A 72089-nucleotide genomic window follows, 5' to 3' on the forward strand; every position below is an offset into this window, starting at 1 on the left:
ATATTGTTTTACATGTATTTATTATCACAGACACATAAGGAAGAAAGAAATGTGTAGATCTCTCCCTCTACACACACATTTATCAAACTTCATAAGGACTGAATCTATTCTAGAGATCACAGTCAACTTAGATTATCAGTATCTGCCTGGTTTTAATACAGTTGGAGCAATGATACAGAAAACAGTATCCATAAAAAACAAACAAACAATTACTATTTTTTAGTAAAATATCTTTTCCAGGACTTCAATCACTAATGCCAGAATGATTTAGTGCCCTTGTTTTTATTATGACACATACTGCACTGGCCTCCGAAAAATTCACTCATCATTTCATTGAGATTAAATTTAATGTACACACTATGTAGATCACTGTATTAGGAAAAATACATTGATCAAAAATTTGGGTTTGATTCTGAGTCCAATCAAACCAGGCTTCCCTGGTGGGTCAGACGATAAAGAATCCACCTGCAGTGCAGGAGACCCAGGTTCCATCCCTGGGTCATGAAGATCCCTTGGAGAAGGGAATGGCAACCCACTCCAGTATTCTTGCCCAAAGAATTCCAAGGACAGAGGAGCCTGGTGGGCCACAGTCCTTGGGATTGCAAAGAGCTAGACACAACTGAAGGACTAACACTTTTACTTTCTGAATCTAATACTGTGCCAGGTTTTCTAGTTTATAAGAGAAATACAGTCCTACATTTCTAGAAGCTTTCAAACTATCTTGGGATTAATGATCTACAAACAGAAAAAACTTGAATAACAACATATGATACATGAGGAATGAACAGAAAGGCAATAGGGTACTGTAGATTTTTAAGGAAAAAATATGTAGTCACTATTTCACAGAATAAATTTAACTCGAACCATCACTTGATGATGGATAGAATTTAGACTTGCAGAGGAAAATGAAAAATCTTTATAAAAACTAATCTAGATATGAGAAATATTAACAAAATGGACGGATGATAATACTAGTGCCCAAAATTTACCCAGAACTTACTGTGTCATGGGGCTTCCCTGGTGGCTCAGAGGTTAAAGCGTCTGCCTGGAATGCGGGAGATCCGGGTTTAATTCCTGGGTCAGGAAGATTCCCTGGAGAAGGAAATGGCAAACCCACTCCAGTACTCTTGCCTGGAGAATCCCATGGAGGGAAGAGCCTGGTAGGCTACAGTCCACGGGGTCACAAAGAGTCGGACTCGACTGAGCGACTTCACTTCACTTACTGTGTCATAGGCATTTTGCTAGGTGACCAACACAGGCTGTCTTATTAATACATGTACTTAAGACTGATATTATAATAATTCCTATTTCCAAGGGAGAAGATAAAGTTAAGGCAGATTCAAGAATTTCCCCAAGATCCTCAAGTTGACCATTGAATGAGCCAGAACTTAAATGTGGGCAGTAAGTTTTTAAGCCATAGTTCTGCAGGCAACTAATTAAAACTGACCTCTCGTGATAAGTTGCTCTACTGTACACCTAGAGTGCAAGTAGGAATGAAAGAGTGTTAATGATAATATGAAGGAAGTCAGATGAAATCAAATAGTGCTGTGGAAACACAACACATTTAAGGAATAAAATTTTTCAGTATGAATGTATTAGTATTATCCACATTTTCTTTGCAGAAACTTGCTTCTGCCTTTTCCTGAATTATGTAGTCATGCTAATGATAGTTAGTTACCCTAGATTGGTTTGACAGAAATTTAACATGAAAACAATTTGCAGATGTCTCAGAATAGACTCATTTTGTCAGATTGCTGTTGGTGATAGTTTGGTTTTATGTGAATAATTTTCCCCCAATATGTATTCAATAGAAATGATACAAACCAGCTTTGCACATAGGACTGTTAGGAAAAAATTAGCTTTGTCTTAACCTATCTTTCCAAAAGGCATCTTTCTATCTGATTATTTTTCTTCAGTTTCTTTTGGAGTAGATATAAAGTAAGTACTGAAAATCTGCTTACAGTAAATTATTTCAAAGTTTCATCTAAAAGACTCTTATGAAAAATAAGAATATCAGACTCATTGCCTGATTTTTGTTAGATCTTACCTATCTTCTTTAGAGACATGTTTATTAAATAGGTTTGCATAAATAAAACCTAGTTGGAAATACGAATATATAAACTTGAATTAAATGTTTAAAAAGCAATGAAGGCAAAAGGAGAAGGGGAATGGAAAGGATGAGACGGTTAGACGGCATCATCGACTCAATGGAGATGAATCTGAGGAAACTCCAGGAGACAGTGAGGGACAGGGAGCCCGGTGTGCTGGGGTCCATGGGGTAGCAGAGGTGGACATGACTCAGTGACTAAACAACAACACATCTGGCATAAAAGTTTTCTCCCAGGAAGTCACTATAAAGTGTATAAAGTGTGCTTGATAAAGATTTATCATTGAATAAACAATGTGACTGTAACTTGAATGCAGGTCCAACACTTTTCTATAGCTGTTTTACAGTACAATCAAAAAGATTCACTTTGGATGATCAGATAAAGACAATTTTGTCCAACAAAAGGTAAGTATAAATATGAGTGATGATTGTGCCTCCTCTTGCATAAGGCCCTGAAATGGCTTTGCAATACCCTCTGATCAAAGTCCTCATAATGATCTTCTATGAACTGGCACCTATTACCTATCTGATCACACTATTCTGGCTCTCCGTCTCAATTCCTCTGCTCTACTCCGTTTGGCCTCCTGGCTACTTCTCAAACTCCTTGGTCGGTACCAGCCTGTGTTAGGGCACTACTACTGGCTAGTCCTTCTGTCCAGAATCTTCTTCAAATAAATAAATTTATTGAAAAAATAAAATAAAATAAAAATTCCAATATGGTTGATTCTTTCTTCTTCTGCAAACATTTGCTAGAAGACATTAATAATGCCAATGCTGAACATCCTACTTAAATATGTTCCCTCCACTGATACTCCTCAACTTGCTCCACTGACATACTTTTTGGCAGTTATCATCTTCTAACACACTGCTGCTGCTGCTTCTGCTGCTAAGTCGCGTCAGTGGTGTCCGACTCTGTACGACCCCATAGACGGCAGCCCACCAGGCTCCCCTGTCCCTGGGATTCTCCAGGCAAGAACACTAGAGTGGGTTGCCATTTCCTTCTCCAATGCATGAAAGTGAAAAGTGAAAGTGAAGTCGCTCAGTCGTGTTCGACTCTTCGCGACCCCATGGACTGCAGCCCACCAGGCTCCTCCGCCCATGGGATTTTCCATGCAAGAGTACTGGAGTGGGGTGCCATTGCCTTCTCCTATAACACACTAGGAAACGTATATATAATATACACATACACATACACATGCGCACACACACACACACACACACATATATGTATTTACTTTTAAAATTTTATAATTGCTTCACCTAAAAGGTGAGCTCCTGGAGAAAATGAATTGTTTAACAAAATAAATACTCTTGAATCTTAAGCATCTAGTTCAGTTCCTAAACAGTAAACATTGAATTAATACTTGCTGAATGAAAGGGTGGATACATGAAAACATCTTTACGTTCTCCAACTGAAATTCGTCTCTAAATAGCCATCTTGTGTTTCAGAGCTTCGGGGAAGAATCAATAACTTGTTTAGTTGGCCAATCCTTCACCAGGGAAACATTAATGAATATAATTCTTGCAGGGCATATTTTTTTCTGTGTTTAGAGCAATTACTACTTAAATTCCATGCTTTACTATTAAAAGCTGATAAGTGTTACTTTATAAAATGTCAATTAAAAAGAATGAAGAAGACAGTCTTTTAAGTCATACACAATCCTATTATCTTTGATTAGAGTAGATGCTAAAGAGTATGTCTGAGACAGGGAAAATCAACACAATTATTTAAACTGTGTGTTCTTTGAAAATATGCCTGTCTTATCTTTGAAAAAAACCTCTCAATAGCTTGACATTTATACATTCTCAGTAAATATTTGCTGGTACAAGAATGCATTTCAAAAGTCGCTTTTCTCTAGCATAGTTTAAGGATTTTTAATTTTAGCTGCTGAGACTTAGGAAGAGCTCTGGTGGTCCCATGTCCTCTCTACCCAAACGGAATTTGGGCTAAATAACTTTGGAGCTCACATCCTATTGATTTACTCTTATTTTAACTATTCTCTAAGATTAGCAAATTGCTGAGATAAAAGAACACTGGGAAAAAGGCCAATGAGTACTTTTTCCTCAAACTGTCATGCTTTAATTTTTGTCCTCCCTAATCTGTGCCTTAATAAGATGTTCTTTTCACTTCAGTTAAATCTACAAATACCATGTTGAAAGAATCTCATCACTTACTTCTCTGTGTTTTAGTGTTATATTCCCAAAAGGAAATGGTTCTATACAGTGAATAGATATTAATGCTTGGCTGAATTTCATCAATGACAAGAAAAGAATAAATTCTATCCTATTGGGGTCTGTGGCTAGTGTACGATATTGTGTACTACAGTGTGATCTTAGCAGTATGAACCAAAGATGGAGTGACAGGCTTTAAATTGGATCTAGCTTTGGGGAATTTAGTAAAAAAAGTCTAGAATAAAAGAAAGTTAAAGAATGAGCATTTAATGAAAAAAATTTCTTTAACAATTATTTTCCTATAGTCTCTTTGCTATAATCTTATATTCACATATTTGATACAAAGCTTTTTCCTCAGCCTTACTTAGTCAAGAAGTTATCATGATGCAATTGAATCTTCAGATTCTGATTGCTGAGACCTTTCATTACAATTCAGTCAGAAATATGATTTATTAATGATCCTGCAATGCAGGAGACCCCAGTTCGATTCCTGGGTTGGGAAAATGTGCTGAAGAGGGATAGGCTACCCACTCCAGTATTCTTGGGCTTCCCTGGTGGCTCAGCTGGCAAAGAATCTGCCTGCAATGTGGGAGACTAGGGTCCAATCCCTATATTGGGGAGATTCACTAGAGAAGGGAACAGCTACCCACTCCAGTATTCTGACCTGGAGAATCCTGTGGACCAGTCCATGGGGCTGTACAGAGTGAACAAAACTGAGTGACTTTCACTTTCAAAGATCCTGCTCTGGTCTGAATTTAATGTCTCTCTGAAATTAATGTGTTGATATATAACCTCCAAGTTTTGGAATTCAGCAGTAGGGCCTTTGAGATGTGATTAGGTCATGAGGGTAGAGCCCTCATGAAAGAGACTAGTACCCTTAAGAAAGAAGCACAGTATAGCTGCTTAGGCCCTTCTGCCATGCTGCTGCTAAGACTTCAGTCATATCCGACTGTGCGACCGCATAGACGGCAGCCCACCAAGCTCCCCCATCCCTGGGATTCTCCAGACAAGAACACTGGAGTGGGTTGCCATTTCCTTCTCCAATGCATGAAAGTGAAAAATGAAAATGAAGTCGCACAGTCGTATCTGACTCTCAGCGACCCCATGGACTGCAGCCCACCAGGCTCCTCCGATGATGGGATTTTCAGGCAAGAGTACTGGAGTGGGGTGCCATTGCCTTTTGCCATGTGAGGTTATAATAAGAAGTCTGTGATCTGATTTTCACCTGACCATGCTTGCAACTGGATCTTGCACGCCCAGTCTCCAGAACTGTGAGAAGTAAATATCTGTTGTTTATAAGCTATTCAGTCTGCGGTTTTGTTTTGTTTTTGTTTTTTGTAGCAACCTGAACAGGCTAAGACATGTCCCCACTACTATCATTAATGTCATTAATGTTTATCAATATTCACAAGGACTCACAAGATTAAATTATCACAATGTGATCATTCTTGGCTGCCTTTCTGGACTAAGAAGTAGATTATAGCAATTGCATTAAGATTTCTTCCATGAAAACAAAGAGACAAAAGCAATAGAAAAACCCTTAAAGTATACATATTCCTATATTGGCATTCAAAATCTACCTCTCCATTATGAAGACAAAATAAATGGGATTGCTGCTCCCTAAAGAGAGAGTCCATCTAGTCAAGGCTATGGTTTTTCCAGTGGTCATGTATGGATGTGAGAGTCGGACTGTGAAGAAAGCTGAGCACTGAAGAATTGATGCTTTTGAACTGTGGTGTTGGAGAAGACTCTTGAGAGTCCCTTGGACTGCAAGGAGATCCAACCAGTCCATTCTGAAGGAGATCAGCCCTGGGATTTCTTTGGAGTGAATGAAGCTGAAGCTGAAACTCCAGTACTTTGGCCACCTCATGCGAAGAGTTGACTCATTGGAAAAGACTCTGATGCTGGGAGGGATTGGGGGCAGGAGGAGAAGGGGACGACCGAGGATGAGATGGCTGGATGGCATCACTGACTCGATGGACGCGAGTCTGAGTGAACTCTGGGAGTTGGTGATGGACAGGGAGGCCTGGTGTGCTGCGATTCATGGGGTTGCAAAGAGTCGGACACAACTGAGCGACTGAACTGAACTGAACTGAACTGAACAAATATCACTTGGGATACATATATATACCTGTAAAAAAAAAACATTAAAATGTATCAGAAAGTACTCTACATGAAAAACTGCTTCCTGACTACCATGGAAAAAGAATCTACTGGATATGTCTAGTTCGGGCAATATGATTGGCATTTCCAGGAATAGAAGTCAATTTTAGGTTGATGCAAAGACATTCCTAGTGATATGTTATTAAAAATGGAGTAATGTTTTTCTCACAAAGAACACTGTTCAAGCAGAGACTGAATTTAGAGAATAGTTTAGAATGATTCATGTATCATGAAGAAAATTGGCATATGTAGAGAATGAACAAATGTATTATTTGTATGGAGACTGAACAAATGTATTATTTTCGCCCACTTGGGAGTTAAGTGGACCATATAAAATGGTCCTAGTGATACTGTCCAAATGCAGTGGACTAGATATTTTGGGTTTAAGAACTATGACTGTTAATTTCCTCTGCTCAATGAATTCATCTCACGAATTAAAATTACTTTCCCTTTTCAGCTAGTTAAAAATACTAATGTTATGTGGTTGTAGTGAATTAAATGAGCTACTAAACATTATCAAAAAAATAAAACTAAGATTATAAACTAAAGGTAAGTAGAAAACAGTCACTCAAAATGTGTTTTTTTTTCTTTAAATGAACTCACTAATTAAATTCACTTGTGAATATAACCAAAGCTATAAATACCTAAATTTGATTCTAAATCTCTTCTACATTCCCTGTTTGTAACGTACATTATTTTCATGGTTATTGTATTGTTGTTGTTCAAGAGAAGTTTTATTTCAGAGAAAGATGGTGTGGTGGGGGTTGGGGGAAATGGAGAAACTTGTAAAAGAGAAAGGAAGAAAGGGAGGAAGGAAGGAAACTGCTGTAGAAGTATGATGCTGTTTAGAGATGATAAATATTGAATTTACTCTTAAGGAAAATGAGAGTAAATTATTAAACCAAAGTGACTAATCGCATTTTTAGATGTTGTTCCATATGAAACTTTTCTTAAAACTGGAAAACTTTCGACAGACCAAAGGTAAGATTTTGTGTACAGATTAAAACATGGTGCTTGTGCTACCTCATTTGATCTTTCATCATGCTGAAAGTGAAAAGTGTAGTTGCTCAGTTGTATCCGACTCTTGGTGATCTTATGGACTGTAGCCCACTAGGCTCCTCCATCCATGGGATTTTCCAGGCAAGAATACTGGAGTGGGTTGCCATTTTCTTCTTCAGGGGAGCTTCCTGACCCAGGGATCAAACTTGGGCCTCCGGTATTGGGCAGACTCTTTATTATCTGAGCCACCAGGGAATCCCCAAAGGTATAACTGGAGAAATGTCAAAGTCACTACTAGATCCTCAATTATTTACAGTTAATATATATTTCAAAATGGAAGATTCACTTTTTCAAGTGGAAAAAGTAACTGAGCTTATCCATGATGCCTGTTTGGCTGCATTCTTATATGCTCCATTTTTGAGCTACTGATGGAGAAAAATGTCTGATTGGGTAGGGATGGGTTAGTTCTTCAGTAAGTAAAGAGGAGGGAGAGACAGATGCTTGATGATCTAATTAGAAAAAAATCAAGGAGCCAACTAAGAAGAACAACCAAAACCTGGGTAGTGATTAATAAGGAATTACCTAAGTAGAATGGTCTAATGGGACACAATGCATTAGAGAAAAAAAACTAAAAGAAGACATGAATAGGGTTTTGATGAACGATATTAGAACTCAGCGGTGCACAGAGATATGGGGACAGCAGAGCAGGAGCTGAAGAGCAGTGTCTTAACCACTTGGGAAAATTTACAAATTTTTATTAAATCCCATATAAGTGTGAATACCTGTTTTCTTGCCACTGTATTACTTTCTTTGAGAGAGGATTAAAAATAATCACTTAACTGAATTGATCTGAATTTGATCAACAGTACTTTCTCTTTCCAATTAAAAACAGCTATACATGTTTTCTAAATGAAAAATATTATACTTGGCTTATTTAAAATATTTTGACAGAAATGTCACTTTAATGCTTTTAAAAAGGGGAAAAGTTGAAAGAGTTGTTTCTTCCCATTCTGCCTATATTTTCAAAATTATTTCCTAACATTCTCTAAGAAATGTGTGTATACTTTTTGCCTAAGAAGTCAGGCATCATTTGATACAGATATTCATCAATATTTAAGATATTTACTCTTAAATATTTTTAGGCTTCTGGTTTCTTTTCTCTAAATATCCCACTAGCACAGTGAAATAGGCAAAGGTAAATAAAAAATCCACTAATAACAGCTCCCAACTTTTTTGGCACCAGGGACTGATTTCATAGAAGACAATTTTTTCACAGACCAGAGGTGGGGGGTGGTTTTGGGGTGATTCAAGCACATCACATTTATTGTGCACTTTATTTCTAATCAAATAATCTGGGGCCCAGAGGTTGGGGATTTAGGTGATTGTCCAATAAACTAATTTTTCCCCTCCTAATGTTTTCTGCTTTCTTTATATCCTTGTTCAGTTGTTTTGCTATGTTTGCTGATGTTTTTTCCCTTAGAGTATGTGTGTGTGTTTGCTGTCTTCCTTAGATTAATATTAATAAAATGAAATATAATATTAGATTTGTATTATTCATAGTCCTGCTGATGAAAAATTCACATTTTTATCAGGATATAGGAAACTTAATAACCATGACCCCTAATAAAATAATAAAAGATGATGATAGGGCTTTAATAATTATATGTTCACTTCTAGAGTGGTAGCCAAGGCTGCAAGGCTGCTTTCATGATGAGACATTACTAAATGTCACTATTTGTCTTTGTTTCCTAATTCTCTATATATTCATATTTGAAAAGCCTCAATTATCCAACGAAATCATTTGGAAATTATTTATTGGAATAAGTAGTTTTCCAAAAAACACTCTGGTTTTCCTTTTCATACTGTCAATGGAAATCTGTTCTCTACCAAGGTTTAATGTCCATCAGTGAATAGCTGTAGAGACAATTCTTCGCCCTTTGGACAATTTTTCATAGCAAAGGGCAGTGCTGTTTGAATTTAAATGATGCTGCACTTAAGGCCAACAGTAATAAGCTATCTCTACTAGACTTTCATTACTTTTTTTTATCATCTGAATGTAATCATAAGCACTTGATGCTAGCTCCTACAGCCTTCATGTGAATTATAAATATCATATTTAAGTTTCTCTTTAGAGGAGAAACAAGATTTCTGCTGTGGATAAAGAAGTGAATACAGTTAAATAACATGATCTGCTTTCCAAAAGTGCCTGCCATCAGAAGAAAGCAAAATACCTGGATAATGGGAATTGTCTTGGCAGCTCATTATTTAAAAAACAAACAAAAAAATCTATACTATGGTATGCATTTTTATATACAGAATTAACCTATTAGCCCACTGTCAAAATAAAGTTTCCAACTGAATACCCAATTACCCACTCAAAAGAACCCCACAAATCATTTGGGCAAAAACCTCTAAAGAGGCCTACCTGGAGGTTTGCAGTGGAAGTGTGTAATGCAGGAAGGTGGGAAAAAACAAACAGAGAATTCAAAACATTCTCCTTGTCATGTCCTCAATTCCAAATAAAAGAACCTTTTAATCTACAATTAATCCCATGTTAATCCCAACAGATATTAACTCCAACAGTGAAACTGCATAAAGACTGCCTTCCAACAGAATTAACTCTCTTTAAGCTCTAAGAAATCCCACCAACACAGTAAAATAAGCAAGGGTAAATAACTAATACACTCTAAAGTAGCTTGCTACAGATTTAGGTGATTGTCCAGGTCTTGATTATCACTATTTGTTTTATGCTCACTTCCTGTTACCTGTGCTAGCTAAATTCTTCATGGAGGAAAAAGCTGCTGCTGCTGTTGCTGCTAAATCACTTCAGTCGTGTCCAACCCTGTGCGACCCCATAGACGGCAGCCCACCAGGCTCCCCCGTCCCTGGGATTCTCCAGGCAAGAACATTGGAGTGGGGTGCCATTTCCTTCTCCAATGCATGAAAGTGAAAAGTCAAAGTGAAGTTGCTCAGTCGTGTCCAACTCTTAGCAACCCCATGGACTGCAGCCTACCAGGCTTCTCTGGGGACATTTAATTTCAGCTTTGAGAGCCCTGACCTTGCTCCCTCCCTCACCTGATTTTTATGTATGCATATATACATAAACATGCCATTGAACCTAAGTAAAGTTTATTAGTCTTTAAAAATTATAATAAGGCCACCAGGTTAAAAAAAAAAGTTACAGCTTATATACTATACAAAGCATAATGCAAAGATTCTCTCTTGTGAGCCACCATCCTAAATCACTTCTGCTGTGAAGACTTTAATTCAGTGTGAAGATAATACTCTTCAGCTTCTCTAAAAGCTTCCATCTTACCTGGATTAAACTTCAACCTGCCTGCTTTCATTTTACTTCACAGTCACTCAGACACTAAGGGAAATAGGAGAATCAATTTCAAAAGAAATGTACACCTTGGGAACATTAATAATAATCTACAGAAGTTCCATTTCATTTCAAAGTGAACAAGACCACATTCAGGCCAGAAGATCACAAGATAATGAGCAAATGGATACTTTCCACATTTGTATTACTGAATTGATGAATATGTGTATAAGAAAACTGGTTACAGTTGCCTCTCCATATCAGCGGGTCCTGCAGCCACAGATTTAAACAACTACAGATCAAAAATATTTTTTTAAAAATCCAGAAAGTTCCAAAAAGCAAAACCTGAATTTGCTGCACTGGCATTTATTTACATATATTCACATTGTGTTTACAACTATTTATACAGCATTTACATTGTATTAGAATCTCATTATATTTTGAATTTTATGTGATTTTCAAATGTAACAGTTTTCATCATTTAATTTTCTTTTCAATCATTTAAAAAATTAAAACAAAAACAGTGAGTTTGAGGGCGAAAACAAACTGGAAGTTAGTGGTACATGGCCCTCAGGCTATGGTTTATTTAACTCCCGTCTAATCCATTATTCTATGACAAAAGTTTAATTGATATAACTTACATTTAAAGATAAACTGTTTTAAAATTATTATTTATGTAATTATATACAAATATATAAATTATTTGTATATAATTTATATGAAGTTTTTCAAAATTCTTGACTATTTACTAGTCAAATTAATGAAAATGCCCTATCAGTAGTTCAGTACTTTACTGAAAAATTAACAATCCTAATGGAACAAAAGACTGGTTCCAAGTAGGAAAAGTAGTATGTCAAGGCTGTATATTGTCATCTTGGTTATTTAACTTATATGCAGAGTACATCATGAGAAACACTGGACTGGAAGAAGCACAAGCTGGAATCAAGATTGCCAGGAGAAATATCAATAACCTCAGCTATGCAGATGACACCACCCTTATGGCAGAAAGTGAAGAGGAACTCAAAAGCCTCTTGATGAAAGTGAAAGAGGAGAGTGAAAAAGTTGACTTAAAGCTCAACATACAGAAAACAAAGATCATGGCATCTGGTCCCATCTCTTCATGGGAAATAGATGGGGAAACAGTGGAAACAGTGTCACGCTTTGTTTTGAAGGAAGGAAGGAAGGAAAGTTGCTCAGTCATGTCCGACTCTTTGCGACGCCATGGACTGTAGCCTACCAGGCTTCTCAGTCCATGGGATTTTTCAGGCAAGAGTGCTGGAGTGGGTTGCCATTTCCTTCACCAGGGGATCTTCCCAACCCAGGGATTGAACCCGGGTCTCCCTCATTGTAGGCAGACGCTTTACCCACTGAGCCACCAGGGCTCCAAAATTACTGCAGATAGTGACTACAGCCATGAAATTAAAAGACGCTTACTCTTTGGAAGAAAAGTTATGACCACTCTAGATAGCATATTCAAAAGCAGAGATATTACTTTGCCAATAAAGGTCCGTCTAGTCAAGGCTATGGTTTTCCCAGTGGTCATGTATGGATGCGAGAGTTGGACTGTGAAGAAAGCTGAGTGCTGAAGAATTGATGCTTTTGAACTGTGGTGTTGGAGAAGACTCTTGAGAGTCCCTTGGACTGCAAGGAGATCCAACCAGTCCATTCTGAAGGAGATCAGCCCTGGGTGTTCTTTGGAAGGAATGATGCTACAGCTGAAACTCCAATACTTTGGCCACCTCATGTGAAGAGTTGACTCATTGGAAAAGACCCTGATGCTGGGAGGGATTAGGGGCAGGAGGAAAAGGAAACAATAGAGGATGAGATGGTTGGATGGCACCAACAACTCTATGAATGTGAGTTTGAGTGAATTCCGGGAGTTGGTGATGGACAAGGAGGCCTAGCGTGCTGCGATTCATGGGGTCGCAAAGAGTCAGAAATGACTGAGTGACTGAACTGAACTGAACAGTTAACAATGTTAAATATTTCTAACACAATTTGGCACATTCCTTAATTTTATTTCCTCTGAAATATAAAAATAAACAGTCCTTCAGACATTAGTACTGAGGTTGAGGTTACTCATTCTGAGAAAGAGTAAACCTGCCTATCTGATTAGTTTAATGAAATGTCAGCTCTGGAGTTGTCAAATGACACAGACATTGGAAGAACTGAGGGAAGCTAGATAACTGGAAAGATAAAAATGTCTGTCCAGAAGAATAACTTTGATCTTGATTGAGACTTTAAAAAGGATGGATGTGGATAATGTGATTGGACAGTTGAACCTTGGACAGTTCAACACTGCCTGGTTATTTTATTATGTGGCTTTATTTGAGAATTTGTATTCATCCAGGTAGCAAAATGAACAAGAGAGTGATCATCCAATAAAAATAAAATTCTATTACTCTACTATTCTGCCTTTGAAGAGACTCTTGAGGGTTCTGGGTTATTGGTTCAGTTGCTCAGTCATGTCTGACATTTTGAGCCCTCATGGACTGCAGTACATCACACCTCCCTATCCATCACCAACTCCTAGAAATTGCTCAAACTCATGTCCATAGAGTCAGTGATGGCATCCAACCATCTCATCCTCTGTCATCCCATTCTCCTCCTGCTTTCAATCTTTCCTAGCATCAGGGACTTTTACAATGAGTCAGTTCTTCACATCAGGTGGCCAAAGTATTGGAGCTTCAGCTTTAGCGTCAGTCCTTCCATTGAATATTCAGGACTGATTTCCTTTTGGATTGACTGGTTCAAACTCTTTGAAATCCAAGGGATTCTCAAGAGTCTTCTCTAACACCACAGTTCAAAAGCATCAGTTCTTCAGCACTCAGCTTTCTTTATGGTCCAACTCTCACATCTATACATGACTACTGGAAAAACCACAGCTTTGACTAGATGGACCTTTGGCAGCAAAGTAATAACTCTGCTCTTTAATAAGCTGTCTAGGTTTGTCATAGCTTTTCTTCCAAAGAGCAAGCATCTTTAATTTCAGATCACACCATCGTGGTTATCTGGGTCACTGAGATCTTTTTTGTATAGTTCTTCTATGTATTCTTGCCACCTCCTCTTAATATCTACTGCTTCTGTTACGTCCATAATGTTTCTATCCTTTATTGTGCCCATCTTTGCATGAAATGTTCCCTTGGTATGTCTAATTTTCTTGAAGAGATCTCTAGTCTTTCCCATTCTATCATTTTCCTCTATTTCTTTGCATTGCTCACTTGGAAGGCTTTCTTATCTCTCCTTGTTATTCTTTGGAACTCTGAATTCAAATGGGTATATCTTTCCTTTTCTCCTTTGCCTTTCACTTCTCTTCTTTTCTCAGCTATTTGTAAGTCTTCCTTAGACAAACATTTTGCCCTTTTGCATTTCTTTTTCTTGAGGATGTTGATCATTGCCTCCTGTAAAGTGTCACAAGCCTCCATCCATAGTTCTTCAGGCACTCTGTCTATCAAATCTAATAATCCCTTGACTCTGTTTGTCACTTCCACTGTATAATCGTAAGGGATTTGATTTAGGTCATACCTGAATGGTCATGCTGACTGAAATGCGGGAGACCTGGGTTGGATCCCTGGGTTAGGAAGATCCCCTAGAAAAGGGAAAGGTTACCCACTCCAGAATTCTGACCTGGAGAATTCCATGGACTGTATAGTCCATGGGGTCGTAAAGAGTCGGACACAACTAAGGGAATTTCACTTTCACTTTCTGAATGGTCTAGTAATTTTCCCTACTTTCTATGTATTAAATAGATTCTGATATCTACAATCAGCCTCCGACTATGTGGCTTCCACATCCACAGCTTCAGCCAACTGAGTAATGGATTCAACCAATTTTGGATCAAATTCAATCCAAGGTTGGTTGAATTTGTAGATGTAGAACTGGAGAATTAGGAGGGGTGGCTTTACTATCCTTTTTATACTTATAAGGGACTAGAGCATCTAAGGCTTTTGGTACCAGGGACTGAATGTTGCTATAGAGCTCTTCTATGGGAAAATGAGGGAAGATGAATATACCATGAGGGGAAGAAAATGGAAGGCAGCTAAATGCAAATGGGATGTATACAGATTTATATTTGTAACTTCCAGAGCCAGAATGTTCCTGAAGACCTCTCCCCCACCCAAGGACCAAGCCTGAATCTCCTGCATTACAAGTAGATTCTTTACGAACTGAGCCACCAGGGAAGCCTATGAAGACCACTGAAGATTTTAATTTAGCCTCTGCTGTGTCAACTCTGCATAGGGGCAAATTTGCAATATAAATGAATTTGTTAGAACACCATGTTCCTGTTTCGAAACAGGCTGTGGCAAAATACAGACCTAGAGCCAAATCTTTTTACCTCTTGTTTTCTAAATGAAGTTTTACTGAAAGAGCATCATGCTTATTCATTTGTGTATTAACTATGAATTTTGTGCTTCAGTGGCAGAATTGACTATCTGTGACAGAGATCCTAAGGGCCTGCAAAAGCTAAACTATTTACCACCTGATTATAGAAAAAGTGTCCAGACCTCTGCCTTAAGCCTTACTATTGCACATGTGGTTTGTAGAACAACAGCATCTGCATCACAAGAAAGAGTGTTAGGAATGCAAAATCTCAGGCCCACATCAAATTTACTGAATCAGATTCTATACTTTAACAAGATCCCAAAGGACATAATGACACTCAACAACTGAGAAGCACCTCCCTGAAAAAATTTCTTTTTGTTGACAAACGCCTGGGGTGTAGAGGGACCTGATATTTATCATTTTCAGGCATTCATTTTATAAGAATGAGTCTCTCACTGCTCCCCAGTACTTAAATCCTGATATTCATAAAAATTAAATTTCTTAATCCACAACCCAAACTCCTGATGTGGGCATTATATTAAGAGGTCAAAAGGAAGGCTGAAATATTTATAGCAACAGAATATTCTGATAACTGACATATTATCATATCTGTGAGTCTTGAAAAGTCTTCTTTAGATTACCAACAGTCAATGGATGTACTACAACTAACATTTGAGTTTACGTTCAGAAACTTTGCCTAATTTAAATGCTGTTAAGCTACAGTAATAATATTTTTTAAAACTGTTTGCATTTTATAGTTTAATCAGTCTGAAGAGCTTTATTTTTATACTTCATTCTCTTAATCAGATGTAAAGAGAGAACTTGCATCTCATAATCCCAGGTACTTGTTAAAAAGTTAAAATGTACTTTCTTAGCTCATGGAAATGCTCTATTGAATAGATACTTTATATTTAGTATTTTATTATTAAGTTTAGTTCAGTATAAATCCACATTTTCAATGTCATGAATACATGGTATGAATGATGTGACAAGCAATTTGCATTTATATAGCACCTTTGAAAGGATCAGGATCTCAAAGCAGAGCATAAATGCTTGTGTAACTTTGTAATTAAGAATTCACTTCTAATTACTCCTACTTAAATATCTCTTTTAATCTCTTTTTAATCACAACATTTTTACACCTGTGGTTAAGTGCTCCGACAGAACCTCAGCCTTATCTCTAAAGCATGGAAACTGCGTGACTAGAATTTGTAATGAAGACTACATTTGCCAGGGAGAAAATGATCACTGACATGTAACATAAATAACAATATTAAGGACAGAACTAAATTTAAAAGCATCATTTTTTCCCATTATGTGCTTATTCAGGTCAACACACAGACAGACATAGACAGACAGATACACACACACACACACACACACACATTCAGGTCAACACACAGACAGACACACACACTTGTCCAGTTTCAGAGCATATACAAGGTTCAAGCCTAGTTATATTTTTGCTATATCACCAGGAAGTTAAGAGAAGAGATCTGAAAACTGGCTTATAAACGTATGCTTGCCTGTAGTAAATCTTTAGCTACTGAAGCTACAATTGCTAACATGTGTGAGATTCCTAGTTTTCTTGTATAACCAAGGGACCAGTAAATAACATGGCGTTAAAAAATGATATCCTGCTACTAGAGGAAAGCACAATTTGGCTGCAACATATGGTTCTGGAGAGCTGCAGTCTCATAAATGGAGCTGAAGAAAGAAAAGCAATCCTGGGAAGGTGGTTGAAGCTAAAGAGAAGGCCCTGGTGACAGCTATCTACATAACTGACTGCAGTAAAAGACGAAGTTCCATTTTCAAAAGCTGATTAGAGGGAAGATTTATTAAGAATCTATGGTGATCTGGGGACCAGTGTAACACAATAGATGAGGCATAGTGCCTGCACCTTGAAAGTCTGCCAAGAGGCAGCAGAATTGAGTGGGCCAGAAGCAAACACATTTCAAAAATCCACAGTCAGTCATGAAAAATCAGTGGAAGTCAGAAGTTTTTGCATGTGTGTGTGTCCAATACAAGTTGATTCTACAGTTTACTTAATATGTAAGTGCTGCTGTGTGCTCAGTTGCTTAGTCACATCTGACTCTTTGTGACCCCACAGACTATAGCTCATCGGGCCCCTATGTCCATAGGATTTTTCAGGCAAGATTACTGGATTGGGTAGCCATTCTCTTCTTCAGGGGATCTTCCTGACTCAGGGATCAAACTCTGTCTCCTGCATTAGCAGGTGGATTCTTACTGCTGAGCCAACTGAGAAGTCCTCAGGAGTTTTTAGGTTTTCAATAAACTATTAACTGCATGAAAAATAATTTTAATAGACTGTCCATTTAAAATAACAAATATTGAGACCTTCACATATTGTGCACATCTCTGATGACCAAAGTAATCATAATGGCAACAATAATAATAACAATGATGATTATAAAGGCATGTTAGGAAATTGGATATATTCAGGGAAACTGGAAATATCCAGCAAACATTTCAACCAAAGATAGTCACAATAAAGACAGAAACGGTAGAGACCTAGTCGATACAGAAAAGATCAAGAAGAGATGGAAAGAATACACAGAAGAACTGTACAAAGAAGATTTTAATGAACCAGATTATTATGATGGTGTGGTCAGTCACCCAGGGACAGACATTCTGGAATGTGAAGTCAAGTTGGCCTTTGGAATCACTGCTGTTAATAAAACTAGTGGATGCGATGGAATTCAAGTAGAGCTATTCAATATCCTAAAGGATGATGCTATCAAGGTGTTGCATTCTATATGTCAGCAAATCTGGAAGACCCTGCAGTAGCCACAGGACTGGAAAAGCTCAATCCTCCTCCCAATCTTCAAGAATGGTAGCACCAAAGAATGTGCTAATCATTGGACAATTGCACTCATCTCCCATGCTAGTAAGGTCATGCTTAAAATCTTGCATGCTAGACTTCAGCATTATGTGAACCAAGAACTTTCAGATGTTCGAGCTGGCTTAAGAAAAGGCAGAGCAGCCAGAGATCAAACTGCCAATATTTGCTGGATCATACAGAAAGCAAGGGAATTCCAGGAAAACATCTACCTCTGTTTCATTGACTATGCTAAAGTCTTTGACTGGGTGGATCATAACAAACTGTGGAAAGCTCTTAAAAAGAAGAGAATAACAGGCCATCTTACCTGTCTCCTGAGAAACCAGTATGAGAGTCAAGGAGCAACAGTTAGAACCCTATATGGAACAACTAATTGGTTCAAGAGTGAGAAAGGAGTACAACAAGGCTGTCTGCTGTCATCCTGTTTATTTAACCTATACGCTGACCTCATCATGAGACATTCCAGGCTGGATGAGTTACAAGCAGGAATCAAGATAGGTGGGAGAAATATCAATAACCTCGATACACAGATGATACCACTCTGATAGCAGAAAGTGAAGAGGAACTAAGGAGCCTCTTGATAAAGGCAAGAAAGGAGAGTGAAAGAGCTGGATTAAAACTAAATATTCTGTGTACACTTGTGGTGGATTCATGTTGATGTATGGCAAAACGAATACAATACTGTAAAGTAATTAGCCTCCAATTAAATTTATATTTTAAAAAAAACTAAATATTTAAAAACCTAAGATCATGGCATCTGGCCCTTTACTTCATGGCAAATAGAAGGGGAAAAGGTGGAAGTAGTGACAGATTTCCTCTTCTTGGGTTTTAAAATCACTGCGGATGGTGACTGCAGCCATGAAATTGGAAGATGACTGCTTCTTGGCAGGAAAGCAATGACAAACTGATAGTGTGTTGAAAAACAGAGATGTTACGCTGCCGACAAAAGTCCATAGAGTCAAGGCTATCCCACTGGTCACATATGGTCGTGAGAACTGGACCATAAAAAAGGCAGAGCACCAAAGAATTGATGCCTTCCCCTTTGAAATGCAGTGCTGGAGAAGACTCCTAAGAGTTCCTTGGAGAGCAAGCAGATCAAACCAGTCAATCTTAAGGGAAATGAACCCTGAATACTCAGAAGGACTGATGCTGAAGATGAAGCTCCAATATTTTGGTCATCTGATGCAAACAGCTGATTCACTGGAAAAGTCCCTGATGCTGGGAAAGACTGAGGGCAGGAGAAGAGGGCATCAGAGGATGAGATAGCTGGATGGCATTACTGATGCAATGGACATGAACTTGGGCAAACTTCAAGAGATGGTGAGGGACAGGGAGGCCTGGCGTGCTGCAGACCATGGGGTTTCAAAGAGTTGGAAACAAATAGGCGACTGAATGACAACAACAACAACAAGGAAATCAGGCAACACTTCCACACTCGGGAAATCACAGAAGTCATCACAGAGGGCCATGCATGCTTTCATCAGCTTGTGCGCAGTGCTCTGAGAACACAAAACAGAGAATATTTCATTCTTCTACTTTTTGTAAGTCTTTAGAGAGACAAGGAAATTTCAACAGAAATAAGAAATACCCGTAGGAATCTGCCAACTACACTATTAGTGGGGTAGGGATGAATATCAGGAAGTAGGAATATTCAAATATGAATATTCATACAATTTCTTTGTCACTTTTGACTTGACACATAAACCCTGCAGTAATATATTTATTATGACTATAGACTTAAAATTGATTAGCTCTATTCATTTCTAACTGTATGACTTTGGACAAGTTACTTAACCTGTCTGAGTCTCAGTTTCCTGACCTCTGTAATTGGGAAAGAATAGGATATATCTCTGAGTATTGTCTTGGCAACTCAATAATACTTAATGTTAAGCACTGCAAATTTTGACATATGATTAATGTTTAGTAAATGTTAGTTGTTGGGTTTTTTCCTTCTCTTTTTAAAAACTTTTGTCTCTTTTTAAGTAAAGTTAGAGCCATTCCCAGTATATGCTAAATGCAGCAGTAAAATTTGTCTCTCGCTTCCTTGCCAGAGGAAAGATGGTGGTACTGCCATTTGAGAAAACACACACACACACACACACACACACACACACACACACACACACACACACAATACATCTACCACCTCATCTGTTTCTTTTACCACTCGCATTTCCCATTACACAGATCTAGTCTTTACAATAATCCCATAAGGAAAGTAATATTATTATTTCCACATCATAAATGAGGAAACTGAGGCTTAGCAGTAAATAATTCTGAAAGTTCAAGAGCCAAGAACCTGTGAAGCCATGATTAAAATTTAGGTATGCTAAGTAGCGAAACCAACTATTTATCACTTTACTGAAATCTCTAAGACAGGTCCAAAATAATCACTTCTCAATAAGTGAAGCATCAAGGGAGCTCAGATTCCTTTCCAGCAGGGGGAAGGGGATGGTATAGGAATTCTGAAAGACTCCCCTAACTAAAATCTTTAAAAAAAAAAAAAAAACTGGACTGTAAAACATACTGGTGAGTTTGTCATAAAAGGAAGTACTCTGCAGGGGACAAGAATTAATGAAAACAGGAATAATGGGAGATAAATGATCCATGAAACCAATTTTCAACAAGGAAATTCCTACTGATTCTTGGACACTTTGGGACACCATTTTGATGCCTACATGGTGTAGGAAACAGAAGGCAAAGCCTAAAGTTCACCAAACATGAGTAGTTTAATGGATGACTTCCACATACACTAAGGTCTTTGAAGGAAATCAGAAAAGAAGAGGAGCTTATTTGTCATGGCTATGAGATCACTCTAGAATCCACAGCCTAAAGAAGCAGAGTGGCTGGGTCTCTGGTTAAGATGATAATAAGTTAGATGTCATTTTGCAAGTTTACTGCAAGGTGACAAGCAGTGGGTTGGTCAATCCATGCAGTAGCATTCTTTTATTCGCCTCCATCCAGCTCAGGGTCGGACACGACTGAAGCGACTTAGCAGCAGCAGCGGCACTGGTATCTTCCTACATGAATTCCAGATTGCAACTGGGTGGAAAGTTACTGCACCACCAATGCAGAGTTGGTGTATATACTGCACTAATGTCTGACAGTAACAGTTAAAACAACAAAAGTACCAGAGAAAAAAAGAATCAGTCTACAGCCTTATCCATCTTTTTTCTGATCCACATATGGATTTTCTCTCATAACTAACGTTCCTTTTTTATAATTGCTTTTTTTTTTTAATTTTTAGAATGTTGTGTTGGACTCTGCCTTACAACACTAATTTTATATATATATATATATATATATTCCCCTCTATAATATATTATATATATAATATTATATAATATATATGTGTATATATATTTATATATTATAATATTTATAAATATTATAATATTATAATATTTATATATTAATATAATTATATATATTATATATATTATATTATTCCCCTATATATTATATAGCAGTATATATTATATTCCCCTATATAATATATATATATATCCCCCTCTGGAGCCTCCCCTCTCTCTGCCCCCAGGTCATCACAGAGCCCCAGACTGGGCTCCCTGTGTTATACAGCAACCTCTCACCAGCTATCTATTTCATACATGATGGTATATATATGTTGATGCTACTTTCTCCACTCATCCCACTCTCTACTTCCCATGCTGAAGAAACTTTGGGAGTTTTAATTCTGGATCCACTTTGGCTTTACATTTTTCTCGAGTAGACAGTATGTCATTCTCACTGCAATTATATCTCTACGTCTCATTTTTGTTAATTATATTGTACATGAGCTTATAAACATTCCATTCTTTATATCTGATAATCAGGGTCCAGATAGGTCAAGGGACTAAAGGACAGCAGTCTAAAGTGACTAAAGGACACTGGAGAAACGGGTCAGGAGGAGAGTCTAAGGACAAACTTGGGGACAGACGGGGTCTTTCTACTAGTGGACAGATCAGGCAGGACATACACAGTGACCAAGTATGTGAATGGAGACGGAGAAAGTAGGGAAGAGTAAATGAGAAAAGCCATATATTTTTCTTACTGACAGTGCATAAGCGTATCACTCAGAGCATTAAAAATAGTCACACATACTTCACACCAACAATTTTAAAACCACAAAACTTTCATAAGAGTAGCGTTCTCCTTTTCTCACCCAAATATTGCTTTTCATCCTCCTACCTTTCAAGGTGTTTGGTTATGGAAGGATAGATTATTAAAGACTGAAACCTAATAAAAGGTATCTAAATATAAGTAGTTAGGCAAAAGACAATCTTTGAAGTTTTCTAAATAAAGGGGTAGCATGAGGAATGTAGACCTAAAGGACTCTGAGAGCAGCAGATAGCTGCTAGATGGATTGGAATTTTAGAAAAGAAGTCAAAGTTGTAATCCAGGTGACATATGGATTCTTAAATTGTTCCTACACCAGAGAGACTACCATTTCTCAGAAAGAGAAGTTTTATGTTCAGTTTAACCAACACGGATACCTTACCTACTATGTGCCTGGATATCTTACTGGCAGTATAAAGGACATGGAGAAAGCCACTATCAAAACTCAGTTTTATCAATGCAATGCTTTGGATTTTATCAATGTAATAACAAAATCAATAGTCATATGGGTAGTTTTCCATGTGTAATATTTCAACCAAAAAACTCAAGAAAATCTGGAGAAATGTTTCACAACTTCTTTTCCACTGGGATTGCTCAGATTCTCTGAATGGCAACTTTTATTAGACGTTTGAAGTTGAAAAAATTTGAGAGTCAGGTTATGCATCTGTGAAATTTCCACATGGCAGTTAATTTCAAATTTTAAAATCATAAAGACATACATTTGATTCCTAGGTTTGTCATCATATTCTGCAAAAACTTCCGTTCTTCTTTGGTAAAATAGTAATAATAAGGCATTTCACAATAGGATTTTTGAGAGCAGTAAATTAGAAACTTTTGTGAAAACTACCTAGTATAATACTAGGCCCAGAAAACTTTCCGTAAATGTTAGTTTCTCTCTTTAATATTGAAAAAAAAAAAAAAAAACAGAAAACATGAGTTGGAACTTTCAGATCCATGGATCTTCTTACAGTTTTACATATCAACATCTCATTTTGCCACTATTTTATTTTCATTCACAGCCACTAACTTCCCACATGTGCAGAGAATGCCCTTGATGTCCTGGAATGCTGAGTAACCCTGTTCAGTTCAGTCGCTCAGTCGTGTCCGACTCTTTGCATCCCCTTGACTGCAGCACGTCAGGCTTCGCTGTCCATCACAACTCCTGGAGCCTACTCAAACTCAAGTCCATTGCATTGATGATGCTATCCAACCATATCATCCTCTGTTGTCACCTTCTGCTCCCGCCTTCAATCTTTCCCAAGATCAGGGTCTTTTCCAGTGAGTCAGTTATTCACATCAGGTGGCCAAAGTATTGGAGTTTCAGCTTCAGCATCAGTCCTTCCAATGAATATTCCAATGAATAGCCCTATGCTATTTTACAAATAACTTCAGTTCACCTAGAGTAATAAAAATTATTTTAAGCAAAAAAAATACAAAAACCATAACATAAAATCACATCTCCATAGTCTAGGAGACCAGGAGACCAAACTAATTCTTTACATAAAGCAGAGAGAAAATATTAGAGATCATGACAGGAAAACATTCCAAGGAAGCAATGTATATGTATTTTTGTTCTATTTTGTTGTTTAAAACAGAATGAGACCTGCTTTTCTAGAAATCCTCTCACATTTTAAAATTATCTTTCTACATATTATGAAGGTTTTTGCAATAGTAAATATCCTTTTTTTTTCTTTTTTTTTTTTTTTTTTCACAAAGCATGATGGAGGACAGACTACAGAGTTAAGCAGATCTGATTTGAAACCAGTCTGGTCAAATTACTATCTTATCTTGGGAGAATTACCTCACCTCTCTGAGCCTCCGTTTCTTTGTATATAAATTGAAAATAGTATCATATAGCACGGTTGTGAGGATTAAATGAGGTAAAATATGAACGCTTCTTTGCATGGTGTCTGGCACAGATAAAATATTCAGTGACGATTAGTGAAGATTCATAGCTATGATTATCAGGTGGGAGAAACACATGTAGTGATGCCTGTGCAAGTTCACACAGGATCTGAGGTCCCCGAAGTTCCTTATATGCAGCTGTGCTGATAGAATTGAGAGGATGTTGAGGTTCAAGTCTATTCAAAGTTCCATTGAAGAACTCTCAACATGGATATTTGGGCCTCAAATTGAAAAGCCAGAGACATTAGGATACAGATTGGGATAATAGTAGTCAAAATAGTTTAAAGGAAAGAGATGTGCAGGTATAATCTTTAGAGGAAGAAAACTGATTGGTTTCATATATTCTTAAAATGTGTTATCCTAAGGAAACTTTAAGCAGTGTGACATCTTCTCCAAAACACCTACAGATATTCATAATCACACTGTCCCACCTACTGTATAACCAGCCATCCTCAGGAAGATGATAGACTGGGAGCATATTCAGTGTCTATTCCTTACTCTTTGCATCCAAAATTTTTTTAAAAATCAAAAATTTTTAAATTACATATAAAGATTTTTTCTTAAACAAAAATTAAAGATAACTGTTTACTGTTGTTCAGGCACTAAGTTGTCTGACTCTTTGTGACCTCATGGACTGCAGCATGCCAGGGTTCCCTGTCCTTCACTATCTCCCAGAGTTTGCTTTTAGAGAAAGAATGGAAGAAGAACATCACCAAACAAAAACTACAGCCTGAGGAGTTTATCTGAAATCAGAAGACTAGATAGCCTTTAAATTTGTGTTTTCTGTTTGTCAACTGGATGATATTGGACAAGTCACCCGCCTCTCTGTACTTCAATTCCTTCACTGTCTTGAAAGGTTTCCGTGAGAAGCCTAGTGAGATGATATGGATTCCTAACATCAATAATCCTTCCCAGGCAATGGATACATTAACCCAGTTAATACAGACATTTATAAATCGACTGCTGCCTTGTCCCAGGGTTTCTTCCATCCTCCTTTGTTTAACCCTTTCTCAGTATACGCTTTTATGCCAGATCTTAACGTTGTGCCTTGACTTCCTTACCATTCCCATGTCTCTGTCTCATTCAGCAGCAGACATCACATTATCCCTTGCCAGACTCAGATCCAGCACTCCCAGAGGAGACTGTTCACAGCCTGACTTTGGACTCTCTTACAAGGTCACTCGGCTGGCCCCAGCTCTGGGACTATACTCTGGTTGCTGACTAGCAACCACTAGCCCAATCCCATGCCCTTGGCCAGGGAAAGGGCTATGGAAAGTAAGCCAAAAATTGCTCTGTCTCTACTCCGGTAGCTCAACTGGTAAAGAATCCACCTGCATTGCAGGAGATCCAGGTTTAATTCCTGGGTAGGGAAGATCCTCTAGAGAATGGCTACCCACTCCAGTATTCTTGGACTTCCCTGGTGGCTCAGACAATAAAGAATCTACCTGCAATGCGAGAAACCTGGGTTCAATGTCTGGGTTGGGCAGATCCCTGGAGGAGGACATGGAAACCCACTCCAGTATTCTTGCCTGGAGAATCCCTGTGGACACAGGAACGTGGCCGGCTACAGTTCGTGTGGTCACAAAGAGTGAGACAGGACTGAACGACTAAGCACAGCACATACTACATCCATGGGGTTAAATGTGGGGATGCTGGCTGTTAAGAAGCCAGTATCAGTGCTGTGGTGTCCACGGTGAAGAGCTGTTTGAGTTGAATGTATGCTTGATAAAACACTGTGCTCTTTCAACATCAGCTGGTCGGCGGGTTTATCTCCCTTGCCGGCCACAGTCTGAAACGTCCCAGGTCTCAGGACTCTAAGCGCACAGAGCACAGCATTGGGAGTATATTTCCATGGGACCCAAATCCTAGACCATAAGGCATGTGCACAAAGGTACAGGTTGGAGTGGAGGGAGTGGGCTCCCGGGTGGATTGCTGGTTCTTGAAAAGTAACTCACACACTAGAAATACTATGGATCACCCTAATGACAGAATGCCTGGATCACAGTGACACTGTCTTTGTCACCCTGCCTGGGCTCTCAAATTCCCAGAGCATCAAGGAAGAAGGTAATAGAACATTCATTTCAGCAGGAGTTTTCCTGCCCAAAGTATACTAACTGTTTAAGAAAAGCAAAAGGTACAATGAAAGATACAGCTAAGGAAGACCACTCTGTGCACCCAAAGGAACCTCCATCACACTGGGGTTGAGCCTCCTTTTCAGACAAAAAGAATCTTCCTCACATCTCCTTCAGAGAAGTCCTAAGAACTTCTAGACTCAAATCGCATCCCAGTTAACCATTAATTTACAATAAAATGATCAAGTCACTTCACCTTCATGACTTACAGTTGCCCTTTTGTAAAATGAAGAGTTCTCTTTCAGTGCAAAAGTCTGTAATGATAGCTTTTTAAAGCAGTAAAAATTAAATTAGCCTTATCTTTCAACTTGATGTTTTATATTTGGAGTGAATTAATTTATTCTGCCAAAGAGAACTGAGAATCTCTAGCTTTGTATGCTCTACAAAAGGATTTTAAGCATCAGTGGCTCCCAAACTTTTCCCAATCCAATGTACTAAGTCTTGAAGCACATTCCTATAAGAAACAATGCTCACCATCCTATTAAACACATGGGGGTTAGGAGGGTCAGAAAATAAATGCAGAGAGGGACATATGTGGATGAATACTTCTCAGGTAAATCCAATATGTCCTTCTCACACCATGCTGAGAATGGATACTACAGATAGAATTCACCCATGAAAACATGTAAGTTAAGAAAAATGTCAAAATGAAAGAACTTAACAGATCCTAATTGGTAGAATTAGAACTGAATCATTATGTGGTAGCTGGTATAGCAGGAAACTAGGATAATGATCAACCAAAGAAAGGAGAATGTGAATGAGAAAGTCTTTGATTTTTAGGCTTTCTCAGTTGTTAAAATTTATTACAAATTATTAATGATTGATTTAACAAATCAAATAATAGAGAAATGTGAAAAGAAAGCCTTGGTACCCTCCTTTAAAGCTCTTTAAAGTCTAGTCCACTACAAGAAATATTTTAATGTGGGTGTATCAGTTCAGTTCAGTTCAGTTCAGTTCAGTCGCTGAACTGACATGACTATGTCCGACTCTTTGTGACCCCATGAATCGCAGCACACCAGGCCTCCCTGTCCATCACCAACTCCCGGAGTTTACCCAAACTCATGTCTATCGAGTCGGTGATGCCATCCAGCCTTCTCATCCTCGGTCATCCTCTTCTCCTACTGCCCCCAATCCCTCCCAGCATCAGGATCTTTTCCAATGAGTCAACTCTTTGCATGAGGTGGCCAAAGTACTGAAGTTTCAGCTTCAGCATCATTCCTTCCAAAGAACATCCAGGACTGGTCTCCTTTAGGATAGATTGGTTGGATCTCCTTGCAGTCCAAGGGACTCTCAAGAGTTTTCTCCAACACCACAGTTCAAAAGCATCAATTCTTCAGTGCTCAGCCTTCTTCACAGTCCAACTCTCACATCCATACATGACCACAGGAAAAACCATACCCTTGACTAGACGGACCTTTGTTGGCAAAGTAATGTCTCTGCTTTTCAATATGCTATCTAGGTTGGTCATAACTTTTCTTCCAAGGAGTAAGCGTCTTTTAATTTCATGGCTGCAATCACCATCTGCAATGAGTTTGGAGCCCAAAAATATAAAGTCTGCCACTGTTTCCACTGTTTCCCCATCTATTCCCCATGAAGTGATGGGACCAGATGCCATGATCTTAGTTTTCTGAATGTTGAGCTTTAAGCCAACTTTTTCACTTTCCTCTTTCACTTTCATCAAGAGGCTTTTGAGTTCCTCTTCACTTTCTGCCATAAGGGTGGTGTCATCGGCATATCTAAGGTTATTGGTATTTCTCCTGGCAATCTTAATTCCAGCTTGTGCTTCTTCCAGCCCAGTGTCTCTCATGATGTACTCTGCATAGAAGTTAAATGAGCAGGATGACAATATACAGCCTTGACATATTCCTTTTCCTATTTGGAACCAGTCTGTTGTTCCATGTCCAGTTCTAACTGTTGCTTCCTGACCTACAAACAGATTTCTCAGGAGGCAGGTCAGGTGGTCTGGTATTCCCATCTCTTTCAGAGTTTTCCAGTTTGTTGTGATCTACACAGACAAAGGCTGTGGCATAGTCAATAAAGCAGAAGTAGACATTTTTCTGGAACTCTCTTGTTTATTTTTTTAATGATCCAACATATTTTGGCAGTTTGATCTCTGGTTCCTCTGACTTTTCTAAATCCAGCTTGAACATCTGGAAGTACACAGTTCACGTACTGTTGAAGCATGGCTTGGAAAATTTTGAGCATTACCATGATTGTGTGTGAGATGTGTGCGGTTGTGCAGTAGTTTGAACATTCTTTGCATTGCCTCTCTTTGATTACAAGTAACATGACTTTATATGTAAATTGGAGACTGTGATATGCAGCTAGAGTAAAGAGATTGCAGTATAGAGCTAGCTAAACCATTCCCTACTTAATGGCCAGGCTTTTGCAGCTTTTTTGACATAAAAATCACACAAAAATAATGTAAGGATATACATTTTTATATATATCCCATGTCCTTATATATCTTACTTTTCATTTTGAGTTCAGTAGGTTCAGTTCAATGGCTCAGTCATATCCAACTATTTGTGACCCCATGGACTACAGCATGCCAGGCTTCCCTGTCCGTCACCAACTCCCAGAGATTGCTCAAACTCATGTCCATTGAGTTGGTGATGCCATCCAACCATATCATCCTCTGTTGTCCCCTTCTCCTCCTGCCTTCAATCATTTTGAGGTACAGTCCCAAAACTGGTGTTGCTGGGTTACAGAGTATAATAGTTTAAATTTTAATTTAAACACTGATAGAATTCTTTCCAAAGAAATTTAAGCTGACGTGCAGTCTCCCTGGTTGTGCATGAGAGGAACCGTTTTCCTACATTCTCCAACTATGGATGTAACGACCTTCCTAATCTTTACTTACCTTAAAAGTGACATGGAAATAGCACTGTTGCCTACTTGTGATTTTAGTTAATCATTTGCATTCAGCTTTCTCTGGTTTACCTGTTGTGCTCATTTTTACATTAAGTAGCTGACACTTTTTAATTTGTGAGAATTTTTATATACAGCTGGCCATTTTTATCCCCAAGTTCTGCATTTGTGTATTCAACCAACCATGGATCAAAATGTTCCAAAAGAAAAATTTCACAAAGTTCCAAAAAGCAAAAGAACTTGCGACACATTGGCAACTGTTTATAAAGTATTTACACTGTATTTACAAATATTTACCTTACGTTAGTTATTATAAGTAATTTAGAATTGATTTAAGGCAGAGGTTCCTAACCTCCAGGATCTAGTGCCCACTGATCTGAGGTGGAGCTGATGTAATGATAATAGAAATAAAAAGTACAATAAATAAATGCACTTGAATCATCTCCAAACCATCCCCCCTACTGGGTGCATGGAAAAATTGTCTTCCATGAAAAGGATCCTTGGTGCCAAAATGGTTGGGAACCACTGATAAAGTAGACAGAAATAAGAGACTTGGACATCTGTAAATTTTGGAATCTGAGGGGCGTTTGGAATCAAAACCCCGTGAATACCAAAGGATGACTGTATTGACCAAACTTCCATTTGCCTAAATTAATTACACCTTTTTAAGAACTGATTTTTTAAAATGTTAAACAATAAAGCTTTCCTTATCTCTACTTGCAACTCATTGTCATGATACTTTTCCTTAATTTTATTGAAGATCATCTTTGCATGCAAATAAGCATTCAGATAAGTCTTACTACTCATCATCTCACTACCTATAAATTATGAGGACCTTATTGTCTATTATGTGCATGTGCAAGTTTATAACGTAAGTTTGAACAAACATTTGATTTTTTCTTCTTAACAAATGTAATATACTGAAAACATCACACCTAAGAAAAAAATTAATGAATGATTCATTTTCAGATAGTCTATCTTCCACAGCTATTCAATCAGAAGAATATTTTTAAAAGGGTTCTTCCCTTTCTGATTACTATTCTAGTTTAGTGCTCAATTTCAATTCAAATTTTATCCCTCCTTCTCAATTCTTCCTTCCTTCCTTGTCTCGCATCTTTATTTCCCTTCCTTATAGTCTATTTTAAATAAATGGAATAATAATTTTAAATTATATTTAAATTTCAGCTTCTTTTTTTCTCTTTTTACTTCTTTCATCTTATACATCAAATCATAAACATCCCTTGACAGGAAAAGTAGCAAAGAATATATATTCTTCTAATCTCTTAGGCAAAAAGTGTATTCAAAAGATTGATACATAACAAAAACTTTAAAGTACCTTAAACACATTTTAGACAAATAGATCAACTTGATGGAACATCATTTCATTGTTTTCAAAATGTATGAGTAAAAGCAGGGTGTATTATTTCAAAGAAAAAGGAAAAAAAGATTAATGAGAACAAGAGCAATGATGAATTACACGTGCCTGTGATAAAGTCTGTTTGCAAAGAAGTCTAGATCCTATCAATCTAATGAAGAAACCTTAAAAAAAGAATTCAAAGACCTCCTTTAAAACATGAATTTTTCAAAACTTACTCCACAGACTTTATTTTATTTTAGATTTTCTTCATTTTTAACTTATCAGAATTTAAATTATAAAATATTGGCTACTCCTTTCTTGACACATTTTGATGACCTTGTTATAAAGGAGTATTATATTTTTTTAAAAAAAGGAGAGATTTTTTTCACAGAGAGATTTCCACAAGATTCTTAGTTTTTAATCATTATATCGCACACACTATAAAGGTCATTATCAGGGAATCAGATACTTAAAATGACAGACAAAAACACATGGAATAATACCTTAATTAAGGGTCAGTATATGGACCTACAGAAAAGCATAATATCCTCTATATTACTATCACACAAGGACAACAAAACTATCAAATGACATATCTATTGAGAAGGTAAACTAGGCAATCCTGCATTGCCAAAATTACCGTCCAATACATTTAAAAGAATTTACTGTCACTTGTAAAATTTTGCAGACAAATAGACAAGGGTTGTGATCATCTGTTAGCTATAATGATACTTATCATTATTGTTGACATTGATTAAGCATTTATCTGCCTAGTACATAATGAACATACTAGATTTCCAACCTTTTTCTCTCCCAAGACCACTGAAAGTAATTCTGACTCCATGCATTCTACAGGGAGGAGGGGCCTAGTGGAACTGACAGACCTCTGCATTTCAACACCACCTCAGAATCATAGGAAGATGACAGCATCTGCATCTTTAGATTGGCCTAGTGACAGAAAGCTGCAATCCCTGACTAACTGTGCTCCATAAACTTGCAATGACTGGTATCCTGCAGAGGTAATGGGTACTCTGCATTTTAATTAAGATAAGATCAATCCTCAGGAGTCTGCCTCAGTCTCATTAATGCTGCTGCATATCAGTTCTGAATATTCATTTTAAGGACCCATACTGAAGCTAAAGCACTTTGGCCACCTGATGCGAAGAGCTGACTCATTAGAAAAGACCCTGATGCTGGGAAAGATGGAAAGCAGGAGGAAAAGGGGATTTCAGAGGATGAAGTGAATGGGTGAGATCACGGACTCAATGGACTTGAGTTTGAGCAAGCTGCGGGACTTGGTGACAGACAGGGAAGCCTGGCGTACTGCAGTCCATAGGGTCACAAAGAGTAGGACATGACTGAGTGAATGAACTGATTGAATTTGCTCATGAAAAAGAAGAGAGCTGTATAGGGAAGAAATCAATCCATTTGAATCTTCTTGAAATTGCAAGAAGATTCTTGAATCTTCTTGAAATTTCTCTCAGTATTAGTATAAGTATACCCCAAGCAATGGATACAGAAAAAGTCTGAAATATTCAGTGCTGGCAGGCGAAAACTTTTGAAGGGCTGAGACAATAGTTTCAAGGATTTCCTGACCTACAATAAAGAGCTAACTGCGTTATTAGAGAAGACAGGAGGTGATAATGATTTTCCTGGAAAACTTCAGGGAATAATTGAAGAATTGAGATTCACAAAGATATTTACTAATGAAGAGTTCAGCTCAGTTCAGTTTAGTTCAGTTCAGCCGCTCACTCATGTCCAACTCTTTGTGAACCTATGAATCGCAGCACGCCAGGCCTTCCTGCCCATCACCAACTCCCAGAGTTTACCCAAACTCATGTTCATCAAGTCAGTGATGCCATCCAGACATCTCATCCTCTGTCATCCCCTTCTCCTCCTGCCCTCAATCCCTCCCAGCATCTGGGTCTTTGCCAATGGGTCAACTCTTCGCATGAGGTGCCCAAAGTATTGGAGTTTCAGCTTCAGCATGATTCCTTCCAATGAACACCCAGGACTGATCTCCTTTAGGATGGACTGGTTGGATCTCCTTGCAGTCCAAGGGACTCTCAAGTCTTCTCCAACACCACAGTTCAAAAGCATCAATTCTTCGGTGCTCAGCCTTCTTCACAGTCCAACTCTCACATCCATACATGACCACTGGAAAAACCATAGCCTTGACTAGATGGACCTTTGCTGGCAAACTAATGTCTCTGCTTTTCAATATGCTAACTAGGTTGGTCATAACTTTCCTTCCAAGGAGTAAGCATCTTTTAATTTCATGGCTGCAATCACCATCTGCAGTGATTTTGGAGCCCCCAAAAATAAAGTCTGCCACTGTTTCCATTGTTTCCCCATCTATTTCCCATGAAGTGATGGGACCAAATGCCATGATCTTCGTTTTCTGAATGCTGAGTTTTAAGCCAACTTTTCCACTCTCTTCTTTCACTTTCATCAAGAGGCTTTTTAGTTCCTCTTCACTTTCTGCCATAAGGGTAGTGTTAGAGGACTGTAAAATTTCTATAACATCATAAATATAGATAGATATCTACAGACATTTGCATTTATATCAATCTATATCTATATCCCATATATCCCATACATCCTTATCTATTACATATGTGTATCTGTATGTATGTATCTATCTAGATCCTATTCATCTAGATTGATGAGAGAGACAGAGAGGCAGAAAGAATGAATGTATGAGTAATTTAAAACCTATACTCTCCTTTACTCTGGCCCCATATAAAATATGACAACATTGTCTATTTCTTAAATGTAGCCCCAACTCACTATCTTTATGAAGTTGATAAGTTGAGTATGACAAAGATAGATGATACATCTCTATCATAAGCTGTTTGGAAGGCATATAACCTAAGAGGCAATGCAATAGACACAATTACTAACCTGTTCTCTGAAGGTAATAGGGCTCCTTCTATATTTCTAATATGTATTTTGATTTATCACAACTTGAGGGCCCATTTTTGGACTCAAAGTGATCCTTGATTTTCCCATTCATATTGGCTTTTATCTTAGCTTATACTTTTAACTCAGCTTCCCCTGATGCTAATAATATCTTTTGTAAATCATAGTACAATAATGACATGAGGAAATTAACATTGATGCAACACTATTAACTAATCACAGATCTTACTCAAATTTCTCTAATTTTTCACTAATGTTCTTTTTTTCCCATTCCATTATTCAACCCAGGATTCTTACTTACTTGTAAGCACTTACTTACTTGTGCCTCCTTAGTGTCTCCAAGTCTGACAGCTCTTATCTTTCATGACCTTGACACTTTTGAAGGGTACTGGCTTATTTTATTTAATTTGTATGTGTTTATTTTTTAATGATTAGACTGAGTTTACGTACTTTGGCAAAAATACCACAGATCTGGTGAGTGCATTCTACCAGTGCTTCCTACCAGGAGATAGATGATGTAGATGCTGTTGATACAGGTTACCCTTTGTAATTTAGTTAAGGTGATTTCTAATATGTCTCCACTATAAAGTTACATTATAGGATATAATAATGTTATGAATACTATTATCATTATTTTGCTGCTCAAAATTTTCCAGTTTTGGTAGTTCTTTTCAATATGCTCCATCTTTAACTGTTTTCAGCACTTATATTATGACACCACAAGATATTCCAAGCTTCTCATATTTTTTTGTCCTAGTTGTGGAAGCAATTATTTCTCCAAGGAGCACTGGTAGCCATTATTGGAGAATAGCTTTTAGAAACCATGATAATCTTAGCACTAAGTATGCTCCTCACTGTAAAGGTTTCATTGCATTGCTTATAGGCACTTCCCCACAAAAAGTTAGAAAATACACACTAACCCAAGCATACACGTCTACGTTTAATTCTCTAAATGTCTATCTATGTACCTATCAATCGATCTATGTATCCTATGAGTTGACATTCCTACCTCATATTCCAATCCATCAGAGTTCCTGCAAGCCTTCAACTTTTCCTTATCTATCTATCTAATCATCTTCCTCCACCAGTGGTTCTCATTATCTACAATAAATTTGGTTCAACTGTACTATACACAAAATATTTTCAGAACTGATAACCCATATCTTTGCAAAGAAAATGTTAATACAGTACTAAAATGGTTTATTATGTGTTTAGTCTTATAGATTCAAAACACTCTTTTTCAAGTTTTTCTGGATTAGTTTATCTCTTCCCAACTGTCTTTGGGTCGGTTGTATGTAGTAGATGACCTAAAATTAATGACCCAGTCTTATGCATTGCCTTGACATCTGGTAAAATCAGGGTGGTTTAAATAGTCTAACTACAGGTTTCCCTCCTCACTCTGTCCTCTAAGCCAGTGACCTCCTTATCACAGGAGCAGGTTGCAGTTCCTAGTTATCCCTGAGGTTTCAGTTCTCTTCTAAGTGGAGGGTTTATTCAAACAAGGCAATCACATTTTCCCATGGGAACCAGGGAGCTCTATGTAGATCTGTTTACTTTTCCTAATTTTTTATGACATTGAGTTGCTTGCTAAGATTTCCTGTTTCAGCAACATCCAGGTATTTTAGCACATTTTGTTTGTCTGATATTGGGGAAAGGGCTGATGAATTCCCTTTGTTAAAAAAAAAAAAATTACTTATTTATTTATTTTTGGCTGTGCTACTTCTTCATTGCTGTATGGGCTCTTCCCTAGTTATGGCAAGTTAGGGGCTACTCTCTAGTTGTGATGCACAGGCTTCTCATTGCAGTGGCTTCTTTTGTTGTGGAGCACAGTCTGGAGAGCATGTGGGCTTCGGTAATGCAGCACACGGGCTTGGTAGTTGCAGTTCACAGGTTCTTGAACACAGGCTCAATTGCGGCACATGGGCTTAGCTGCTCCATGGCATGTGAGATCTTCCCTGACCAGGGATGGAACCTGTGTCTCCTAAATTGGCAGGTGGATTCTTTACCGCTGAGCCACCAGGGAAGCCCCTGATGAGTTTCCTTTTATTCAAAGAACACTGCATTTCCCCCATCTCCTTTTTTCCGCCTTCACCACCTAATGTAGGAAAATATTTCTCCTTTTTGGCTTCCTCTTTCTTCCCCAGAAGCTATATATTTTAAAAATATATCTCTAATTCACAAATATTTTGTGGTTCCTTTCCTATGGTTCATGCTCCTAACTGTCCAGAAGTTTTCTTGGTAATTTCAGGCTTAGAATGGGCTAGTCTTACACACAATAATTTTATTTTTTTCTTTTTTTTTAAATTAGAGGCTAATTGCTTTACAATATTGTATTGGTTTTGCCATACATCAACATGAATCTGCGATGTGTGTACATGTGTTCCCCATCCTGAACCCCCCTCCCACCACCCTCCCCATACCATCCCTCTGGGTCATCCCAGTGCACCAGCCCCAAGCATCCTGTATCATGCATCGAACCTGGACTGGCGATTCGTTTCTCATATGATATTATACAAGTTTCAATGCCATTCTCCCAAATCATCCCACCATCTCCCTCTCCCTCTCCCACAAAGTCCAAAAGACTTTTCTATACATCTGTGTCTCTTTTGCTGTGTTGCATACAGGGTTATCGTAACCATCTTTAGACCAATGTTAGGTCCCTTCTCTCATTTTCTTTTTCTGTCTATCCTGCAGTTTTACATGAATTATCTTTGCTCACTGAAAAGCCTAGAAGCAGGGCAGGGATGTGTCAGAAGTTTGCAAGGTCATACAAGAGTATTTGGTGACTTTTTTCTTTTTATTCATGGGTGTTTTGAAGTTTCAGCATTCTCTGTCTTCACATGATTCTGAGGGGATGATTTTTGTGTAGCTTTATTTTTTTCATCTTATATATTTATATATTATTATTGGGAGGCAGATAGCTAGGTGTCTGCAATTGTCTTCAGTCCTCAATCATGTTTTATAACATTTGTAAAGTTATATGGGCTTCCCAAGTACTTTATCTGTGTGGCTATTTACCCACCAAGCCACTTGGGTAAAGAATCCCCTGCAATGCAGGACACGCAGGAGATGTGGGTTCAAACCTTCGGTCAAAAAGATCCCCTGGAAGAGGGCATGACAACCCACTCCACTGTTTTTGCCTGGAGAATCCCATGGACGGTAGAACCTGGTGGACTACAGTCCATGGAATCACAAAGAGTCAGACACACTGAAGTGACTGAGCATGCACACACGCTAAAGTTATATAACTGTTTATAATTGATGTTTCCTGTGCCAACAATTTAACATTCTCATCTCCATCTGGGGGATAATTCCTGCTGGTAAAGGATATCCAGAGAAGTTGATTCAGAAACGAATTAGTGTAGATTGTGCCTACAGAAAAAAAAAAAGTAGTGATATCCTAGATAGTTAATCTAACCAGTTCTCTTTGTAAAACTGAAATATTAACCCTGTCTGACACCATTTGGAGATGAGAAAAAGACTAAACAAGTACTGACTAAACAGAATGTCTTCCTATGCATCCACTACTTCTCCTTGTGTGCTTCTTAATATTCTGTTTCATGAAGCACACAGAAACGAGTATCAGAAATAAGGATACATGACTGCCACTGCCGTGCAGGAAACGGTAACTTGTTAACCCATGTGAGCTTGCGGTAGAATAGTTTCAGGGCAGTAATGGTTCATTTCTTGAAATTGAAGAGTCTGGTGAGTTTGACAGATTTCTCACTTTTTATGTATATTCAGCATCTAGCTTGCAGGAGTACCACTGAGAAACTGCATTTCCGTAGGTTTATGCTTGCAGTAAAAGGGGCTGATCCAGGCCTCACTTCTCCTTGACCTTTTGCTATGGAAATCTGGTCCAATTTCAACTTGCAACATGGTAAACGTATGTGTCAGTTAACAAGGATGCAAATGTTTAACTGTGTATTTCAGCCTTAATCCATCAACCCTAGTGGGAATACAATTCAGCTTGTATTCTCCCTTGAAAATGATTCACAAAAATGGTTTATGCTTTTTATACATTTGTACATCTGAGATCATGCAAAAGTATGAAACAATTTACAGATGTGCAAAATGTTCCACAAAAAAAACCTAAAACGCTATTAATAATCTGGTTGAAAAGGAACTGAGATGGGAGAAACTTATCAAAACTGAAAACTGATGAAAAAGTCAACAATCAAGAACTAACCAAATTACATCACATTACTAGCTTCTTTTTACAGGTTGGTAATGGCAGAGGGGTAGGTGAGGATTAGAAACAGCTAGGTAGTACTCTTGCCTGGAAAACCCCATGGACGGAGGAGCCTGGTAGGCTGCAGTCCATGAGATCACAAAGCGTCAGACATGACTGAGCGACTTCACTTTCACTTTTCACTTTCATGCATTGGAGAAGGAAATGGCAACCCACTCTAGTGTTCTTGCCTGGAGAATCCCAGGGACGGGGGAGCCTGGTGGGCTGCCATCTATGGGGTCGCACCGAGTCGGACACGACTGAAGTGACTTAGCACCAGCAGCAGCAGGTATTATTAAGTGAGCAACAAAAATTGTCATTTTAAAATCATTGTATATTTGATTATTTTATCAAAATTATGTCTAATTTCTAGGTTCCAACTAAATTAATGACACCTTTAGAGAAATATTTCTGTGATATTTTAGATAATACAATTGCTCCTAGGTGTCACACTTCAAGATACTAAAATGAAACTTACAGTCAATTTAGTCAAAGATTTACCAACCAGTCATTTATCACTGCTGCTGCCGCCGCCGCTAAGTCACTTCAGTTTTGTCCGACTCTGTGTGACCCCAGAGACAGCAGCCCACCAGGCTCCCCTGTTCCTGGAATTTTGCAGGCAAGAACACTAGATTATGTGAAACAACAAAAGAAGAGAAAAACAAAGATTTTCTTAGCCGATTTGAAGAGGAATTCACAGTTTAAGCACAGGGAGCAATTAAAACCTATGACTGACAGGCCAGGGCATCCAAATGACCAATGAACCTGTAACTTGATACACTAAAGCTTGTAAAAATGTCACAACAAACAACTTGTCATCTTAAGAATAATTTAAAAGGCAGTTGGATTCTGGAGGAACTGTAAGAAGTTATAGCTCAGGCTCAGGAAATGTCTTTTCTGTTCTCACACTAAGCTTTAGAGACCAGATAGACATTGCTGAGCTGGGATATGACTAAAATGGGCAGTTTATCCATGTTCCTTAAGAACAGTCCAGTAACATGAAAATTCTCAGTTAATAGAGAAGCATTTCTCAGAATTATTTTTCCAGTTTTTCCTGGTATTTTAATGGATGGTTTGGATCTGTTTTGCTTTCTTTCTCTAAGAACTTTTCATCTCGAGGTAAAATGCTAGCTACTTATTTGTAACTTATTTAACTTATTTGTTGCCAAAAATACAGGCTAAAACTGAGAACTAAATATTTTTGTTTGCAAGATTGTTTAGGAAGTATTAATATTTTTCACCCATTGTATAGCCTCCCCCCATCACTCTCTTTCTGTTTCAAGTGTATTTTTGTAAAAATAACACAATGTCTTTATTTTCATACACTGAATTTTTCAGTTACAATCTTCTTTAACTTATGTTTGAATGTTCAAGTTCTAATTCAGTTCTTAGAATAGAGGAGGCAATAGCTGTATACTGAATTCATGGATTTCTAAGAATTATGTTCTTTCTTTGGAGGACGACAGAGAATGAGATGGCTGGATGGCATCACTGACTCGATGGATGGGAATCTGAGTGAACTCCAGGAGTTGGTGATGGACAGGGAAGCCTGGCGTGCTGCGATTCATGGGGTGGCAAACAGTCGGACACGACTGAGCGACTGAATTGAACTGAACTGAACTGAATAACACCGTTTCTTATCATAAAAATGTGAACCATTTTTTAAATTTACATAAACAGAGAGTAGAAAAGTGCCAGAAACTGGGAGTGAGAGTGGTATGGGGGAAGTAGGGAGAGATTGATAAAAGGGTACATACTTTCAGTTATAAGATGAGTTAGGCCAAAGCATCTAATGTATAATATGGTGACTATAGTTGATAACACTGTATTGATTACCTGAAATTTTCTAATAGGGGAGAATTTTAATGTTCTCAAAATAAATACATAGAGATAAATGAGATGATGGATATGTAAATTAACTCAATGGGGGGGAATCCTTTCACAATTTTATACATATATGAAATCATCATATTGTATCTTTTTAATATGTTTTTTGCCAATTACACCTCAATAAGGTTGGGAAAAATTTTCAGTGACACATTTTAATGAAAATTTTATGTTTATTTTTCGACACAATAGTTTAATATATTTATTTGTACCCCATTCACATTTAGAATGACAAGGTATTTTTTCAGTGAAAAATAATAATGCTAAATGCTTTAGCAATGTGTTAATAGTTGCTAGAAATCAATACAGATTGAAAAGAAGGTAACCTAAAAAAAATGATTAAAGCAAAAAAGCAAACGTTTAATAAATGTATTGAGATTGGAATTACCACCACTTACCAAACTCTGAATGCTGACTGTTTTGGAAAATGTTTAGCCTTAAATATAAGTATTGCAATTTTCAGCATATGGGCCTATCTGCTTTTTATAAATTTAATGTTAATTTTTGTCTTTTTATTATAGTATTGTAAACATTAATTCTACTTTCAATTTTCAGTTGTTCATTGCTATACTACAGAAATACAGTTTTGAAAACACTGATTTGTATTGAGTAAAGTTCCTAAACACTTATTTGTTCCATGAGATTTTTATAAATTCCTTGTTTTTCACATACACAATTAGTTCATAATAAAAGCAAAGTAAAAATAATTCTATTTTTGATTTTTATTTGCCTCTTATTTTTTGCCTTATTGCACTAGCTAGCCAGTATAAGGCTGAACATCTATCTTGCCTTGCTCTTGATTTTACGATGTGTAGTGGGTTAAATAATGTTCCTCCCAAATCCATACCTATCTGGGACCTTAGATTATGACATCATTTAGAAACAGGATCTTTGCATATGTAACAAGCAAGACTTGAGATGAGATAGAGTGTATTAAGGTGGGCCCTAAATCCAGTGACAGTACCCTTATAGGAAACATAAAATCATAGACATGCACAGGAAGCAAGTATGTGAAGATGGAGGCAGAGGCAGAAGTTATAAGGCCAGAATCCATGGAATGTCCAGGGCTACCAGAAGCTGAAAGAGGTAAGAAAGGTTTCCTCCTAGAACCTTTAGAAGGAGTAATGCCTTGCTGACACACTGACTGCAGGCGCTGACTTTCAGAACTATGACAGAATAAATTTCTGTTGTTGTAAGCCACCAAGCTTATAGTAATACGTTACAGCAGCCTTAGGAAATGAATGCAGGATGGAATCATATTTTCTTTCACCATAAATATGATGTGCGCTATTCGATTTTTCATAAATGTAGCTACTAGGTTTTAAAAGGCAATGTACCAGAGAAGGGGCTTCCCAAGTGGCTCAGTGGTAAAGAATCCGCATGCAGTGCAGGAGCTGCAGGTTTGATTCCTACTTTGGGAAGATCCCCTGGAGGAGGGCATGGCAACCCACGCCAGTATTCTTGCCTGGAGAATGCCATAGACAGAGGAGCCTGGCAGGTTACTGTCCATAGGGTCATGAAGAGTCGGACACGACTGAAGCAACTTAGCATGTATGCACATACCAGGCAAGAGGCAAAACATTTGGGGCCCAATCGGGGTTAGAGAGATTGCACAGTAGGGTACTTTCGCACGGATTAGCCAGGCCAAAGCACAACCTGCAGAAAGTTGAAGGCAATATTTTCCAGTCTTGGTTTCAGTTCCAGAAAAACAGAAAAAAAATTTTTAAAGCATATGTCTCCTCTGACACAGAATGGCCAAAACAATCTTGAAGACCCAAAGTTGGAGAATTTACATTCTCAATTTTAAAACTTAGCACAAAGCTACAGTAATCAAAAGAGGTGGTGTTAACACTACAACTGACTTATAGAACAATAGCATAAGCATTAGAATTGAGAGTCCAGAGAGTCCAGAAATAAAGTCATACATTTATGTTCAATTTATTTCCCACAAGGATACCAAGACCAGTCAATGGGGAATGAATAGTCTTTTCAACAAATAGTATTGGGACAAGTGGATATCTACATACTAAAGAATGAATATGGAGTCCTAATGCATACCACGTATAAAAATTAACTCAAAATGGACTAAAGCCCTAGTTAAAACTATAAAATTTTAGAAGGAAATATAATCCATCATCTTGGATTAGGGAATGGTCTTTTAGATTTTATTTAAATGTATATCAAAATTTCTAGAATCCCCACTGAAAGAATATAAATAGACTAAATGATAATAGAACAATACTGGAACAACTTACAAAAGTGTATACCTTCCCAATCAGTAACTGGAAAATGGTCAAAATTTACACTATTGACCATGAACTAAGTAAGCTTTGATCTTTTCAATCATGGTAAAAGGCTTGATACATTTATATATGTATAAATAGATATGTATTATCTATTTATGTACATACATATGTAATAAACATGTATCCATTCATAGAAAGGAACCAAAACCTAAAATGTTTATGTTAGGAAAGAAGACAGACTAAAAATAAATGACTTTAGTATTCACCTTAAGAATCAGACTATATCCAAATATGGCAGCAGGAAGAAAAGCAAAGAGCAATTATTTGTGAAACTAAACACAATGTCATGCAAGAATAAAGTAAGGAGTTGAATGGGGTTGCTCTGGATTAAAAGTTGAGGCAGGAGACACTATAACCCAAGAAAGCGTTGAGGCCAATCCTGCTATGTGCCAACCACAACCTACTTACCACACCTGTACAGGTCATTGCTTCCTTATATCCAAGCTGGTAAGAAACAGGACCTTCAGGGTGGATGACAGAAGGGAAGGAGAGAACAGACAGAATGGGGAGTGAACCTGAGATGATATCCAGGGCCTCTGCAACCTGAAATAAAGTAGTACTAGATGTCAGCCAGGACTGTGCCTTTGACATTTACCTGGAAAAACAGACCAACTGCTCCTCCGAAGACCTTGCACTGGCTCTGACTAGGGCATCGTGCATTGGCCATCTTTAACCAGGCTTTTAGCTGTGGGCTCTCAGCCGTTACTAACTGCTTGAAATATTTATAGTTTTACTGTGGTGTTTTATGATGTATATCCTCCCACAGGCCTTGGTAAGTAGCATGGCTTATGAATTTATTGCATTTCAAAACAGATTTATATATTTCCTTTTGGCTATGCTTTATTGGGCGCTTACTCCTAAATCGACACATAGAAGATGGTGCCCTGTCTGGAGGCTAACTTGCCAATCTCTAAGTGCTAACGAGCAAAGTGAGAAACAGCAAAATATTTCAAGCTGAAAGGAAATTCATCTTTGGATAAGCACACAACTGAGAAAAAGAACGCTGAATGCTTGCTTATGAGTTGAGTGTGTTTGTAAAAGAGACACTTGCCTAATGCTACCATACAAGCAGAGTTGGTGACTCACTTCTTACGTTCAACATGTAGAAAAAGAATTCACATTGTGGAATACTACACAAAATGCAGTCCTGACAATGGGTTCCACATTAATATACTGCAATATGCCCTTAAAGGTTGAATTAACATAGAAACTGATAAAATAGTTTTCAGGAGCACTGGTTTGCAACCCAACATACTAATGAAAAAATTCTCTCATACATGTATGTGCATATATGTATATGTGTATTCATATACGTATTCACACATTTATATAGATATATACACACTTTTTAAAGTAACAAGAAATAAACAATCTTTTCTGTTTTTATTACTAAAAGCCCTTATTAAAGAGTTGGACATGACTGAGTGACTTCACTTCACTTCATAGCTGATGTTTCTCCTCTCAGAATTATTTTTACATCATTTGAAATTTAGAAGTTATATTTTCTTCTACAACTTAGATACTTGGGACAGGGAAACAAGGTGCTTTTTTCTTCCCCTTTGCTTGGATTTTCTTCTAGTCAGGCATTTGGGTATTACTTCCTTCTAAGAAAAAATGTTCCAGAGAATAGAAAATAATTACATATATTTGGACTGAGGTAATTGAAAGTATATCCGATATAGGCTCTTCTATGATCCCAATTCAGACTGAATTCACTAGAACGACAGCCGCATGGCTAAAGGGTTTGCAATTCAATTACCCATCAGTCAAGAATATCAGGAACAGTGGGTTTAAAAAATTCTTCTGGGTTCTTTCTGACATCTCCCTTTTGAAAGAGCCAGCATCAGTATTTTTAGCAGTTTTAAATTTAAACAAAAAAAATTTTTAAATGAATGGACAAAGTCACATATGAAGGTAAATTATATCTTTGAAATAGGAAGAATTTTATAACATATTCATTTCCAGGCAATCATGCCATGTTTTATAAATGTATGAAAAAAAGATAGAAATCACATTCAAGGGCAAATTTTCTATGGAATTATAGTTTTATAGAGACTTTTTTTTTTCATTTTGTCCTATGAAAGTGCCCTAAGACAGTGTCTGTTTCAGAATTACTCTTTTCATAGTCATAGAGAAGTTTAATCTGAAAAGTTACCAGCTAGTTATTTCATTAATATATGTATTATTCTTTACTGTGGCTGCCTTAGGTGGATCTGGTATTTAAGTGCTTATAGGCATTATGAGTTGTTTACAGTTTTTTTAAGTGCCTCTCTGATAGACCCACTGTTCCTTTGCAATAAATTGAATATATTTCTTCTATTATGTGACTTTGACTTCTACTTGACAACTGGAGACAAAGGAAAGAAGCATATCTTTACCCTTGAAACCTGACCTGGCAGCTCCTCAACTGATGTCTGGAGATACCTGATAATTTGCTAATCAACAAACCAAGGTTTTCTTAATTTTTGCAGGATATTTTTCCTGGCTTTATTGAGATACACTTGACATATAATACTGTGTAAGTTTAAGGTATATAACATGGTGATTTCATATATATACATAGAGTAAAGGGATTACCACATTAGCTAACATATCCATCACCTTACATTGTTACAATTTGTGTGTTTGTGCCTATGTTGAGAACTTTTAAGATCTACTCTTTCAGCAACTTTCAAATATAAAACATAGTATTGTTAACTATGGTTATCATCAGTTCGGTTCAGTTCAGTTGCTCAGTCATGTCCGACTCTTTGCAACCCCATAAATCGCAGCACACCAGTCCTCCCTGTCCATCACCAACTCCCAGAGTTCACTCAGACTCACGTCCATCGAGTCAGTGATGCCATGCAGCCATCTCATCCTCTGTCATCCCTTTCTTCTCCTGCCCCCAATCCCTCCCAGCATCAGGGTCTTTTCCAATGAGTCAACTCTTCGCATGAGGTGGCCAAAGTATTGGAGTTTCAGCCTCAGTATCAGTCCTTCCAATGAACAACCGAAAGGTTGTTGTTGAACAAAAAAAGACAGTCGGGATTCTTGGCCTCCAGAGGAGAAGAATTCAATCCGGGGCCAGAGATGAGGCTTGATAGCTCAGAGCTTTATGTAATAGTTTTATTAAAGTATAAAGGAGATAGAGAAAGCTTCTGACATAGGCATCAGAAGGAGGCAGAAAGAGTACCCCCCTGCTAGTCTTCAGCTGGATGTTACAGAGTCACTAGCAGTCTGTTAATAAAAGAAAGGAATGTCTTAAAACTCAGAATGGCACCAGGCCCCTCACCCATAAGATGCATTTTGGGATAATCTTGGCACCAAATGGTTCCCCCTGGGCCATAAAATGATTAACTTGAATCTTGTAGAAGGACAGATTACCATACAAATAGTTTCGTTTACATAGGTTATGGCAACAATATCTGGTTTGTCAAATAGGTTCTGAGCCATTAGGCAGGACCGACTTGAAGACAGAGTTTGGGGTAAATGCATAATACATTAGCATAGCTTAAGACAAACATTTCCATAAAAAATGCATTGGTTAACTCAAGGTTTGAGAATAGTTAACTTCAGGTGAAACCAGGTGTCATTATGGCAACACAGTATTTTAAGAGAAACCTCCTTTTAAATTTGCATAGAGAATATCGCTAGTTTGTTTCCTCCTGGGACTTAAGAGAAATAAAAATGTCTGACACTTGCAGGCTATTTCCTCCGTATGGAGACCCCTGGCCTTCCTTCCTGTTACCCTCTCACAACCAAGACTGGTCTCCTTTAGGATGAACTGGTTGGATCTCCTTGCAGTCCAAGGGACTCTCAAGAGTCTTCTTCAGCACCACAGTGCAAAAGCATCAATTCTTTGGCGCTCAACCTTCTTCACAGTCCAACTCTCACATCCATACATGACCACTGGAAAAACCATAGCCTTGACCATACGGACCTTTGTTGGCAAAGCAATGTCTCTGCTTTTGAATATGCTGCTGCCCTTTAAATCCCTGGAACTTCCTTATAACTGATACCCTTTGACCACTTTCACCCATTTTTCTGCCCACCCACAGTCCCCGCCCCTGGCAACCATCAATCTATATAAATGAGATCATACAACATTCTCTGACTTATTTCACTTAGCACAAGGTTCATTCATCTTGGTGAACTGGAGGAGTTCCTTCTTTTTAAGGCTGAATAATATTCCATAATATTCATAAATGGACATGTCTTGGCTATTATAAATAATGCTGAAACCTGACGGTACAGATATCTCTTTGAGAAAGAGATTTCATTTCCTTCAGATATATACCCAGAAGTGGATTCCTGCATCATATGGTAGTTCTAAATTCAATTTTTTGAGGATTCTTCATATTGTTTTCCATAATGGTGTATCAATTTACATTCCTACTAGCAGTGCACAAGTGTTCCCTTTTCTCCACAGCCTCACTAACTGTTCTGTAGGGCAGAAGTCTGACATGGCAAAATTGGGTTCTCATCTCAAGAAATCACAAGAATTCAGCTAGTCTGAATCCCGAGTTGGAGGCTTTTGGGGAAAATTTGCTTCTAAATTCATTCTTCTTGCTCGTAAAATTCAGTTCTTTGCAGTTGGAGGACTGGGTCCCTAATTTCCTTGCTTCATGTCAGCAGAAGCTGCTTTTATTTCCTAGATGCCACCTGCATTCCTTGACATTTTACCTTGTCAAACTTCATGTCAGTGATGGTATGTCAAATCCTTCTACTACTTTGAATCTCTCCCTCCTGGGAGAGCTCAGTCCTTTTTAAGAGCTCACCTGATTAGGTCAGGTGTAACAAGATAGAATTCCTTATTTCCTTTCATAAAGTCAACTGATAGGAACTCAATTACATCTGCAAAATACCTTCACAACAGCTCCTAAATCAGTGCTTGATTAAATAACTGATGTACAGTTAAACTAATATCTTAAAATTAGCAACTGGAGATTCTGAGGGCCATCTTAGAATTTTACGTAGGCATGTTTATATATTTGAACATTTTCTTAATAGTCACTTTACTTCTTCTAGAATCAGCTCGTACCATAGTTTGACAAACACAAGACTAGCTCTTTTCTTGACTATGAACCCCTTGAAGACAGCATGCATGTTTTACTTAGTTTGGCACTTATACCAGGAACTCATGCTAATCTTTGCACAATGCAGTTTGTTAGATACATGAAAACACATTTTCAAAAAACACTTTTTTGCTTATCTAGATAAAAAGTCCAGGTTACAGCTCTAATTCACCTTGCCATGTGGAGTCAGAAAGATCAAGTTCAGTTCAGTTCAGTCGCTCAGTCATGTCCGACTCTTTGTGACCCCATGAATCGCAGCACGCCAGGCTTCTTTGTCCATCACCAACACCTGGAGTTCACTCAGATTCACGTCCATCGAGTCCATGATGCCATCCAGCTATCTCATCCTCGGTCGTCCCCTTCTCCTCCTGCCCCCAATCCCTCCCAGCATCAGAGTCTTTTCCAATGAGTCAACTCTTCACATGAGGTGGCCAAAGTACTGGAGTTTCAGCTTTAGCATCATTCCCTCCAAAGAAATCCCAGGGCTGAGCTCCTTCAGAATGGACTGGTTGGATCTCCTTGCAGTCCAGGGGACTCTCAAGAGTCTTCTCCAACACCACAGTTCAAAAGCATCAATTCTCCGGCGCTCAGCCTTCTTCACTGTCCAACTCTCACATCCATACATGACCACAGGAAAAACCATACCCTTGACTAGACGGGCCTTAGTCAGCAAAGTAATGTCTCTGCTTTTGAATATACTATCTAGGTTGGTCAGAACTTTTCTTCCAAGGAGTAAGCGTCTTTTAATTTCATGGCTGCAGTCACCATCTGCAATGATTTTGGAGCCCAGAAAAATAAAGTCTGACACTGTCTCCACTGTCTCCCCATCTATTTCCCATGAAGTGATGGGACCGGATGCCATGATCTTCGTTTTCTGAATGTTGAGCTTTAAGCCAACTTTTTTGCTCTCCTCTTTCACTTTCATCAAGAGGCTTTTTAGCTCCTCTTCACTTTCTGCCATAAGGGTGGTGTCATCTGCATATCTGAGGTTAAAGGCTAGTCCCTATTTCAAATTTTAAAAATCAAAATATTTTTGTCTTTGAGTTTTTTAATCTACAGGCCACTTATCCCTAATGTCATCAGTCTCTCACCAAAACATGATTTTCAGTCACCACAACCATCCTTTTAACATTTTCTTGGACACTTTAACTTACTATAATTTTAGTGATTACAAGTGGGCATAATTCTCTCAATGATTTTTTTTTCAATATTGTTGTGATTGTTTTGTTTGTGCAAAGTACAATAGCATTATTATTAGTTGGACTAGAACTTCATACCTCTATGAAGCAGTTCAATATGGCAATAACATTTTTAGGAGTCATATAAAAAGGTTAACTTAACAATATTATATGATATTGCTAGTATGTATAATCTAAAAAAAGGGTCCAAATGATCTACAAAACAGAAATAAAGTTACGGATGTAGAAAACAAACCTATGGTTACCAAGAGTTAAGGGCACAGGGGATAAATTGGAAGATTGGGATTAACATATATACACACTATTATACATAAAACAGATAACTAATAACGACCTAATGTATAGCATAGGGAACTCTACTCAATACTCTGTAATGGCCTATGCTGCTGCTGCTGCTGCTGCTGCTGCTGCTAAGTAGCTTCAGTCGTGTCCGACTCTGTGCGACCCCATACACGGCAGCCCACCAGGCTCCCCGTCCCTGGGATTCTCCAGGCAAGAATACTGGAGTGGGTTGCCATTTCCTTCTCCAATGCGTGAAAGTGAAAAGTGAAAGGGAAGTCGCTCAGTCGTGTCCGACTCTTAGCGACCACATGGACTGCAGCCTACCAGGCTCCTAGGGAAAATAATCTAAAAAAGAGTGGATATGTATATATATATGGGCTTTTCTGGTGGCTCACTGGTAAAGAATCCATCTGCCAATGTAAGAGACACAGTTCGATCCCTGAGTCTGGAAGATCCCCTGAAAAAGGGAATGGCAAACAACTGCAGTATTCTTACCAGGACATCCCATGGACAAAGGAGTCTGCTGGGCTATAGTCCATGGGGTCACAGAAGAGTCAGACATAACTTCATGACTAAACTCAGTCTTGTCTGACTCTTAGGGACCCCATGGACTGTAGCCTGCCAGCTCCTCTGTCTATGGGGATTCTCTAGGCAAGAACACGGCAGTGGGTTGCCATGCCCTCCTCCAGGGGATCTGCCCAACCCAGGGATCGAATCCAGTTCTCCAGCATTGCAGGTGGACTCTTTACCATCTGAGCCACCAGCGAAACCCAAGAATATTGGAGAGGTAGCTTATACCTTCTCCAGGGGATTTTTCTGACCCAGGAATCGAATCGGGATCTCCTGCATTGCAGGCAGATTCTTTGTCAGCTGAGCTACCAGGGAAGCCCTATGACTAAAGAACAACAACAAAATGTATAACTGATTCAATTTGCTGTACAACTGAAACTAACACAACAATGTAAATCAACTATACTCCAACAACAACGAAAGGTTGACTCATTGAGCCTATAACAACTCTTTAGTTTACCTTAATTTCCTTTCACAAGTGCTACTCTGAATTATGGCTCCTCAACAGCAGATATTTTTAATTAATACAACAAATATTAATTCTTATTAGATTTCATCATTACATTTACCTTTTCATCCAAATCCTTTAATATTTCTTGAGATGCTGAATGTGGTCATTGAATGAATCATTTGTACATTTCATCTTTCTTTTCTTTCTCCTTAGAGGAACTTACAGCATGTGATCTAATCTAAGATAAGTAAACAGGATCATCTTTACCTGAAAGTCAGAAACGCTTTGCCATGGTCACTGTTTTCTGTCTCCAGTCTCCTGTGAAGGTTCCCATGTTTTGTGTAATTTTTTTTTAATTGTGCATGCTTTTTTCCTATTAATTCGTTTTGTCAGCCTGAGACTCTAAGAGGGCAGCAGAGAATCTTTCTTCCCCAACATCCTCATAGGCCCATTGTCTGCATGTCATACTCAATTAATATCTTCCACTTTTTCACATATTCAGTTCAGTTCAGTTCAGTGGCTCAGTCATGTCTGACTCTCTGCAACCCCATGAATCGCAGCACGCCAGGCCTCCCTGTCCATCACCATCTCCCGGAGTTCACTCAGATTCACATCCATCGAGTCCGTGATGCCATCCAGCCATCTTATCCTCTGTCATCCCCTTCTCCTCCTGTCCCCAATCCCTCCCAGCATCAGAGTCTTTTCGAATGAGTCAACTCTTCGCATGAGGTGGCCAAAGTACTGGAGTTTCAGCTTCAGCATCAGTCCTTCCAAAGAAATCCCAGGGCTGATCTCTTTCAGAATTGACTGGTTGGATCTCCTTGCAGTCCAAAGGACTCTCAAGAGTCGCCTCTAACTAAAATGTAAACTCAAATAATACCGAGGAAAATAGCACTTTAGCCTTTATGTTGACATTAATTCAAGAAGTAACATTCAGCCAGTTACCTATATACAAGATTGTATTATTTCTTAACAGATATTTCCACATCTTAGCTACAACAACTTTAAATACTGATATAATTCAGATAAATTATATCTAAAATATTTTCCAACAAATCAAATGTTTATTTCAACATGCTTTGTCAAAAAAATTACTATTGAACATCAGTTCTGACTGGAGCATTGGATTAGAAGCATATAAAAATTAAATTTCAGAGAATTCCCTAGTGGTCCAGTGTTAGGACTAAGTACCTTAACTGCCATGGGTCTTGTTTTGATCCCTGGTCAGGAAACTAAGCTCCTGCAAGCTGTGCGATGTGGCCCAAAAAAAAAAAAAATTAGAATTTTTTTATTACTTTTATTTTTCTACATTTAAACAGATTTGGTCTGCCTGCTAAAGGCATGTTGTGAAACATAATTAATTTAGAAATGTGAATTTGACTATAAGATACAAAAGAAATAGTAACTCAAATGCTTCCAAATTGTATAATAAATGCAAACAAATATATTTTATAGATCTTTTTCTATAGTACCCATATATAATTTTTATTAAGTTTTAGATACACATTATTTAGTAGCTGATGAGAATTGGCATTTTCTTCTTACTAGCATTCTATTATTATCTATAGTTGTTTAATTGATTTAATAATCCATCCAGTCAGCAATTATGTATTGAACTCTGGTATAGAAAGCACATTATGCTATATAATTTTTAGTTAATTTAATGATAAGTGACATAATCTTTTCTCATAGAATTTTTTATATGTAATATATAATACTAGAAAATATTACCAGGGCAGAAAACAGAAAGAGATCACATCCATGTACCCACCTATTCAATAAAATCTTATCAAGAATTTACTATGTCTGAATAATTGTGATGGGCATTGGCAATAAGGAAATAAAAAATAGTCCTTGTCTTTAAGGCCTTCACGATCTATGCATAACATCATAAATAACTTCATGGAACTAAAGGCTTTTGAGTTCTACTATAGGCTATAGTATATGTGATAAATTTGTAGCAAGGAAATACTGAAGGTAAAAAGACAATTTAGAGGCTATCAGAATAGTCCAGGAAAGAAATAATGAGGTTATGAATTTAGGTAACTGTTACAGAATGCATAGTTAGAAGCCAGATGAGAAAGGATTGATTGGGCTCAGGATTCATTGAATGTGGGAGAAAAGAAAATGGAATGAATCAAATATGCTACAGGTTAATCAGTGTGTCTATGAGACTGATTTTTAAAAATAGGAATATAGAATTTTAAAAGAGAAATTTAAGGTTAAATATCACATTGAGATAAATGATTATCATGAAAAAGAAAATCATGTTGAATGACCTGGGTTGAAATGATAGAATATTGGACATTGCCATTAAATTTTAAATTCCCAGGAAGCTTCTTTCCATGAAAGAGGGATTCAGATGCTGGAAAAGCAGTGCAGCATGGTAGTTAAGGGTCTGGGTTCTGGAACCAGGCTGCCTGGATCTGAATCCTGCTGCTGCCTCCTTACTAGCTGAGGGCTGAGCCACAGTGTGTACCTATGTTCCCTCACTTGTGAAATGAAGATGATAATAATACTATCTGTGTTATATGATTTGCATGAGGAATAAATGAATTAATACACTTTTCATAATGTTTGACATCATAAACACTCAATATATCCTCTTAACTATATCTCCATCTGGAATAGACCATTGAATGCCAGACTTAAATATGCAGCTGACTACTTGACATCTAGCTTAAACTCAAGGGTACACAAAATAATGAATCTATTAGGTACAACCCCTCTCCATATTTTTACAATGAACATGCTTCTTTCCCTATATTCCCTTTGGAGAAATCTACACTTTCAAAATCCTAAAGGTCTCTTTCTCCCCATGTATTTAATCAATTAGTAAATTCTGAAGACTATATTTCCTTATCAGTCTCTGATCTGTCCTATCTGTGCTTACTCGCAGCCACTTTTTTTCCTCAAATCACATTATCTCCCCTATGCAGTACTATTTGTTATTGTTTAGTCACTCGGTTGTGTCTGACTCTTTTGTGACCTCATAGACTATAGGCTGCCAGGATCCTCTGTTCATGGGATTTTTCTGGGCAAAATTACTGGAGTGGATTGCCATTTCCTCCTCAGGGGATCTTTCCACCCAGGGATCAAACCCGCATCTCCTGCACTGCAGACTGATTCTTTACAGCTGAGCAACCTGGGAAGCTAAATGCAGTACTATAGTGGACTCCTAATTGATCTTTGACTTTCACAACTTCCACTACTTATCTGCCCAAGAGTATCTCTAAAGTCTAAATTTTATCATGACATTTCCCAGATTCAGTTCAGTTCAGCTCAGTTCAGTTGCTCAGTCATATCTGACTCTTTGCAGCCCCATGAATTGCAGCACGCCAGGCCTCCCTGTCCATCACCATCTCCCGGAGTTCACCCAAACTCTTGTCCATTGAGTCGGTGATGCCATCCAGCCTTCTCATCCTCTGCCGTCCCCTTCTCCTCCTGCCCTCAATCCCTCCCAGCATCAGAGTCTTTTCCAATGATCAACTCTTTGCATGAGGTGGCCAAAGTACTGGAGTTTCAGCTTTAGCATCAGTCCTTCCAATGAACACCCAGGATTGATCTTCTTTAGGATGGACTGGTTGGATCTCCTTGCAGTCCAGGGGACTCTCAAGAGTCTTCTCCAACACCACAGTTCAAAAGCATCAATTCTTCAGCACTCAGCTTTCTTCACAGTCCAACTCTCACATCCATACATGACCGCTGGAAAACCCATAGCCTTGACTAGATGGACCTTTGCTGGCAAACTAATGTCTCTGCTTTTGAATATGCTATCTAGGTTGGTCATAACTTTCCTTCCAAGGAGTAAGTGTCTTTTAATTTCATGGCTGCAATCACCATCTGCAGTGATTTTGGAGCCACAAAAAATAAAGTCTGACACTGTTTCCACTGTTTCCCTGTATACTTCCCATGAAGTGATTATAACTCCTCAACAGCTTGCCATTCTGTAGGATACAGAATACACTCACCTGAGAAAGATCTTCCACCCTCTCTGCATGCTTGGGCCCCTGTGCACTGTGACATGTGTGCTTCAGTCACACTCTCCAGCTACATCACACAACTGGCAATTCATAGACTGACACAAGATGCTACCAGCTTTCTATCTTCATTTACACAGTTCTTGGTGGTGGTGGTACCCGTTCCCTCTTTACCTTAGTCTTATTTTTATGGAACTCATGGTCGTCTGTCAAAACTCACTTGAAGGATTATCTTTTCTCTGAAACCTTATTGATTACTTTTCCTATTATCTGGCTAACACTTTCTGTGACCTGTCTTTTCTGACCCACCTCCCCCTTGTAACTTGCAAATATACTTATAAGAGCATATGTAACCTTAACTGAATCAAGGTACTACTTCAAAGTCTATTTTACTTTTTAGAAACTAAACTTTTCAAATATACGTATGTGACTTAGTAACACTGCATAGCACTTGGAATATCCAATACATGTTGAATAATGTTTGGCATCTAAGCAAACTTTATAACTAATTCAATAAAGGTGACAGCCACATTTTCATAAAAGGCAATTACTCAGACTAGGAAAAGTATTGGGAATGGGTTATGATTTCTAGTCACTGAATAGATTTCTAAGTTAAAAGTTATAAAGCACAGTGCTTGGGATAAAGAGACATTTTTATAAAGAAACAAAAAGTGGATTAAATTTTAAGTTCAAAATAATTTGTTTGATGACATAAATTTACACAAAATATCTTTGTATTATTTATTCCCTTCATATTTTGATCACTTCTCTCCAAAATAAAATACCATCAATAGAGTTTCACTTCCTCTTATATTTCTACTAAACTTAAATTTCTGCTAATAAATTCAACCTGATTAAAACATCTTATAACTTCCAATTAGGGAAATTTTCACAGTGGGAAAAAAATAGCAATTAACTTTTTCCCTCTTAATTATGTGCCTCTTTTTATAATCCTTGAAGAACAAAATAACAATTATAATAAACTTTGAGATCATATTTAAAAACATATTAATTATTGAAGTGCTAACTTTAATGCTTATAAATTTTTAGCCACAACATTTCATGCTCCACTTCCTTTAATTTTGAAATATTTTATTTATATTCCAAGTGAAATAATATTTTAATAAAAATATAAATGTACTTTCTCTGAAAATAGAGAAAAACAAAAGAATTATTATCGTACTACAACACAGAAATCATGTAACAATACAAATAATTCTATTAACGGGTATTCACTAACTCTCAGGTCATAATATAGAAAAGATTCTCACAGACCATTTAAACCTTTCTAATGTAGATTTTCAATTACTCTGTAACTCCAAGTTACAATGAACCGTTATTTTGTAGGTAAACACTATCAGTCTTGGTTTTTTTACAGGACAAATAAGTTATTGGCAAATTGGTACATTTCCCAGTTAATGGTATAGAATTAAATTAAAATACATCATATAAATGGTATTAATACACTTTGTAATTGAATCACTTGAGAAAAATGATAATGTTAATTAAAGTTATGCACTACTGGGCTCATCAGCAAATGCCCAGACTGACACAGAAATCTTAGAAGATAATTTTTTCCTCTTTAGAAATTAGATTGGACATTACTGGTAATATTCAAAAGAAAAAAAGTCTACAAGATAAGTACCTTAATGGTTTACAAAATTTACTACATCACATAACAAGAAATAGGTTCATAATAAAGGGCACATTTGAATCCCTGTCCCTAAATACCACCCTAATTTTTGCCTTATTTTTAATGATCAGCATCTCAAAGGGGTCTCTCTCTAAATTTCTGTTTCAGTATCCAATTTCTTCACTTAGCATTCATTCCACTTTAGTCTAGATTTTCTCTTCTCTAATAAAAGGCCTCTTGCTAAATATATAGATGATTTCTTCTTATGACACCAAAGACCCTTCTGGCAGCACACAGCTGAGCACACTTTTTTCCTGAGCTTCTGAGAAACTTAAATCCCCAAGCTGCCTCCTCCAACTTTGCCTACTACGGTGGAGTCTCTTGCAGGCTTCCCCCCACTGCATAGACACTGCAGTCTAGAATTTCCTAAAACTTATTCAGAGGATGCATTCTCTTCTCTCTCTGCTCTTTTTTAGTTCAGTTCAATCACTAGGTCGTGTCTGACTTTTTGCAAGCCCATGAATTGCAGCATCCCAGGCCTCCCTGTCCATCACCAACTCCCAGAGTTCACCCAAACTCAGATGCATCAAGTCAGTGATGCTATCCACCCATCTCATCCGCTGTCGTCCCATCTCCTCCTGCCCCCAATCTCTCCCAGCATCAGGGTCTTTGCCAATGAGTCAACTCTTCGCATGAGGTGGTCAGAGTATTGGAGTTTCAGCTTCCAATGAACACTCAGGACTGGTGTCCTTTAGGATGGACTGGTGTCCTTTAGGATGGACTGATGTCCTTTAGGATGGACTGGTTGGATCTCCTTGCAGTCCAAGGGACTCTCAAGAGTCTTCTCCAACACCACAGTTCAAAAGCATCAATTCTTCAGCACTCAGCCTTCTTCACAGTCCAACTCTCACATCCATACATGACCACTGGAAAAACAGCCTTGACTAGACGGACCTTAGTCGGCAAAGTAATGTCTCTGCTTTTGAATATGCTATCTAGGTTGGTCATAACTTTCCTTCCAAGGAGTAAGTATCTTTTAATTTCATGGCTGCAGTCACCATCTGCAGTGATTTTGGAGCCCCAGAAAAATAAAGTCTTACACTATTTCCACTGTTTCCCCATCTATTTGGCAGGAAGTGATGGGACCAGATGCCATGATCTTCGTTTTCTGAATGTTGAGCTTTAAGCCAACTTTTTCGCTCTCCTCTTTCACTTTCTTCAAGAGGCTTTCGAGTTCCTCTTCACTTTCTGCCATAAGGGTGGTGTCATCTGCATATCTGAGGCTATTGATATTTCTTCCGGCAATCTTGATTCCAGCTTGTGCTTCTTCCAGCCCAGCGTTTCTCATGATGTACTCTGCATAGAAGTTAAATAAGCAGGGTGACAATATACAGCCTTGACATACTCCTTTTCCTATTTGGAACCAGTCTGTTGTCCCATGTCCAGTTCTAACTGTTGCTTCCTGACCTGCATATAGGTTTCTCAAGCGGCAGGTCAGGTGGTTTGGTATTCCCATCTCTTTCAGAATTTTCCACAGTTTATTGTGATCCACACAGTCAAAGGCTTTGGCATAGTCAATAAAGCAGAAAGAGATGTTTTTCTGGAACTCTCTTGCTTTTTCCATGATCCAGTGGATGTTGAACAATCTCAGTTATGATTACAGCTCTATTAACACCTGATCCTCTCCTGATGTCTCTGTTTCATTAACAGCACCATCAGTTTTCCTATCAATTTTAACCACTCTAGAGCCCTAAAAGAGCTACCCATTCCTTTCCATTTGAAGATGTAATCACCGAAGTATAAGGCACCAAATATCTTACTCTTCCTAGTGCAATTCCAATTTTAACTGTCCTCCCTGCCTTCTTGTTTCCTCCTGAGGAGTCTCCCTACTGATGCTAGAAGTATCTTTTTAGAATGTAATTGAATACCACCCCCACCACCTTTTAAAAATTAAGAAAACCTTTCCATTGTTCTTAGGATTAGAAAACAATTTTAACATGTCCTTAAAGGTTGTATGGTCTTGGTCATACTCACTTCTCAATCTCAACCCACACCAGGATCCCACCCCAGTCTCTGCTGACAGCAACACCACTTAATTTCAGATCATTAAGCACAATGCTCCAGGGCTTCCCAGGCTACACCATGGTAAGAATCCATCTGACAGTGTATGAGATCCAAGAGACACGAGTTAGATCTCTAGGTCAGGAAGATCCCCTGGAGCAGGAAATGGCAACTCACTTCAGTATTCTTGCCTGGAAAATTCCATGAACAGAGGAGCCTCTCAGGCTACAGTCCATGGCATCACAAAGAGTTGCTCATGACTGCTCCAATTCCCACAAGATCTTTGTAGGGCTTCCTCCTCACACACCATTCTTTAGCCAAGGAAATGTTTCCTCACCCTTTAGATTTCAGCTCACTAATCACTTAGTAGGAAATTCCTTCCTTTACTCTTCAGATACTGCTATATTTTGTATTTGTGGAAAGTTGCAAACTTATTCAAAGTAATTTTAGGAAATGAAACTGATTGAAAATAAATATGTCAATTTACCAAATCTGCTTTGTTCCACCTCTTGCTTACGATCTTTTAAAAAAGTTATTTATCTAAACAAACAAAAGACCTATATATAGAAAACTATAAAAGACTGATGAAAGAAATCAAAGATGACACAAATAGATGAAGAAATAAACCATGTGTGTGGATTGGAGGAATCAATATATTGAAAATGAGTATACTACCCAAAGCAATCTATAAATCCAATCAATCCCTATCAAGCTACCAACAGTATTTTTCACAGAACTGGAACAAATAATTTCTCAGTTTGTATGGAAACACACAAAAAAAATTTGAATAGCCAAAGCATCTTGAGAAAGAATGGAACTGGAAGAATCAACCTTCCTAACTTCAGGCTATACTATAAAGCTACAGTCATCAAGAAAGTATGGTACTGGCACAAAGATAGAAATATAGGTCAACAGAACAAAATAGAAAGTCCAGAGATAAATCCACACACTTATGGGCACCTTATATTTGACAAAGAAGGCAAAAACCTACAATGGAGAAAAGACAGTCTCTTTAACAAGTGGTGCTGGGAAAACAGGTCAACCATAAGTAACAGAATGAAACTAGAACACTTTCAACACCGTACACAAAGATAAACTCAAAATGGATTAAAGATCTAAATGTAAGACCAGAAACTATAAAACTCTTAGAGGAAAAATAGGCAGAACACTCTCTAACATAAATCACAAGATCCTTTATGACCCACCTTCCAGAGTAATGGATGAAGGAGTCTTTGGGCCTAGAAAAGAAAACACAGTCTCAAAGGCCCTTGCTGAATTATCTAACTTCAGAAAAAAACAAAACAGGACTTTTGGTCCCGCCCTGATGCTCCAGGCCAGTTACATCTTTCTGGGACTTATCATGCCCTGGCCAGAAATCTTCCACCCCCTACACCTGCCTAGAAGACTTATCACCCCCTGCCCAACTACAAATGCCATCTCAACTAAAGAATACCTGAAACATCACACCTGATTTACATTTCCCTTATGGCTTCCACAAACCTTCCTATAAATATGGAGTGTGATCCCTCTTGGCGCTCAACCTGGTCGTTAGGCCGACTGTCACCCCTCCTTGCCTGAATAAAGGTAACCTACTTCTGTTGAGGTCGTCTTTCCTTTTCTTCCTCAGCCTGAACTATACCTTACAATGGAAATAAAAAGAAAAATAAACAAATGGGACCTAATTAAGTGTAAAAGCTTTTGCACAACAAAGGAAACTATGAGCAAGATGAAAAGGCAACCTTCAAAATGGTAGAAAATAATAGCAAATAAAATAACTGATAAATAATTAATCTCCAAAATATACAAGCAGCTCATTCAGCTTGCTACCAGAAAAATGAAAACCCAATCAAAAATTGGCAAAAGAACTAGACAGACATTTCTCCAAAGAAGACATACAGATGGCTAATAAACACATGATAAGCTGCTCAACATCATTTATTATCAGAGAAATGCACATCAAAACCACAATGAGGTATCACCTCACGCTGGTCAGAATGGCCATCATCAAAAAATCTACAAACAATAAATGGTGGAGAGGGTGTGGAGAAAAGGGAAACCTCATACATTGTTGGTGAGAATGCAAACTGATAGAACCACTATGGAGAACAGTGTGGAGACTCCTTAAAAAACGGAATAGAACTGCCATATGACCCAGCAATTCCACTGCTGGGCATACACACCAAGGAAATCAGAATTGAAAGAGACACATTGACTCCAATGTTCATTGAAGCACTGTTTACAATAGCTAGGACATGGAACTAACCCAGATGTCCATCAGCAGAAGAATGGATAAGGAAGTTGTGGTATGTATACATAATGGAGTAGTACTCAGCTAGAAAAAGGAATGCATTTGAGTCAGTTCCAATGAGGTGAATGAGACAGGAACCTATTTTACAGAGTGAAGTTAAGACAGAAATAGATATACAAACACTATATGCTGCTGCTGCTGCTGCTGCTAAGTCGCTTTAGTCATGTCCGACTCTGTATGACCCCATAGACAGCAGCCCACCAGGCTCCCCCGTCCCTGAGATTCTCCAGGCAAGAACACTGGAGTGGGTTGCCATTTCCTTCTCCAAAACACTATATATTAACGCATATATATGGAATTTAGAAAGATGGTAACAATGATCCTATATGCAAGACAGCAAAAGAGACACAGATGTAAAGAACAGACTTTTGGACTCTGTGAGAGAAGGCAAGGGTAGGATGATTTGAAAGAATAGCATTAAAACATACATATTACCATATGTAAAATAGGTGACCAGTGTAAGTTTGATGCATGAAGCAGGGCACTCAAAGATGGTACTCTGGGCCAACCCAGAGGGATGGGGTGGGGAGGCAGGTTGGAGGGAGGTTCAGGATGGATAGGGGGACACATGAACACCCATGGCTGATTCATGTCATTGCATGGCAAAAATGATCACAATATTGTAAAGTAATTATCCTCAAATTAAAATAAATTAATTGAAAAAAGAAGGAAAGAGGGGAAAAGTATTTAGCTATTTGGAATTGCTAGGCTTGGAGACTCAATTTCTTAAACAATTACGTTTATAATTGCCTCAACATTATTTGTTCCCTCCTACAAAACCTGTATGCAGGTCAAGAAATAACAGTTAGAACTGGACATGGAATAATGGACTGGTACAAAATTAGGAAAGGAGTACGTCAAGGCTATATATTGCCACCCTGCTTATTTAACTTATATGGAGAGTACATCATGTGATAGGTCAGGCTGGATGAAGTGCAAGCTGGAATCAAGATTACAGGGAAAAATATCAATAACCTCAGATATGTAGATGACACCATCCTTATGGCAGAAAGTGAAGATGAACAGTTCCTCTTGAAGAAAGTGAAAGAGGAGAGTGAAAAAGCTGGCTTAAAACTCAACATTCAAAAAACTAGGATCATGGCATCCAGTCCCATCACTTCATGGCAACTAGATGGGGAAACAATGGAAACAGTGACAGACTTTATTTTCTTGGTCTCCAAAATCACTGTAGATGGTGATTGCACCCATAAAATTAAGACACTTGCTCCTTGGAAGAAAAGCTATGACAAACCTGGACAGCATATTAAAAAGCAGATATATTACTTTGCCAACAAATGTCCATTAGTCAAGGCTATTGTTTTTCCGGTAGTCATGTATGGCTATGACAGTTGGACCATAAAGAAAGCTGAGTGCCAAAGAACTAATGCTTTTGAACTGTGGTTTTGGAGAAGACTCTTGAGAGTCCCTTGAACTGCAAGGAGATTAAAGGAGTCAATCCTAAAGGAAATTAACGCTGAATATTCAATAGAAGGACTGATGCTGAAGCTGAAGCTCCAATACTTTGGCCACCTGATGTGAAGAGCTGACTCCTTAGAAAAGACCCTGATGCTGGGAAAGATTGAAGGCAGGAGGAGAAGGTGATGACAGAGGACAAGAGGCTTGGATGGCATCACTGACTCAATGGACATTAATTTGAGCAAACTCTGGGAGATGGTGAAGGACAGGTAAACCTGCTCTGCTGCAGTCCATTGGTTCACAAAGAGTCAGACATGACTGAGCAACTGAGCAACAACATTGCTTATAATAGATTATGTTGAAAAGCCACCTATCTTGAGCCAAACAGTGAATTTAGAGAAAATTCTTATAGTAACAAGTAGTTCATGTCTGTTTGCAAACTAGTCCTTTTCTAGAGTACTCTAAACTACCCCTCCCCCTTTTTTTTGAGCCCACTGAGGTAAAACCCTTAGAAACTGACCAAGTTTGGCAAGACTATATCTTCCATGGTTTTTCTCATTTTATCCTAATTAGTATTACAAATTTTAATCTCACAATTTCACAATAGGTTCCCAGGACTCTATATAGATTTAAGGGAAAAAATATATTTTTAAAATAAAACACTTGAGTATTATCACCAGATACATGTCCAGGAATTTTAATCTAAGAATAACCTAGGAATTTAAATTTTATTCACACAAGAAATTCCCCTTTTTACCTTGAATCAACAATTTCCAGCTCAGTGCTAAGTTTATTATTTGGTTTTTAATAACATTTTTTCTTATAATGGATGTGGAATATTTTATGAGGATGGTGTTCTGTGAAATACTCTCTAGGAGAGTTTGTTCAGAATATTTTTGTTGGAAGAATACAAAACATCTTTAGCATATCATATGAAATAAAGACAATGCATATCAAATTATATTAACAAGCATCTCCAAATATATGAATAGGTCTAAAAATAGTAAAAAAATTCTAATACAATCAAGCAAAACCAAAGAAAAAAGAACAAAACTCAGAATAAAACAAGAAGGAACACTACATGATGGGATATTATATAAATATGAGCAGAATATGAATAATGCAGGGAAGGTAAATCCAGCCTAGAACAGAGAAATTTCTACAGCAGTCTCAAGGTTCTCATCAATTTTTTAGCTAGGAAAAAATTAGAGATTAGTATAACGACATATACAGCCTTGACGTACTCCTTTTCCTGTTTGGAACCAGTCTGTTGTTTCATGTCCAGTTCTAATTGTTGCTTCCTGACCTGCATATAGGTTTCTCAAGAGGCAAGTCAGGTGGTCTGGTATTCCCATCTCTTTCAGAATTTTCCACAGTTTATTGTGGTCCACACAGTCAAAGGCTTTGGCATAGTCAATAAAGCAGAAACAGATGTTTTTCTGGAACCCTCTTGCTTTTTTGATGCTCCAGCAGATGTTGGCAATTTGATCTCTGGTTCCTCTGCCTTTTCTAAAACCAGCTTGAACCTCTGGAAGTTCATCACTGACTCGATGGACATGAGTTTGGGTAGACTCCAGGAGCTGGTGATAGACAGGGAGTCCTGGCGTGCTGTGATTCATGGGGTCACAAAGAGTCGGAAACGACTGAGCGACTGAACTGATAAGGACATATATACATGTATATTCACTTTTTCTTATAATAACTTTTAAGGAATTATATTTAGAATCACAGCATTTATTGTTCACATTTCAAAGTGTTGTTTCACTTTCCATCAACTATCATTTCATTGTTTTCTCCATGAAGTTCTAAACTATAAAAACCTATCCAAGTGTTATATACAATCATCTGGCTTAACTGGACCCTACTAGACAATTGCAGTCAAAATTCCAATGCCATTTATAGGCAGAAAGAGGCAACATCATCCCTTATGGATTATTGCCTTATCCTGGGCTATTTCTGTCTGGGGAGACAATCTCAAAGCAATCTAGATATTTCTGTGGAGTGTCCTGATTAATAAGAGGCATAACATAAAACACTGTGGAATAGTTCTCTATTACTGAAAATCAGTAATAAAATATTCACCTTCCTTTCTTCTTAGTCATACAGTAGAATTCACATGGAGTAATTTTCCTATTCATTCTCGAGATACTTTTAAAATAGCTCAAGCTACTAGCATCTTATTGAAAAACCCTATAAGGTCATGTTCAGAAACAGGCTCACTATATATACACACATATAAACACATACACACACACATACACACACACACACACACCTATTCTCTCAAGGATAAACATTCAGAAAGTCACACATAAGTGTTTTGATTCATTGTAAGAACATCAGAAGATGCCTTGCTTCCAGATAATAGAAGAAGGAAGAATTCTCAATTGATATTATAAAGTTGGTATTAACCTTCAGAACAGAAGCAGATAAAGATACTATAATCAAAGAAAATAAGAGTACAGTATCCCTCTGATTATAAATATAAACATCTTAACAAAATATTAGCAACTAGAATTTATCAATATATAAAGCAAATTCTATGCAGAGTACATCATGAGAAACACAGGGCTGGAAGAAGCACAAGCTAGAATCAAGATTGCCAGGAGAAATATCAATCACCTCAGATATGCAGATGACACCACCCTTATGGCAGAAAGTGAAGAGGAACTAAGAAGCCTGTTGATGAAAGTGAAAGTGGTTAGTGAAAAAGTTGGCTTAAAGCTCAACATTCAGAAAACGAAGATCATGGCATCTGGTCCCATCACTTCATGGCAAATAGATGGGGAAACAGTGGAAATGGTGTCAGACTTTATTTTGAGGAGGCTCCAAAATCACTGCAGATGGTGATTGCAGCCATGAAATTAAAAGACGGTTACTCCTTGGAAGGAAAGTTATGACCAACCTAGACAGTATATTCAAAAGCAGAGACATTACTTTGCCAGCAAAGGTCCGTCTAGTCAAGGCTATGGTTTTTCCAGTGGTCATGTATGGATGTGAGAGTTGGACTGTGAAGAAAGCTGAGTGCCGAAGAATTGATGCTTTTGGACTGTGGTGTTGGAGAAGACTCTTGAGAGTCCCTTGGACTGTAGGGAAATCCAACCAGTCCATATTAAAGGAGATCAGTCCAGGGTGTTCACTGGAAGGACTGATGCCAAAGCTGAAACTCCAATACTTTGACCACCTCATGCGAAGTGCTGACTCATTGGAAAAGACCCTGATTCTGGGAGGGATTGAAGGCAGAAGGAGAAGGGGACGACAGAGGATGAGATGGCTGGATGGCATCACCAACTTGATGGACATGAGTTTGAGTGAACTCCGGTAGTTTGTGATGGGCAGGGAGGCCTGGCATGCTGCCATTCATGGGGTCGCAAAGAGTCGGAGATGGCTGAGCGACTGAACTGAACTGAACTGAAAGCAAATTAGCACATAAGCATCAAAGGTATTATACACAAATACCAAAATATGAACAGTCTAGTTAGAAAATGTGATACACACACACACACATACAGACACAAAATATTTCCCTAAACCTCCTTGGTGGCTCAAACAGTAAAGAATCTTCCTGCAATTCTGGAGACCTGGGTTAGATCCCTGGGTCGGAAAGATCCCCTGGAGAAGGTAATGGCTACCCACACCAGTATTCTTATCTGGAGAACTTCATGGACAGAGGAGCCTGGCAGGCTATAACAGTCAGACATGACTGAGTGACTAAGGACAGCAAGGTTGATATTTGAGGGTAAACAAGAATGTGAAAAAAAAAGTTACGTGATTTAGAAATTAGGAAATGTGTTTAAAACTATAATCAACTATCAATATAAACCTATCAGAATATCTAAAATAAAATACTGTGGCAACATCAAATGCTGGCAAAAATGTGGAGAAACTGTATCCCTCATATGCTGCTTGTGGGGATACCAACAGCCACTATAGAAAACAGTTTTGCAGTTTCTTAAAAGCTAAATATGCAATTACCATATGACCAGTAATTGCCCTCTGTCATATCTTAACTAAATGAAGACTTTCTTTAACACACAAACCTGTTCATGAATGTTTATAGCAGTTTTATTTGTATTAGCCAAAAACTGGAAACAATTCAGATGACCTTTAATAGGTGAACAAATCATGGTACATCCATACCATGTAATAGCAGTAAAAACAAACTGCTGCTAAGTCGCTTCAGTTGTGTCCGACTCTGTGCGACCCCATAGATGGCAGCCCGCTAGGCTCCCCCGTCCCTGGGATTCTCCAGGCAAGAGCACTGGAGTGGGTTGCCGTTTCCTTCTCCAAAGCATGAAAGTGAAAAGTGAAAGTGAAGTCGCTCAGTCGTGTCTGAATCTTAGCGACCCCATGGACTGCAGCCTACCAGGCTGCTCTGTCCATGGGATTTTCCAGGCTAGAGTACTGGAGTGAGTGCCATTGTCTTCTCTGAAAAACAAACTATTGATACACAAATAATTTGGATAAGTCTCCAGAGAATTATGCTTGAGTAAAAAAAGCCAATCCTCCAAAGTTTGCATACTATATGATTCTATTAAAATAGCATTCTCCAGAGAATTATGCTTAGTAAAAAGAGCCAATCCCCAAAAGTTTGCATACTGTATGATTCTTTTTAATATAACATTCCAAAATGACAAACACGGAATAGATTAGCAGTTGCCAAGGGTAAAGGAGGATGGGGGGCACATATAGAAACAGATTTACTACATACACACACACTCACACACACACACACACACACACACACACATTCTGGTTCACACAGAGCATTTTCAAATGAAAGTTTTCATTTTGCTACAAGAGGATTAGGAGACAACATATACAGGATAGAAACATTCATAGGCATTATGCCTTTGTTGGTTTTCATTTCTTCTCTTCAATTGTTTCTCCCATAACAAACAGCTGACTTCTCTCTTGAAATCTAACTTTTAGGGACTACAAGGACCTTTCCATAGAAGACTATCATCCAGTATCTTTTTAAAAATATTATTTATAGTAGCTTATAAGGTTATGCCACCCAGAGATACATTAAACAGGAATTTTTAAGACACCTAAGAACAAAAAGAATGCTCCTCTGTTGGTGTAATTGCTAGCACCAGGTTGGATAAAATTATGTGGGGCCTTTAGCCCTAGAGGATTTCTTTTTAAATTACTCTGTGTAGACCACATCATTCCAGAAAACAGGTGGATGCATCAAATCCTGGAAAATCTATGGATGGGTCAGCATGATCAATTTCCATTATTCAAAATATAATTCAAATTCATGTCAATGTGATGTTGTCGGTATATAGATAGATAGATAGATAGACAGATAGATAGATATCTATATATAGATAGATACATATAGATATAGATATATCAGAGAAGGCAATGGCAACCCACTCCAGTACTCTTGCCTGGAAAATCCCATGGACGGAGGAGCCTGGTAGGCTGCAGTCCATGGGGTTGCTAAGAGTTGGGCACAACTGAGCGACTTCACTTTCACTTTTCACTTTTATGCATTGGAGAAGGAAATGGCAACCCACTCCAGTATTCTTGCCTGGAGAATCCCAGGGATAGAGGAGCCTAGTGGGCTACCATCTATGGGGTCGCACAGAGTCGGACACGACTGAAGCGTCTTAGCAGCAGTAGCAGCATATATATATATATATATATATATTCACTTAATTTGCCTTATACATGCTACTTTCATAAATTAGAAAACCCACTTAAAAAGGCATCATAAAGCAACCAGTTAACTTGGAAAATATTTTTATGGAGAATATATGAAATAAAAAAATAAAGCTGAGCTCATCAGTGAAGCCCATCTTACTGTCAACCAGAGACTAAAGTAAGATCCCCAGAGGATCCTACATACAAGCAGAACATTTTAAAAAACCGTTTGTTTAAGCAGATTCTATTTTAATTGCTACACTGGCATTGGCCCAAGGTAGAGCTTTCATTTCTCAAACAAAATTAAAACTTTGATCAGCATTATGAAACCAGTCAAACACCACAGTGATTAGAGCCCTATTCAAATCCACCTGGGTGAGAAGGGAAGTTGACCAGGGAACTCGGCGAGCTCTCATCATTTCCTTAACTTGAATTCCAAATAGTATCCCTGCTCTCTTGTTGAGAAAACCATGAAACAGAAGTGAAAAAAGTATCAGAAGAATCCTGACTATTCCCAGTTCCCCAAGCCTTGCACCTCTCATCACAACTCTCATTGGCTATTACGGAGACTCTAGAAGGGACTCTGTGAGCTTCTGTCACAGGGGACTGGACGCTTACTATGCAGGCAATTGAACCTGGTCCCTGCAGACGAGGAAGAGGGAGACTCTGAGGCTGTATAGTGCAAGCTATTGGTATTGTTTAAAATGCTTCAAGCCTTGAGCCCCTGGAAAATCAGGGGAGAAAGATCATTTTAACGTTGCCCCTTTTCTTTCTGATGGCACAGTTCTTAACTCGGTGAATTAGAAATGGGCAAACACAAATAATGTTTTCTCAGTCTTTTTCAAATGCTATGCAAAGATAAGAATGTTTGTAGTGGTGCTTAAAATCTAATGCCATTCTAAAACAAAAGCCATGAGTTTTTAAGTAAAATTAATTATAACGTAAGATAAGATAAATGCTAGAAAGATGAAAGAAAGATATTTAAATGCAAGTGATATACTCCTAACAGACTCCGTTTATCTCATCCCTCCTCTCCACCTGTTCTATACAAGGAAAGAATAGAGATTTGTTCAACATGCTCATATTACTTTTCTTCTAGAATATTTCTTGGGCAGAATGCATAAGCAAGAATATACATAAGGACAAGCTATGGATTACAACGTAGGTGAGGAAGAGGATAATGCAGGTAAACAGCATGCAGAAAACATTAACTTTAAGAAAAAGAAAATGAAATAATCTAAGTGACTTTATATTTATTAACACATTCTGAAACCTATAAACTGATTCATTTATAAAATAGTAAAGTAATATACTTAGAGATTTCTGATAAACATACATATTGTATGTCCCATTTGTGATATTGACTGAAATGTTATCCTGAATATTAAAAAATGAAGCAGAAAAACCCACAATCCTACAAGAGTAAACTTCCCTCTAGATACACATTTCCTTTGAATAGGTACAAAAACTTCCTTTACTAAATTACCTTAATTTTGAATTGAAAAGGCCAAATTTGTGACTTGCTGCTCACCTCTCTTCTTTTGACCTGTCTACCTTCCAAAAGAAAAATCAATGGAGGCATGTATCAACACAGTCTGAAGATTCTTTTAGATAGCCATGACTGAAGACCTGGCCTGAGCCATTAAAGCCACCTCTGTCATCTTCAGTTCCACCCTACATGCACATACGGTTCCCACGTGGGTCAGATGGAAAAGAATTCACCTGCAGTGCAGGAGACCCGGGTTTGATCCCTAGGTCAGGAAAATCCCCTGGAGAAGGGAATGGCTACTCACTCCAGTATTCTTGCCTAGTAAATCCCATGGACAGAGGAGCGGGCTACAGACCATGGGGTCGCAAAGAGGTGGACTCCACCACGCACTAATAAATGCACACACACAGATAAAGAAAAGATAATATAATGGTAAACAATCTTTCACCAATATAACCGGGAGAAAAAAATTGTATCGCTAATAAAATTTACCAACTCTCATGAAAAATTATTCATAATGCTATAATTAGAATTAATATTTTTAATTGCCCAAGAAATCTACTTTCCCTAGCTTGCTTTCAGTTCTAAGGAGTCTCAAATCAATAAATGACTATCATTGATGATTTCATAAATAAGTTCATAAAAAGTCATAGATATTTTTGTTTGCTTCTAATTCTTATAAGTGACAACAATTATCGTTGTGATTAACTGCAGAAATGGGAAATGATAAACAGAGAAATTTGGGCTCTTTTAGATTAAGCAACAGTATGCTAGAAGTAGAATTATTTTAAAAGATTGGTTTTTTTTTATAGATACTATTTTATAGTTTACACTTTAGAGACTATTTTCTTCTAAAGTCTATTTGTTGAAATCTTGAATCAGAATTGTCAGTTACAAAAAAGGAAGGAATTAACATACAAATAATTGTTTTTTTCAGAGTATTATCTGTTGAGCTGGCATCTAAGCTCAAATAATAATTTCAAACAATTTGGAAGCAGTTTTCATATAATTTCATGCTCTATGAAAATCCATTTGGAAACCATGTGTAACATTTGTTATAAACAGTACATTTATACCGACATCCCTCTGTTACCATTTTTCATCAACCGCTGCCTAACATTCAGATTTCCATAACTTTATGTTTTGTACAGTGACCTAAAGAAAATATTTAAAGAACCTGTTGCAGGTTAGAGGATGTGCTTCTTTTTGGCAGGAACCTCATTTAAAGACCTGGGTTTCTCTGTAATCCTTTCAGAGGACATTCATGCATGCATTGAACTAGAAATATGCTAAACACAAGGAGTGTGCTTTAAACTCTGGTCAGACTAACATGCTGTTCTAATTGTTCTTTAACTGAGACGTAATAAATTTTTAGAGGAAAAATATATATGTATCAACCAACATGGAGGTTACTTTTCCTTTAGGCAAGATTAAAGGAAAATAAGAATGCTTATCTTGTATTTCTTATCAATTGCATAATTCTAAATATTTATTAATGTCACAGCAAAATTCTATAATATTTCCCTATACTCTATAGTCCTAAACTTAGCATTGTTTTTGTTCAGTCACTAGTCGTGTCTGACTCTGCGATCCCATGGGCTGAAGCACGGCAGGCCTCCTTGTTCTACACCATATCCCAAAGTTTACCCAGGTTCATGTCCATTGCATCAGTGATGCCATCTAGCCATCTCATCATCTGATGTCCTCTTATCCTTCTGCTCGCAATCTTTCCCAGCATCAGAGACTTTTTCCAATGAGTCAGCTGTTTACATCAGATGACCAAACTACTGGAGCTTCAATTTCAGCATCAGTCCTTCCAATGATTATTCAGGATTGATTTTCCTTAAGACTGACTGATTTGATTTCACTGCTGTCCAAGGGACTCTCAGGAGTCTTCTCCAGCACTACATTTCAAAGGCATCAATTCTTTGGCGCTCTGCCTTCTTTACGGTCCAGCTCTCACAAATATATGTGACCACTGGGAAGACCACATCCTTGATTATATGGACCTTTCTGAACAGAGTAAGGTCTCTGTTTTTCCATACAGTGTCTAGGTTTGTCATTGCTTACCACAAAGCAATCTTCTGATACCATGGCTGCAGTCAGTCCACAGTGATTTTAGACCCCAAGAAGAAGAAATCTGCCATTACTTCCACCCCTTCTGTTTGCCATGCAGTAAGTCCCTTGGACTGCAAGGAGATCCCACCAGTCCATTCTGAAGGAGATCAGCCCTGGGATTTCTTTGGAGGGAATGATGCTGAAGCTGAAACTCCAGCACTTTGGCCACCTCATGCAAAGAGTTGACTCATTGGAAAAGACTCTGATGCTGGGAGGGATTGGGGGCAGGAGGAGAAGGGGACGACAGAGGATGAGATGGCTGGATGGTATCACTGACTCGATGGACATGAGTCTGAGTGAACTCTGGGAGTTGGTAATGCAGAGGGAGGCCTGGCGTGCTGCGATTCATGGGGTTGCAAACAGTCGGACACGACTGAGTGACTGAACTGAACTGAATGGGGCTGGATGCCATGATCTTATGTTTTTTAATATTTAGTTTTAAGCCAGTTCTTTCACTCTCCTCTCACCCTTATCAAGAAGCTCTTTAGTTCCTCTTCACTTTCTGCCATTAGAGTGTTGTTATCCGCATATCTGAGGTTATTGATGTTTCTCCCAGCTGTCTTGATTTCAGCTTATAACTCATCTGGTCTGGCGTTTCTCATGATGTGTCCAGCATACAGGTTAAACAAACAGAGCAACAGCAGATAGCCCTGTCATACTCCTTTCTCAATCTTGAACCAATTAGTTGTTGCATACAGCATTCTAACTGTTGCTTCCTGACCCACATAGAGTTTTCTCAGGAGACAGGTAAGATGGTCTGGTATTCCCTTCCTCTTTAAGGGCTTTCCACAGTTTGTTATGATCCACATAGTCAAAGGTTTTAGCATAGTCGATGAAATAGTGGTAGATGTTTTTCTGAAATTTCCTTGCTTCCTCTGTGATCCCGCAAATGTTGGCAATTTGATCTTTGGTTCCTCTGCCTTTTATAAATCCAACTTGGACATTTGGAAGTTCTTGTTTCACGTAATGCTGAAGCCTAGCATACAAGATTTTAAGCATGATCTTACTGGCATGGGAGATAAGTGCAATTGTCTGATGGTTAGCACATTCTTTAGTACTATTCTTCTTGAGAATTGGGATAAGGATTGACCTTTTCTAGTCCTGTGGCCACTGCTGGGTCTTCCAGATTTGTTGACATATTGAATGCAACACCTTGATAGCATCATCTTTTAGGATTTTAAATAGCTCTACTGGAATTCTATGGCACCCATTAGCTTTATTAACAGCAGTGTTTCCTAACCACTTGACTTCACACTCCAGAATATCTGGTTCTGGGGGACTGATCACACCATCATAGTAATCCTATTCATTAAGATCTTTTTCATACAGTTCTTCCATGTATTCTTCCCATCACTTCTGGATCTCTTCTGCTTCTATTAGGCCTCTATCATTTCTCTTCTTTATTATGCCCATCTTTGGGCAAAATGCTCCCTTGATATTTCCAATTTTCCTGAAGAGATCTCTAGTCTTTCCTCTTCTGTTGTTTTCTTCTAGTTTGATGAATTTTTCATTGAAGAAGGCCTTCTTGCCTCTCCTTGCTATTCTTTGGAATTCTGCATTTAGTTGGATGTACCTTGTCATTTCTCTATTGCTTTACACTTCTATTCTGTCTTCAGCTATTTATAAAGCCTCCTCAGATAACACTTTGCCTTATTGCTTTTCTTTTTCTTTGGGATGGTTTTGTTCACTGTCTCCTGTACAATATTACAGACCATCCATAGTTCTTCAGGCACACTGTTAACTAGATCTAATCCCTTGAATCCATCCATTATCTCCACTGCATATCCATAAGGGGTATGAGTTAAGTCGTACTTGGCTGGCCTAGTGGCTTTCCCTGCTTTCTTTACTTTAAGTCTGAATTTTGCTATGAGAAGCTGATGATCTGAGGCACAGTCAGATCCAAGTCTTATATTTGCTGACTGTATACATCTTCTCCATCTTGGGCTACAAAGGATGTAACCAATTTGATTTTGTTATTGATGATTTGATGATATCCATGTGTAAGTCATCTTTTGTGTTGTTAAAAAGGGGGTTTTGCTATAACCAGTGCATTCTCCTGGCAGAATTCGGTTAGCCTTTGCCCTGCCTCATTCATCCCCTTCATGGATCACTGCCTTGTGGCAAAGGGGCTTGTGTAATTCAATGAAGCTATGAGCCATGCTTTGTAGGGCCACCCAAGATGGACAGGTCCTGGCAG

The sequence above is a fragment of the Capricornis sumatraensis genome, chromosome 1, assembly GCF_032405125.1.
Source record: "Capricornis sumatraensis isolate serow.1 chromosome 1, serow.2, whole genome shotgun sequence".
NCBI classification, from domain to species: domain Eukaryota; kingdom Metazoa; phylum Chordata; class Mammalia; order Artiodactyla; family Bovidae; genus Capricornis; species Capricornis sumatraensis.